Source organism: Pleurodeles waltl, chromosome 3_2 (assembly GCF_031143425.1).
Source record: "Pleurodeles waltl isolate 20211129_DDA chromosome 3_2, aPleWal1.hap1.20221129, whole genome shotgun sequence".
Classification (NCBI taxonomy): Eukaryota; Metazoa; Chordata; class Amphibia; order Caudata; family Salamandridae; genus Pleurodeles; species Pleurodeles waltl.
Window position 1 is genome coordinate 115,935,046 of NC_090441.1, and position 72,089 is coordinate 116,007,134.

The following is a 72,089-nucleotide window of genomic DNA, read 5'->3' on the forward strand; positions in this document are numbered from 1 at the left end:
CACCCACACCACCCCATGGCACCCCAAAGGCACCCACGCTTTTCGGACCAAGAACTCCGGGTCATGGTGGAGGAAATCCTAAGAGTGGAACCCCAGCTCTTCGGCTCGCAGGTGCAGCACACCAGTATAGCCAGGAAGGCGGAGCTATGGCAGCGGATCGTGGACAGGGTCAACGCGGTGGGACAGGATCCCAGGAATAGGGAGGACATCCGCAAAAGATGGAACGACCTACGGGGGAAGGTCCGATCGATGGTCTCCAGGCACAACATCGCGGTCCAGAAGACTGGCGGCGGACCCCCACCCACCCCTCCCGAATTTACATCGTGGGAGCAAGAGGTCTTGACCATCCTGCATCCTCAGGGCCTCGCAGGAGTAGCCGGAGGAATGGACTCTGGTAAGTCCCATCTCAACTACTATATCCCCCCCACCCCACCAGCATGCCAACCCACACCCCCACCCTCACCCCCAACCCCCCAGCACACATCCTCCCTGACAATGTCTCACCAGCACAACCCACCCATCCCAACACCAACTCCTGCATGCCAACACAAACCATGGGCACCCATCACCTAAGCATGACCACTGCACTAACCCCTCCCCCCCACTAAATACCCTCACAACAACTCCCTCCAGGGAATGCCTGCACTGGGGGACAAGGGCACCCACAACACGCATGCTATTGCACACACAGAAACAATAACCAAACTCTCTTACCCCATGCAGGACCCGAACGACAACACACCAGCCAGGAGGGTCCAGAAGTGTCCATCCCACCACCGGAACAGGCCCACACTGAGGATAGCAGCTCTGTCGACAGTGAACCTGATGACCAGCCCGGACCATCGGGGACCTCTGGGCAGTCGGTTCCCCTCACCCAGACACAGGCCACACCAGACCCGACCCCCTCTGCCGACATCAGCACAGCTCCCACCCAGCGGGCCCATGCCTCTGTCTCTAGGACAGCTCAATCAGCGGTGTGTCCGCCACTACAGGGCACCCAGGCTAACCCAACACCCCAACAACAACAGGGACCTGGGGGCAGTGGGAGCGGGCACACCGGCCAGGGGACAGAGGCCGGGGGAAACCGGGCAGCTCGGAGGGCTGCTGTGCGACAGGGGGGGGAGGAGAGGCCCAGGGAACCCACTCTCCAAGAGGCCCTCACCACCATCATGGGGGCATACCACCACTCCCAAGAAACGATGGCGACGGTACTGGCCAGGTTCACTGAGATCCAGGCACAGCAGGAAGAACGCTACATGGGGTTCAGGGAGGAGCTGAGAATCATCGGGACCGCAATGGGGACCATCGTCCTGGCCCTCCACAGGATAGAGGACGCGTTGCGGGACCATGGTGCACCACACAGGGCCCCTGTCACTAGCCCGGACCAGGAACAGCCTACCACCTCCGCCGGCGCTAGTGGACAGGAGGTCCCAACACCTCGACAGCCCCCCAGAACCCCACCTCCTGCTGAAGAACAACCACCCCGTAAGAGGAGCCTGAGACCAAAGAAAAAGACAGAGTAGGATGTCAAGACCCCCGCCAGCAGGACATACCCCCTGAACTCTTCCCACTGTCCCACATTGCCACCCTGTCCAACCATGAACTGCCTATGCACCATCCTTCCACAGGCAAAAGAACAATGCACCTGTGAGACTGAGAACTGGACTCTGCCATGGATATTCCTCCACCCCCACCCATCACCCTTAGAATCACATGTACCGATATCTTGCACTGTAAATAAATCACATTTTGCACACAAATCTGTTTTGAGTCATGCTGTATTATTAACAAATGTATTACATATTACTGTTCAAATTCTGTTCTGTCAATTAGTCATGACAACATACCAATGTCAATACGCTGTATTTCATGGGCGAACCAAGCAGAAGTCAGGTACTGAGTCAGACAGCACTGAGAAGGGAAGGGAAAGGCAAAAATTAATGAAAAACATCTGTGGGGAACTACAGAAAGTACAGATGCAGGAGGCTAGAAGCAATTGGGAAATGGCGTGGGTGATTCTTACCTGGGTGTTACTGGAAATACTGTTGTATCACTCTGTCCCTATTGTCTGTGTCGTCCTCAGAGTCTTCCTCCTCTTCACTCTCCACAGGCTCCACGGCTTCTACAACACCACCATCTGGACCATCCTCCTGCAGGAAAGGCACCTGGCGTCGCAAAGCCAGGTTGTGAAGCATACAGCACGCCACGATGATATGGCACACCTTCTTTGGTGAGTACATTAGGGATCCACCAGTCATATGCAGGCACTTAAACCTGGCCTTCAGGAGGCCAGAGGTTCGCTCAATCACCCTCCTAGTACGCCCATGGGCCTCATTGTAGCGTTCCTCTGCCCTTGTCCGGGGATTCCTTACTGGGGTCAGTAGCCACGGCAGGTTGGGGTAACCAGAGTCACCTATTAGCCACACACGTTGTCTCTGTAGCTGCTCCATCACATAGGGGATGCTGCTATTTCGCATCACATACGCGTCATGCACTGACCCTGGGAACTTGGCATTTACATGGGAGATGTACTGGTCAGCCAAACAGACCACCTGCACATTCATCGAATGATAATTTTTTCTGTTTCGGTACACCTGCTCATCGTCTTTTGGGGGTACCAAAGCCACATGGGTCCCATCAATGGCACCAATGATGTTGGGGATATGTCCAAGGGCATAGAAATCACCCTTCACTGTAGGCAAGTCACCCTCCTCTGGGAAAATGATGTAGCTCCGCATGAGTTTCATCAGGGCAGACAACACTCTGCTCAAAATCTTAGAAAACATAGGCTGAGACATTCCAGATGACATGGCCACTGTGGTCTGGAATGACCCACTGGCCAAAAAATGGAGCACTGACAAAACCTGCACCAGAGGGGGAATCCCTGTGGGTTGGCGGATGGGGGACATCAGGGCTGGCTCCAGCTGGGCACACAGTTCATGGATAGTGGCACGGTCAAGTCGGTATCGAAGTATTATATGGCGTTCTTCCATTGTCGACAGGTCCACCAGCGGTCGGTACACGCGAGGATTCCTCCTTCTCATCGCAAGTCCCAGCGGACGGTGCCTAGGAAGGACAACATGGAGCACAGAGTCAGCCAAACCACAGGTACGTACAGACAGCTTGCACAGTTAAAGAATGGCAATGGGTTGAAAGGCGTGGATGTGTGGCAATGCAAGGCCTAGGCCTGTGTGTCGCAGTCAAAATTAAGCCATGTGGGCCCTTGAAATGGCGGCTGCCTGACCTGTGAAGTGGGACAATGGGATGTGAGGTCAATGCGCTGGCGGGGCACACCGTGGCGGTAGGCGGTCGAAGACCGCGGCGCAAAGCCGCATTGGTTAACATTGAAGCCTATGGGTTTCAGGAGCCAATGACGAAGTGCGCCGGCGGTCGCGGTACGCACCGCCGCGGTACGCACCGCCGCGGACGTGACCGCCATTTTCTATCTGCTTAATCACTCGAGACCTGATCATCCACAGGAGAGGACCTATACTGCAAGTGCTGCTGTGACCTCGGTCTGGAAGATACAATGGCTGCTGCGACTGGGGAAAGGGCCCCTGCCTTCACGTCTGAAGAATTGGACAAGCTCGTGGATGGGGTCCTCCCCCAGTATGCGCTACTCTACGGTCCTCCAGACCAACAAGTGAGTACACCGGGTGAACATGGAATGGGCTATGCCTGTGTGGATTGGGGTGGATGTAAGTTGGTGGGGTGGGGGGCGAATGAGGAGTGCAACGCACGACACATGAGAGCATGTGCCATATGGCAAAGTGGGGGAGGAGGGCCAATTACATCCAACATGCAGGCCATTGATGATTTCCTCCTTTCCACCCTGTACATGTCTAATAGGTCAGCGCCCATCAGAAGATCGAGATTTGGCGTGCCATCGCCAAGGAAGTCCGGACCTTGGGGGTCCACAACAGACGGGGCACCCACTGCCGCAAGAGGTGGGAGGACATCCGCCGCGGAACAAGGAAGACCGCAGAAACACTGCTGGGGATGGCCTCCCAACCTAGGAGGGGTGCCAGTCACACCATGACCCCCCTGATGTCCTGGATCCTGGCGGAGGCCTACCCTGAATTGGATGGGCGCTTGAAGACATCACAGCAGACACAAGGGGGTGAGTATCAGCACATTCTCCTATCTTTCTGCGCAGTGGAGGCGTCTGGGTGGGGGAGGAGGGCTGTGGGTGACATTAGGCCAGGGCGCTTTCTGTAGTGTAGTCCTCTCCCTTAGGCATGGCCCTGTGCCCCCGGCCCCCACCTCGGTAGGGTGACAAGTACAGCCATTGAAGGTCCAGCATCTCCCATGTGCGCGTTTGACGTCTCTTGGCCTGTTGTCTTAGTCAGTAGTACTGAGTAGTGTACTCCGAATGCGCGGCTTAGTGCATTAGGCACCTGTGTCTGTCCTCTCCGCCAACGGTGTTGACATTGCATGCACTCAACCTGGTCTTCTTTTTTCTCCCCCCACCCTTTCTCTCCATCTTCTTGTGCATGGGTGCATTAGCATCATCAGGCGGAGGAGATTTGGCATCGGAGCACGAGGGAGCTGCAGGACACAAGGCCCCGGTGGGCCCAGGAACAGACACCGAGGGCACCAGTGATCCGGAGGGCGAGGGGAGCACCACGACGGGGACCGCTGGTGAGAGCAGCGAAAGCGACACGTCCTCGGATGGGAGCTCCCTAGCGGTGGCGGCAACATCCGTGCCCCCCGCCTCTACAGGTACAGCCGCCACCCAGCGCACCAGCCCCGCCCTCCCAGCAGCCCCTCAGTCTTCGCTCCGTGCAGGTTCGCCCAGGAAGGCGCGCGTCTCCTTCGCCCCAGGCACCTCAGCCCCTGCCCCTGTTGCCCCTGCTGCCCTCAGTGCGGAGCTCATTGACCTGGTAAGGACGCTCATTGTTGGGCAGACGACCCTTTTGAATGCCATCCAGGTTGTGCAAAGGGAGGTGCAACAGAGCAATGCGTACCTGGAGGGCATTCATTCGGGTCAGGCTGCCCATCAACGAGCGTTCACTGCTCTGGCCTCAGCACTGATGGCAGCCATTGTCCCTGTTTCCAGCCTCCCTCTTCTTACTGCCTCCAGCCTGTCTCTGTCTCCTGTTCCTCAGCCTATCCCATCCACACCATCAGACCAGCCTGCACACACCTCAACACCCAAGAGCAGCTCATCCAAACACAAGCACCACAGATCCCGCAAACACTCACCCGAGCAACACCCAGATGCAGACATGCCAACAGCCACTGCCACCCCTGTGTCCCCCTCCTCCTCGTCTCCCTCCTCCCTCCCTGTGACGTCTCCACTCACACCTGCATGCACCCCAACATCAGCCAGTGCTTCCATCACCACCTCACCCTCCAGTACAGTCCACACTCGTGCATTCACCACCCCCACTGCCATGTACACATCCCCTGTGTCCTCTCCCACTGTGTCTGTCACCCCCTCTTCCAAGACACACAAACGCAGGCAGCCACCCACCCAACAGCCATCCACCTCACGACAGCCTACAGCACCAGCACCTTCACCCAATGACAGCACACCTGACTCTCCTACAACCACCTCCTCTACCTCCACTTCCATCTCCACTTCTCCTACCCTTTACCTTGGCCCTAAAAAACTTTTCCTGGCTAACCTTAACCTCTTTCCCCCCGATGACCTCCCCCATCCATCTTCAAAGAGTCCCAAGAGCACCGCAGCCACCACCAGCCCAGCTTCGGGTGTCACTGTTGTGCCTGGGTTCTGGAGCCCACCCTTTGCCAGCAGTGACACATCCATCAGCAGCAAGGACACGTCCAGCCCCCCCCCCGGCAAGAGGACCCGCCAAACCAAGGACCGCCGTGCGAGGACCGACAGGGCTGCCCCCAAGGAGCAATGTGCGGCCACTTCACCACCCACACCATCTAGGGGAGGCAAGGGCCCGAGAGCCCCATCAAAGGAGCGGAAGGGCAGCAGGAGCGCGGAGAAGGTGGACCCCACATGCCACATCCCAGCTGGGAAGGAGGACACCAAGGAGGCCAGGACTCCGTCCCCGAAGGGTCCAGAAAAGTCACGGTACGAGGGCGACTGAACAGGGAGTCCAGGCCAGGTCTGGCTCCCTTGACCTGCTGGATGAGCACCGCTGAACAGGGCCCGCGGTGCAGAAGAGCACCGCTGAACAGGGCCCCGCCGTGGAGATAGGCACCGCTGAACAGGGCCCCGCCGTGGAGATAGGCACCGCTGAACAGGGCCCGCGGTGCAGAAGAGCACCGCTGAACAGGGCCCCGCCGTGGAGATAGGCACCGCTGAACAGGGCCTGCGGTGCAGAAGAGCACCGCTGAACAGGGCCCGCGGTGCAGAAGAGCACCGCTGAACAGGGCCCCGCCGTGGAGATAGGCACCGCTGAACAGGGCCCCGCCGTGGAGATAGGCACCGCTGAACAGGGCCCGCGGTGCAGAAGAGCACCGCTGAACAGGGCCCCGCCGTGGAGATAGGCACCGCTGAACAGGGCCCGCGGTGCAGAAGAGCACCGCTGAACAGGGCCCGCCGTCTCAAGCACCGCTGAACAGGGCACCGCCGTCTCAAGCACCGCTGAACAGGGCACCGCCGTCTCAAGCACCGCTCCGCTGGGCCCTTCTTCTCAAGCACCGCTCCGCTGGGCCCTTCTTCTCAAGCACCGCTCCGCTGGGCCCCGCCGTCTCAAGCACCGCTCCGCTGGGCCCCGCCGTCTCAAGCACCGCTCCGCTGGGCCCTTCTTCTCAAGCACCGCTCCGCTGGGCCCCGCCGTCTCAAGCACCGCTCCGCTGGGCCCTTCTTCTCAAGCACCGCTCCGCTGGGCCCTTCTTCTCAAGCACCGCTCCGCTGGGCCCCGCCGTCTCAAGCACCGCTCCGCTGGGCCCCGCCGTCTCAAGCACCGCTCCGCTGGGCCCTTCTTCTCAAGCACCGCTCCGCTGGGCCCCGCCGTCTCAAGCACCGCTCCGCTGGGCCCTTCTTCTCAAGCACCGCTCCGCTGGGCCCCGCCGTCTCAAGCACCGCTCCGCTGGGCCCTTCTTCTCAAGCACCGCTCCGCTGGGCCCTTCTTCTCAAGCACCGCTCCGCTGGGCCCCGCCGTCTCAAGCACCGCTCCGCTGGGCCCTTCTTCTCAAGCACCGCTCCGCTGGGCCCCGCCGTCTCAAGCACCGCTCCGCTGGGCCCTTCTTCTCAAGCACCGCTCCGCTGGGCCCTTCTTCTCAAGCACCGCTCCGCTGGGCCCTTCTTCTCAAGCACCGCTCCGCTGGGCCCCGCCGTCTCAAGCACCGCTCCGCTGGGCCCTTCTTCTCAAGCACCGCTCCGCTGGGCCCTTCTTCTCAAGCACCGCTCCACTGGGCCCCGCCGTCTCAAGCACCGCTCCGCTGGGCCCTTCTTCTCAAGCACCGCTCCGCTGGGCCCTTCTTCTCAAGCACCGCTCCGCTGGGCCCGCCGTCTCAAGCACCGCTGAACAGGGCCCCGCCGTCTCAAGCACCGCTGAACAGGGCACCGCGGTCTCAAGCACCGTTTATGGTTCACTGTGCCCACCATGCCTCCTCCTTGACCAGTGGAGACTGTTATCCATTTGAGAGACTGTGGCTTTGCACTCCCCAGGATGGTCCAGTGGGCAATCCACCCACTGCAGAGACTTGAGAGACTGTGGCTTTGCACTCCCCAGGATGGTCCAGTGGGCAATCCACCCACTGCAGAGACTTGAGAGACTGTGGCTTTGCACTCCCCAGGATGGTCCAGTGGGCAATCCACCCACTGCAGAGACTTGAGAGACTGTGGCTTTGCACTCCCCAGGATGGTCCAGTGGGCAGCCCACCCACTGCAGAGACTTGAGAGACTGTGGCTTTGCACTCCCCAGGATGGTCCAGTGGGCAGCCCACCCACTGTAGAGACATTGAGAGACTGTGGCTTTGCACTCCCAAGGATGGTCCAGTGGGCATGGTGGCTCCTTGTGGATCTGGTGTCGTGGACTCATGTGGCTGTGGTGCCCCCCCCTTCCCTTCCCCCTGAGGTGCCTGTAGTTTTTACATCTGATGCCCCTGCAGTGTTCTCTCCAAAGGACTCAGGTCTCCTGTGTGGGCTTTGCCCTTGTTTCTCAAGACTTTGGCCCACGGACATGCTGAATTTGTCGGATGTGCAGGACTTGTTACTTCAGTTATACACTGATGTGTATGTCATTAGTTTTGTTGTGGATATCTTTCATGGTTGTACGCTAATTTTCAGGAGCTTTTTGGTACATAAATATTTATTCCAAATTTGATTATGTCCTAGCATTTTTCAGGGGTGTTTGGGTGGTGTCACTGTGACTTGGTGCTCTGCATTGGTGAGTACATAGTTGGGGGGGGTCGCATATGTGTGTGCCCGTAACCTTTCGTCCTCCCCCTCCCGTGTGTCGTAGGTGCAGTACTCACCGTTGTCGTCTGCGCCGGACTTCGTACTCGTGGTAGATGAGAAGGTAGACGAGAGCAGGTAGGATGTTTAATTCGGGTTCCATGCTGTCCTCCTTCCTCGTGGAGTGCGTAGTGGTGAGCGTTTTCCCGTTCGTAGTCTGTTTCCGCCGTGTTTTTATCGGCGGTGCTCCCGCCCCGGAAAAGGTGGCGGATTGGTGAGTTGGAATAGTGTGGGCGGTACATTGTCTTCCGCCTGCCTGTTGGCGGTGACCGCCGCGCTGTTTGTTTGTACCGCCGTGGCGGTCGGAGTGTTAAGGTGGCTATCTGTGTTGGCGGTTCCCGCCAGGCTCAGAATCCCATTTTTTTTACCGCCAGCCTGTTGGCGGGTTGGCCGCCGCTTTAACACCGACCGCCAGGGTTAGAATCACCCCCAAAGTCTTGTGACTTAACATGAGCATTGCATTTCACCACGGCAATTTCAAGAGGTAACTGAATCGCATGCAACAAGTCCTTAATCTTTTCATCATTTTTCACTGGTGAACCTTAAGAGGTCATAAAACCCCTCTGTGACCACAATTGGCCAAAATCATGCACAATTCCGAACCCGTATCTACTGTCAGTATAGATAGTGACTTTCAGGTTTTCAGCTGTGTGGCATGCCTTAGTAAGGGCAATTAATTCAGCCACTTGTGCAGAGTACACTCTTTCGAGCCAGGAGGCTTCTAGAATACCGGTGATTGTACACACGGCATATCCAGCTCTCAGTACTCCTAATGAGTCTCTCAAGCATGAACCATCAACAAACATGATGTAGTCATTTTCTTCTAATTGGGTATCTTGATGTCAGGTCTTGGTTTGGTGCATAGTTCTGTTACCTCAAGACAATCATGTTCTACTTCCTCAGCATTATTAATCTCAGCATTTTCAATAGGAATTAAAGTTGCCGGGTTCAATACAGTACGTCTCTTGAGGGACACATTTGGCGACCCCAGTATGATTGCCTCATATTTGGTTAACCTAGCATTTGTCATGTGCTACGTCTTGGTTCGGGTTAACTGCACGCAAACAACCCGGGAAGGCTGCTGCGACTGGGTCCAAAGTAGCTGAAAAATATGCTACTGGGCGGTTTGCACCTCCATGGACCTGTGTTAAAACAGACAAAGAACAAGCATCACGTTCATGGCAAAACAGTAGAAAAGGCTTCGTGTAGTCAGGCATACCTAAAGCTGCTGCCCTGCACATACATTTTCTCAATTCCATGAATTCCTCCATCTCTTTCTCGGACATGATTATGGTACCCGGGTCATCCTGGACCTCTTTAGCTGTCAGTTTCACTAATGGTTTAGAGATAATCGAGAAGCTGGGAATCCGCTGACGACAGTAGCCCACCATTCCCAAAAACATTCTGACATCTCTCTTGGTTGTTGGGGGATTCATCTGCAGTATGGCTGTCACCCTTTCTTTTGATATTCTCCTGGAGCCCTTTTCAATCAAGTGACCTAAGTACTTCACCTCTTTCTGACAGTATTGCAGCTCCTTTGGGGACACTTTATGTCCATTCTTTCCCAAATGGTTCAGTAAGGCAATTGTGTCATACCTGATGTCGTCTTTTGTTCTGGAAGCAATTAACAAATCATCAATGTATTGTACCAGAGTTTAACTGAAAGGCAGTTCTAATGACTCCAAATCCTTCTTCAGTATCTGATTGAAGATGGAAGGTAACTCAGAAAACCCTTGAGGAAGTCTGCACCAGCTGTACACCTTATCTAGGAATTTGAAACTGAAAAGAAATTGGCTGTCCTCATGAAGAGGCACCGAAAAGAATGCTTGAGACTGGTCCACAACTGTGAACCACTCTGCATCACACGGAACCTGAAACATAATCACTGCTGGATTTGGCAATATGGGGCAGCATTTTACCACAATCTCATTTATTTTCCTCAAATCTTGCACAATTCGACCCTTCCCACAAGGCTTTTTCAGACCCATTATTGGTGAATTACACGGGCTGCTCAATACCTCTTTTAGAACCCCTTGCTTCACAAAGTCTGCAATTATCTGCGATACCTGAATGAGGACATGGTACTGCGGTACCTGGGGAAACACTGCATTCGACTTAACCTGTACTTTGACCGGTTCTACTCCTTTTATCAGTCCCACTTCTTTTCCTGTCAGGTCCCACACTTCCTCTGTCACTGTTCCCTGCAACTCAGGTGGCAAGTCAGTAACTGTAAGCATTGGAAATAGGGTTATCAAAGGGTATTCTTTATTTGCAGTCTCTGTTTCTAACTCTAGAAACTAGCCATCGTCCCCTTCATAATCACTGTTTGTCTGCACTTCAATCCCTTCATTGGAACAGGTAACCGAACACCTCATTTTGCACAATAGGTCTCTTCCCAGTAGGGAATCACAGACTACAAATTTATGTAATCCCTGAAAGTTGCCAATCTCAACTTGGACCGGGTCTGTTATCGGATTTGTCAGGAACTGATTTGCTACTCCAACCACCCTTATGGTACATCCTGAAAGTGGCAATTTCGGAACCTCTGCACTTCTGACTGTAGAGCGTGTAGCTCCCGTGTCAACCAGTAATGAAACCTTGTGACCCATCACCTTTCCCTCTACATAGGGTCCCCTCTGGTCTACTTCTAGGGACGCTGCAAGCCTGCACTCCGCACTGTCTGAGCAATCATCCGACCATTCATCGTTTATTCCATCCTCACCACGCAATGGGAACTGTTGTACTGTGTTATTTTGACTCATCGTTTGGCCTGTGACCTGTTGAGGAAGCATCACCTGTTGCTGTCCCATTAGAGCCAATGGCATTTGCATTTGCTGTTTAGGTACCATGGGAACCTGCTGTTGTACTTGCTGCATTTGTGCTGGTTGAACACGCGGCATTTGCATTTGCTGCACGGGCTGTAATCCCTGCATATGGACCATGTTATTCTGGAAGTTTTGATTTTGGCCCCTCATCTTTGGACCCCTCACATTTTGAATTGCAGTATTCAGGTCTGGACCACGGTTCACAAAACCTCGACCTCGGCCTCTCGGTTGTGCCTGAAACATGCCATTCCCTTGCGGTTGCTGCTGTACCATCTGCTGAATTCCATTTCCCTGCATCCCTGCCTGCACTGCCTTAATCTGCATCACCATCACTTTCTCCTTCAACTTTCTCTGCTTCAACTCAATCTCGTCACTGCAGTTTTTCACATACTGCAACACCTTATCAATCGGCTTTGCTTGCCAACAGATCAAATGATTCTTAATCATCTGAATAATCTCTGGTCTCAGCCCTTCAACAAACCTGAACACAAGATGATTCATGTCTTTCGGCTCTATGGTCTCAGTGCCACTGTAGTGTTTGAACACTTTCAACAATCTCTCATAGTAAGCATGAATGGACTCTTTGGCCTCCTGTGAGGTTCGATCGATTTTCTGCCAATCAGTCACTTTCGGCGACACTTTCTGCTTCAAAAACTCAATTACTTTATGATAGTAATTCATCACCTCCTCAGATGGTGCTTCAGTCACCTTATCCCTTGCCGGTTCCTGTGTTGGCCAATCCACACCTCTCTTGCACTCAAGCCATAAGTCAGGTGGAACGATAATCTCAAACAAGGTATTCAAGTGATCCCAGAGACATTTCGCAAGTTTCACAAACCTATCCGTCTGTTGATACCACTCTATCGGCTTCTCCCTCAACCTGGGATAGTCATTTGTAAAGGACAAAATATCACCCCTAGACCACGGTACATGGACTAGCACCCCTCCGGCTGTCTCTCTCATTGGTAACATTTTTATTGTCCCTGAGTCCGTTGCAGCTTTAGCCTGCTTTGATTCCGGACTATCACCCTTTTCTTTATCTCTTTTCTTTGTCCATCTGCCTTCCCATTTCTCTAAGGCTCCCCAAATTCGCGCACTTTGCAGTATTTCTTTAAGGTGCGCTTTCATTCCGGTAGACCTCATGTGATCAAAATCTTTAGAATCGAAGTCTAATCTGTAGCTTCTTTTCAAATGTTTAGTATTCTCAATGTCTATGTCGTATTTGTCTGCCAGGTTTGCCAACCTCTGATGCACCTTGCCCACTTCTTTAGTGATTTTGGGACACAAATACTTCAATTCTGTTTCTGTGTATGACTCTAATCTGTTCACCCACATGGTTCCTTCCACTAGTTCGGCAGCTTCCACTCCCAGTCTTACAAAGTTTAAGTATTCCTCCTTCTCTGACCTCGCTGCGGTCGCTGCAGTAGTTTGTGAAGCATTGATCTTTTCTAGCCACTCATTTAACTGTTGAGCGGAAAAGCCTTGCAACGAAATGTTTCCTGACTGTATCAATGGTGCCTGTGTCGTATTTGTACTCAGTGTCTGCGGGACTAGCACACTTAACCCTGCTTGCCTCATTGTCTCTAAAGAAGCCCCAATCGGACTGAGGTCTAACAAAGACCTGAGTCCTTCTGCTGCTTGTTCTCTTGGTGTCATTAGTTGGGGAGTTCCTGTGAACCCTCCTCTTATTGCCTCTTGGGTCATCACTCCTGATCACACACGCCAGGCTTATCCTGCGCTTACAGCGGTACTGGTGGACCAACAGTAATTGGTAACGATATGGCAGCTGGTGCCTGACCAGGTCCCAAACCCCGTGGAGCATTAACTCCCAAAGCTTGACTCATCGTGGGTGCTGCAGGTAATGACTGCGGTCTTGCCACTGGATTGTAATTTGGAATCAGCTGTTGCTGCGGCTGGGGCAGCAATTGCAGAGTTTGCTCAGTCTGCACTAGCTTTGATCTTGTGTATATCGGATCAGGCGGCACAATCAGACTCGTATTTGTCTCTAGTACTGGGACGTCTGGATAGAACCTCTGTATCGGCAGAGGTTGCAAATGTATCTGCATGTCTGGTGCACTGGGTACACTGACACCATTTTGTATCAAAACTGTATCACTTGCCTGCACTGTATTTGTAATTCCCTTACTCTGTGCCGGATCCTCAGGACCCGCACAGGTGCTCGGGGCAGTGTCACTTAAAGCATATGGTGGCGGGCGATCATGTAAAAACTGATTAAGAAACTCCTCATCGTCAGAATCATTCTCATCTACCCAAGATCTCTGAGTCTCCTTTGGCTTGCTAGAGCCCTTGTCTGTCTTACAGGTGGCTTTCTTTCCCTGTGTCTCATCTTCCTGGGTTATAGCCGGAAACAATTTAAGTCCGTCAACTATTCCCCTTCTCCACATTCTGCTCTCATTATCCCATCTAGCCTCAGCTAAAGTCTTCTCTGCCCTTTTCATTCTCCTTTCAAGTCTTTGCTGTCTTTGTCCCAAAAGGCGGCTTTTGTACACTTAACATCCACCTCAAGTTTTCTAAGATTCTTGTATTGAACGTTCCATGCTCTGGAAACGCTAAACATCCCTCTTTGTCTGTTAATTTGCGCCAACTGCTTCATCCAAAGACATGGCCCTCAGGTGGTGTAGGCTCCCCTTCACTCGCCCTAATATATACGTCTCCCTTCAAAGCACTCTTTAGCGCCTTGAAAAACTTCATTTTTGCATCTTTTATTTTGCTTTAGAATCTAATCAGGAAGTGACTTTAATTCCCAGAACACTCTTCACCCACGTTTCTCAACCTATTGCCTCTCACGGACGGCTGCCAATCCGTGCGCGACCCCTCTTAGCAACTGACCTATCCCAGCGTGGCAACACTGACGTCACACTCACACACACTGCGGCTGACAAAGTCTTGCGGCTTGTTCTCCTCACACAAAACTAATGCAATGTATTGCGAGCACCTTTAACAAAAAAAAAAACAAATTTGCCGGTTTACTACAAGAAGGGTAACACAATCGCTTCAGAACTTTACAGAGATTTCACTTGAAGCCTCGGCTGCTACTCTCTCCTTCTCAGCTCCCGCACTCGCAAGCAGAATTCGACCCGCAAATCCTACTTGTCAATGGTTTGTTCTAGTGCACTTTAGAACTTGCCAAATCTCCATCGAAGGTTTCACTCACACACTTTGACTCAAACTCGACTTGTCAACCACACCCGATTGACCTATTAAACTGCACAAATTACAACATAAACCCAAGTGTCTCCTACACTTGTCAATATACTCCGGACTCTCAGACCACGACGGGTCCATACATCACCAAGAACAACCACGTGGATAATTTTGAGCACAAAGCGCCACACTCATGAAGTTTTCCGACTTCCCTACTCTCATACTGCGGAGTACGCCCACTCCTACTAAAATAACATTACCTGGCCTAAACACACAAACTTCACAAAACACCTGCAATATGCATAAGCTGAGCAAGCGCAAGTTCTACACCACACATACTAAAACGCCTAGAACATGCCCAACTCACTTAGGCAGGCTCCGAGATTCCGGGAAAGTCATGGGGAATTTAGAAACACATCATACCTCCAATTTTCATTATTTAAAAAAAAACAAGTCTAAACAATAGTCCTCCGTCCTAGGGCCCCAAAGAGCCAAACCGTCACTCTGCTACCAGAACTGTTAACGCGCCCCTTTATGACCAATTTATTCACTTTGGGACTCGTTTTAGGCCAATGAATCTTTTGACCCTGATTGAAGACACCTTAGGACTAGATAGCTAATCAACATGTCAATCAATACATCAATAATGTCATCAATATTTATTGCAACAATGCATTTCACCTTAGTTATTGACATTTAACAACACTCAGAAACCACCATGACCTTTCAGTCATGAATAACCACACCAGTTTAGTATGAATTTTATGATATTTATTCCCTATTGATTACAATTCTACTAGTAAGTTTATTAATGTCAAAACCAAGAAGCACATTAGCATAGTCACGATATGGTAACTCTGGTAAGATTTCATCAAAGCAAGAATCACGAATATTGAAATATAGCAAGACGTGAACATAAGTTATCTTTAGCAGAGTATTATTGGTGCATTATTCAACAAAGCATAGATTCAGTCATTTGTCTATTTGTGTCAGTTTTAGTGAACACCTGTCCTAACCTCAAATTAGCTTTGGCATGTTGGACTTCATGCAAAAACAATTTAGTAACACCAATTTGGAAAACATCTAGCTATGGTCTCTGTCAAAAGATAGCAGTTGGTACCTAGAAAGGAAAAGCAAACAGACAATCACAATTTCATTGTCATATAGTTACCCTCCGTCTTTTGGGTCAGCACTCAGGTTCTGTCTTCGTCCTCAGGACATCAGTTGGTTCGCCATCTGTCAGGAACTCAGCTCAGGCAGAAAGGGCAAAGGGGTACTTGCCTCAAATGGAGGTAAAGTATAAACGGGCAATCTAAGGACAAGAATGGTTTCAAGAACCAATCTAGTAAGTCACCAAACAGAGTGAAAAAGCTTCTGGATCATATAAATAGCATTTCCCTAACCAATCTAAGTAACTCCCCGTGTCATAGGTTTTTATCCCTTTTTCGTTGTACATTCCCCTAAACTTTGGTTGGACAAGGGGTTGCACCCCACTTTCTCCCTCCAATTAACTTCAAATTAGCTCATCGAATTTGTCACCCCATAACAGTTCTCACGTATTTTATTGGTCCTTATGATTGACGTCTTTAGAGGTAGAATGTCCGGTATGATTTCATCCTCTTGTGATTCTTTGCGCATCTTCGGTCAGTGGCTCCATTGTCTGTACCGGTTCAGGAGACCTTGTACCTAACATTAATCTACACTGTTGCATTCAGCTAAAATGTTTCTACAAGCAAGATGAATTTCATGAGAACGGATCTACTACAGTTACATTCAGCTTCTAGTTTGGAGAAAAACAAGAGTTCATGCCCTTCAGCAAGACAGCACACTGAATGTTAGAAAAACACATTTAATATGAGAGTTAGGCAGCTAGGCCTCTACTCATGCTAACTAAGGCCTAATGATTTATTAGCAAAACTTTAGCAACATAACCATTAATAATTAGTGTAAAAGCATCTTTTAATGTAATAATTCATCAACATTAGTCATTTTCATTAGTCCCCGTAGATATTGGTGGCCACTCCCCGTGGGTACATTTCAAGCATTTTAGCTAAACATATTAATACAGTTTCTATGCAGCATTATTGTGCATTAGTTCATAAACATTTCATGTTAATATTGATTATATAAGCTACGCTCTCTCAGTTACTTCTGGAAACTTTTTCTCTATTGGCTAGGGAGGGTTAGGGAAAGGGCAGGCATCATCCTCACCCACAGGCTAGTGTCAGGCATAAATGTGGCACCCCTGGGCACCCTCTCCAGAACTCTGTGTGACAAGTGGAAGACAGCAGAAGGACTGCCCCTACTGTTGAGACCTTTGAGGAAACTTCAAAGGCTGCACCTGCTCGCCCTTGATCCCAGAAAAAAACCTGGGCTCCAACTGTCAGTTGTACTCGTATTAGGAGACAGAGGCACAAAAGCTGCAAGAAACCCACTTTTCTGCAAGAGCTCAACTGACCAGCTGAAATGCACCTCCCCAGACCATGGTGGTGGCTTCTGTTGGAGTGAGTCCTAACCCTCAGAGTGCTGTTCCTGAGGTCCTAGAACCAGTGCTGGTGTCAGAGTGTATTCCTCCTGCCGAACCCGAAAACTTGGGACTTATAAACTTTCTCCTAACTTTACGGCTGGAGAACCATTGAGGGACTGGGACCAATCTGTCAACAAATCTGCAGAGGTTGCATCACTGAACAGATCCTGCTTTGTTCTTTTCTACAGAAGCTTTCAGCAGGACCAATGCTGACTAATATCTGACCATTCTCATCTATAACCTGCAGTTATGACCTGCTGAGGAAATTCAATTTCTAGAAAATAATCTAAGTCCAGAGGTAGAAAGCTTCACTAGGCCCAATGTCGTGCAGCATCTGATTGACGTTGACAACTTCCTGGGTGCAAACTCTGAACCTATTACGCTCTGAGATTTTCCCACCTTCGTCGATGGCTTCACTAAGACCTCATACTTCATCAACCCATTGTTGACAAGCCCGCCTTTGAATCCAGCCGGGACCTTTGCCCCGCTGAATATTATTGTTTCTCTGAGTCTTTTTTTAAGTACAATGGCAACTTTCTGACTGGGATAAATCCGACCCAAATATCTGACATGTGCTCCATCGCAACCGGCCTTATACCTTACCCTTGTCCCTGTCCAACATGATCAGTTGACCACAGTTGGCACTTTTTGCTACTATTCATATTTCAGACGTTGACAAGTTCCTGGGTGCAAACTCTGTACTTTTTTCCACTCTGAGATTTTCCCACCTTCGTCAGTGGCTTGACTAAGACCGCATCCTTCACTAACCCATTGTTGACAAGCCCGCCTTTGGATCCAACCTGGACCCTTGTCCCGCTGAAGATTATCACTTCTCTGAGTTTTTTTAAAGTATGATGGTAACTTTCTGACTGGGATAAATCCAACACAAATATCTGACTTGTGCTCCATCACAATCTGCCTTATACCTTACCCTTGCCCCTGTTCAACATGATCAGTTGACCGCAGTTGGCACTTTTTGCTACTATTTTTATTTCAGACTTTAGAAATTCATATCTCCAGTTTCACTTATTGGGTTTTTGTTGTTTTTATATGATTTGTTCTTTAAAATATTCTCTATGTTTACTATTTGGAGTGGGATTTTTATGTTGTTGTTTTTGAATTTTTAACTGTTTGGGTATTTCTAACTGCTTTACACATTCATTTTCTTAAGTTAAGCCTAAATCTTTACCGGGCATAACACGAATAGTGGCTTTATTGTTTGTGGTGGACTGCATTGCACATCAACTAATAATCCACTTTCTCAAATGTGTGGCAGCAGTGAGATCCAGAACTTGTGTTTAGCAATACAACTCAGGTATAAAGTTGGAAATTAAAAATCCCTGAATTGAACTAAAAGAACATTTAAAAAAAAAAAAAAATTAAACTGGCCTCAGGTGTTTCATTGGGTCATTTCTGATTTTTCCAAATTATTTTTATTCCAATTCGTGCAACTTTTACAAGTGTAAGAGAACATGGGGTTGATCTGGCTGTCCTGACAATTCTGACAATGGTGGAGATACAGGCCCTTTGCAGAGAAAGGAAATTCAAGTTGGGTCAGAATGCCAGGAAGGCAGATTATGAAAGGGCTGTCAAGGCCAGTGAAGAATCCCTCCATGCACAGATCCCCTCTGAAGATGCAGCCCCAGATGATAAAGAGGGGGGGGGGACCACCTATTCCAAAAAGGATTATCTTTTGTACGATCCAGGGTTGGGAGTGAAGCAGGCTCTGCTAGCATAAGCACTTCTGAAATGGCCATCCTCCATTTGGAGCTCAGTGAGAAGAATTCAGCAAGGGAGCTGGAGGCTGTTGTATCTCATATTACATACTTCCGGTGGTGAGGGGTTGCTTAGTAACTTGGCACTTCCACTTTGGAATCTGGATGGATCAAGGATTCTAGGTGGTGGACAGCAGCTGAGCGTCCCTGCCTGACTAGGGGTCATTGCTTCATGCATCTTGAATAAAGATTACTTTCAACATAGGATGCAACATAGGATGCAGTGCCCTCAGTCCCAAAAGTGACAATGAGGATGGGATCCAGTAAATGAACATTGAGCAAGAACATATACCGCAACTTGGCCATTAGATTCAGCAGCATCGTGATTGGAGAGTTTAGAAACTGTTTGTGACAGCGGAGAGCAACCTCTTTTACCTATGGACACATCGACCCCCAGTCAACTGCAAAGTTTGGACCACGACTGGAAAGGAAGTTCTTAATTGGGTTAATCAAACAAGGAGCCTGGAAAACTGAGAGTCAAATTGAGGTGAGAAATCATTATTTAGGAGGTGAGAATTTACTAGTCACTTATTTTGCAAAAGATATTCAGGAGAATTTGCTATTATTTCAGTACGAGTGGAACTCTGGCATTTAGGGGCTATTTTGAGTTAAGTGAACTTTAACTGCTAGCGCTCCCCCCATGGGCCCCCCACCCACACACCCCCGGTCGTGGATGGAAGGGGAATCCCTTTCCCTCCCCCCCGGACCCCCCAACCCCGTGACGTCAGCACGCATCGCGCACTGACAATCACAGAGGCCTCCTCCATTGCGCTGGAAGCTCAGCTTCCAGCGCGATCGGAAGAAAAATGCAAAGCATTTCTCTTCCGATCACGTGGAGGAGGCCGGAGAGGCTTCAAAGGGAAGGAAATGAATTTCCTTCCCTTTGAAGTCTCTCTGAGCGTTTCAAAAGCCGGATTGTAAAGCAATTCGTCTTTTGAAACGCCCACTAGACACCAGGGATTTATTTTCTATTTTTATTTTATGTGGAAATTGGCATTAGGGAGTGATTCCTTGGGCAAGGGTAGCTCCTGGGGGGTATTTTTTTTAAGGCCTTTTCTGCCTCTAGGCACCAGGGATCTTTTTTCTTTTTTTTTTTTTTAGAGGTGGGGAGCGACCCCTTATGCAAGGGTCGCTCCCCTAGGGGGCAAATTATATTTAGGCCATTTCTGCCCCCCTTGGGGCAGATTGGCCTATTTTTATGAGGCCAATCTGCCCCCAAGGGGGATAGAAACCACTAGACACCAGGGAGCTTTTTTTCTCTTCGTGAATTTGACGCAAGGGGAGCGACCCCTTAGGCAAGGGTCGTTCCCCTGGGGGGCAAATTTATTTTAGGCCATTTCAGCCCCCCTGGGGGGCAGATCAGCCTATTTTAATTAGGCCGATCTGCCCCCAAGGGGGGCAGAAACCACTAGGCGCCGGGGATTTTTGTTGTTGTTGTTGTTTTAGGGATGGTGAGCGACCCCTTAGGCAAGGGTTGCTCCCCTGGAGGGGCAAAATGTATTTAGGCCTTTTTTGCCGCCTTTGGGGGCAGATCGGCCGTTTTTAGGTCATCTGCCCCCAAAGGGGGCAGAAACCACGAGGCACCGGGGATTTTTTTTTTTGCACCAATGTCACGCAAGGGGAGCGACCCCGTAGGCAATGGTCGCTTCACTTTGGGAGGGGCAAATTTATTTTAGGCCATTTCTGCCCCCCTGTTTTTTTAGCCAAATATAGTTTGAGGTTTGCAAAGGATTCTGGGTAACAGAACCTGGTCAGAGCCCCACAAGTCACCCCATCTTGGATTCCCCTAGGTCTCTAGTTTTCAAAAATGCACAGGTTTGGTAGGTGTCTCTAGGTGCCGGCTGAGCTAGAGGCCAAAATCTACAGGTAGGCACTTTGCAAACAACACCTCTGTTTTCTGTCAAAAAATGGGATGTGTCCACGTTGTGTTTTGGGGCATTTCCTGTCGCGGGCGCTAGGCCTACCCACACAAGTGAGGTATAATTTTTATCGGGAGACGTGGGGGAACATAGAATAGCAAAACAAGTGTTATTGCCCCTTGTCTTTCTCTACATTTTTTCCTTCCAAATATAAGAGAGTGTGTAAAAAAAACGTCTATTTGAGAAATGCCCTGCAGTTCACATGCTAGTATGGGCACCCCAGAATTCAGAGATGTGCAAATAACGACTGCTCCTCAACACCTTATCTTGTGCCCATTTTGGAAATACACAGGTTTTCTTGATAGCTATTATTCACTCTTTATATTTCAGCAATTGCTGTATACCCGGTATAGAATGAAAACCCACTGCAGGGTGCAGCTCATTTATTGGCTTTGGGTACCTAGGGTTCTTGATGAACCTACAAGCCCTATATATCCCCGCAACCAGAAGAGTCCAGCAGACGTAACGGTATATTGCTTTAAAATATCTGACATTGCAGGAAAAAGTTACAGAGTAAAACGTAGAGAAAAATTGTAGTTTTTTTCACCTCAATTTAAAAAAAAAAATTTCAGTTGTTATTTTCTGTAGGAAACCCTTGTAGGAGCTACACAAATTACCCCTTGCTGAATTCAGAATGTTGTCTACTTTTCAGAAATGTTTAGGTTTCTGGGATCCAGCATTCGTTTCATGCCCATTTCCATTTTCCATAGAAATGATGGATTACATTTCTAAATGGCTTGAGGTAGCATTTATGAGTGAGGTGAAGGCTAAAAACTTGTTAGCCTTTTGTGAGAATATTTTTCACATAGAAGGATGTGTGGCAGAAATAATAAGAGACGATGGTCCCCAATATGTGTTGGAAGAATTTGGTGAATTTTTGAAGAAAATGGGAAATAAAACACTGCAGGACTCCAGTATATCATCCAGAGGGAAATGGCATGATTGAGTGTTTCAACCATGTATTTGAGGAAAATGTACAATTGGCTATGTCAAGAAACTTGTGTTGGAAAAGTAAAGTCAAGGATATGTTATTGAACTATAGAACCCCCCACCCCCAATTTGGTAATAGGTGAAACACCATTTAGTTTGATGAAAGGTAGAGTACCATGTACTGTGGTTGTGCATGTGTGGATGGCAAGGTAAGGTTGATATAAGATTGACTATAAGAAATTGAGAAAGAAAGTTGAGAGATATTAAACTTTGTATGGAAAACAAAAAAAATGACAAAATCAAGAATTATGAGATCGGTATGTTGGTGAGAGTGTATTCAGGTAATATATTGAGAAAGGGATGTTCCAAGTTTTCTGAACCAAAAAAGGTGGTGGAAGTGAAAGGGAACACATTGAAACTACTGGATGGCAAATGGTATCATGTGAAGAGAGTAACTGTGTGCAATGGAGCAGAACAGCAACAGTGGCTGAAGACAGGAAATAGAAATAAAACAAATAACAAGGAAGGTATCTATGGTATGAGGGAACCAAGTATAGGGTGACAAAGAAACCTTAAAGACTGGGAGATTATGAATGCAATTGATTTCTGTGGACCTACGTGGTACTGTTTGATAGAAATATAACATACAAATATACATAATTAGGTGGAATATTTTTTAGTATTATATGTGAAGGGAAGGGTTTATTTTCATGTCTAAGATGTATTCTTGGATGTTTATATTTAGTGAATTTTAATAAGGAAAGGGGATCTGTTGTATCTCATATTACCTACGTCTGGTGGTGAGGGGATACTTAGTAACTGAGAATTTCCACATTGGAATCTGGATGGATCTAGGATTCTAGGTGGTGGAGAGTTGCTGAGCATCTCTGCCTGACTAGGGGTCATTGCTGCATGTATCTTGAATAAAGATTACATTCAACATATGATACAGTGTCCTCAGAGAAGAAACTTGCACTGAAGGAACAAAACCGGCTTTGGAAGAGAGCAAGGCCATCATCTTAGGCCTCTTGAGGTCCAGAGAAAATGGTAGCTGCAATGGTGAAGTGTCTATAGGGAGGCCACCCCCCACCGCTTGCCCAAGGAGATTGTGCCTAGATTTGTGGTGGGGGACGGCATTGTAGAAACAGAACTGAGGATACGGAGGATGGGTCATCAGCAATGGGAAATCATTGCTGTATGAGTTATTATCAACCCTGGCAAGAGGTACACTGCTGACTCTAGAAGAGGGTATAAGTGACTCCTACACTCACATGAAGGATGCCCTTGTGAAGAAGCTTGGTCTCACATCTGAAGAGTACTAGAAAAGGTTCTGGGACACACACAAAAACAAACAGCAATCCTGGGTTGACTTTGATGATATCTCTATAAAGGTGTTAGCGAGCTGGGTACAAACCAATAGAGTCACTACTTATGATGGCCTATATAATCTGATGAACAACAAACACTTCTTGATTAACTGTCATTCAGATTACACCAGCATCTAGTGGATTCCAAGTTGTCTGACCCTGGCAGCTTTGAAAGACAGCCAGGTGAGTAGCTTAGACAGTGATATTCAGGGAATGTGAAATGTGTAATTCCCCAACTAAAAAAGCAGTGGACCACAGGGTGAATGGGTGAGATGTCCAAGATTTGAGATGAACTATTCGAATACGGGGTAGAGTCAGTACTGATTTGCATTAGGATAGCCTCTGAGGCTGATTTAAAGTTTGGGGGCAGCTACTCCATTGCAATGTTCTGATTTTGAGGCGGGCAGACCACAGGTTTTACACAGACAAGGTAAAATTGACTCCATTGTGTAAAACGTCCTCCAATAGCCCAGTTGATAGGCGCTGTCAGAGGTAAGCCATTTGACCATCTATCCTAGTTAGAGAGGATGGTCAGTTAGCTTTTTTTCTCCTCTCCAACACCTCCAGGTGTACCCTAGTGGTGTCGGGTAGTAAAAAAAGATACATTACTCCCCACACCATGTAGAAAAACTCCCATGGTGTGGGGGTCAATTTTTTTTTTTTTGTTATTGAAAAATAAAAACTTTAGAAACGTTTGAAGGAGCCTTCTATCAAACAATTCCTACATTGACAGGAGCTGCCATGACAGCAGTTCCTGCCAATGTATTGAGATGTTTGTAGGGCTGGCAGGCATCTCTAAGTCTGGCGAGTGGAGTAAAGGCAAGGTGGTGGATGCAAAGTCCTCCCTTACCCTGTGTGTCTTTACTCTATCTGCCAAACCCTAAATCAGGCCCTCTGTCTAGAGTGGCATAGTAGGCAAAAAACAATGGTTTGGAATGCCATCCCAAGGGACTGGCATTAGTTAGACTATTTGCAATCATTTGCCTAATCACCTTTTAGTTGTTTGAATTCTAAAAGTATGCAGGGAAACCTGGGAAGGGCACAGCTTTGCATGTCCACTAGGTCCAATGTTTCTGAATTCCAAAATGCAGTAAATTTGCATCCATTTAAGGAACACTTCTATGGGAGCAGATTTGCTACTTTGTTTGTTAAACCTGGTCCAAAAAACAAGTTAAAACCTCTTAGTGACATGAGGATGATCAGAGAAACCAACACAATCATAGCACACCAGACCCACCTACCAGACTAAGAATACATATATTTGAGGTTGTCGCACACCAAACACCCCCCTCTAAATCTATGCCCCTTAAGGCATCTGAAGTGTGGGTGCACACTAGTGTGTCTAAAAAAAGCTTCATGAGGGTCATCCCAAGAACGGGAGTTCAGTCTCCTTCCGGGGAAAGTAACAAGCAACAAGAATAAAAAGATGGAGTTCCCACCCGGCCCCTAAATGTCCACTCAAGAGGGGGAGCCTGTTGTCCTTTTTAAACTCAAGTGGAGAGGGTGCAATGGTAAGAAACCCTTTGAGCTCTTGAGGGCTGAGGTGTGTTTGGACTGTCACGAGCCAAGACATGAAAAAGGAGACTCAGGGGGTCATTATGGCTGGCGGTACATACCTCCACTCAGACTGCCATGGCGGTGTCAGCCGCTGGGCCGGAGATGTCAATCTCTAGCCGGGCGGCCAGCATAGTACTGCCGGCGGCATTTTGAGTCTGCCTACCACCATGGTTTTCATGGCGTTAGCAACGCCACGAAAAACATGGCGGTAGGCCCCACCGGTGACAGGGAATTCCTTCCCTGTCACCAGTAGGCAGCTCCCCCACTCCCCTCCACACCCACCTGACACCCCCACCACCCCTCCATCCAAACTCTCCCCCTTCCAATCCTTTCCCCCCCTTTCCGATCCTCTCACTCCCCCCTTCTGATCTCCTCACCCCCCATACACGCACACACCCGCAGACACGCACCACACATACACCCACTCACTCACTCTGGCATACACGCTTTCATACATGCATACATCCAGTCATGCACGCACACACATTCACACTGACATGCATACACACATGCAAACAATACTACACACACAGACGCATTCATGCACACACATTCATGCACACAACCAGACACACACACAACACCCCCCACTCCCCTCCCCTGTCGGAAGCCCAACTTACCTTCTTCCAGGTGGTCTTCTGGCAGGGAAGGGTCGCTGCTACAGTCAGCAGCACCCGCCAGCAGAACACCGCCAGGCCGTATCACAGGTCATGATACGGCTGGTGGCTTTCAAATGGCGTGACGGTGCTGGTGGTAGCAGCAGCAGCTTACCACCATCTGCCAGTATGATCACTACCGGATTTCCACCTTTCTTGAGGCGGAAGTCCAGCAGTGATCATAGTATGGCAGATGGATGGTAGCCACAGTGATGGTATTTTGGCGGCTGTCACCGCGAGGGTAGGAGGTTTTTACTGCCAATGACATAATGAGGGCCTCAGTCTGTTCCAAGAAGCCCCTTCCCCCAACAGGTGGACAGTCCCATGGGATTGCAAGTGTGGGAACTGGGGTGGACATTTGCTGTGGGGAACCAGGGAATGAACTGACACCACCTTGCCTCTGTGGGTAGGGTGAATGTTGAAGCCCTGGCTGCCTGACCACCCACTATGTTGAATTACAGGCAATGGCCAATCATCAACTGTACCAAGGTTGAGGCTCTGAGGGATACAGGAACCAGCATGACCACAGTTGTGGACCAGCTAGTTTTCTCAGAGCAGATTATCCCAGATGTTCTAGGGTAGACAACGTTGACAATGTGATAACATTTCAGCCCATAGTAATGGTTACCTTTCAGTGGGGATGGGTTACTGGCCTGAAGAATCACTGCCATGCCAGTGGAGTATCTGTTTGGAAACAACCTTAAAACCTTTGCTTGGGCTCAAATGGAAAGGAGACTTGAAGTGTTGGGTCTGCCTGAGTGGGTATCTATGTGTCCACAAAGGCCCAGACAGCCCATCAGGGAAGTCAAAGGAGAATGGAGTCTAGAAAAATGGCCCATGTTCCCACAACCAAGAGGAAGGACAAAAGGCATGGTAAACCCACCTTAAAACTTCCCACAGCCCAGAAAAATCCTGATCCAGAGGAGAAGAATGTGGAGCCTAATGGGGAAGAAGGGCCTACCCTGAGAGACCGGCTAGACGTGAGTTGCATGAGGAAGGAGGACCCTACAGACAGGGTCTGAGTAATTCTTCAAAAAGAGTCCCAGCTACTAAAGGCCTTGAGTACCAGGCTGAAGTCTATGAGCAGGGAGAAACCACTGGAAACTACAGGATCTACTGGGAATAGGGTGTCTTGTAGAGCAAGGCTAGGGACCCAAAATTTGGACCAACCTAGAGATTAGTGTTCTCTAGTAGCACACGGTATCCCTCTTGAGCTCAGCCCATTATATTCCCTTGGGTGGCCTTTAGTAGAAGGCCGGAACCTTGGACAGGTTGGTCAACCCCTTTTTTACTTGCCCCAGATGTTTTAGAAGATGACCGAGTTCTGTCGCTCCTGCACCAGCTGACTGGGGGGATTTGTGAGAGATGTTTCTGATTAATAAATACTGTCTGCTCAGTGTCATAAATGCATCAAAAACAGTTTCACTGGACTAAATTTGGTCAAACTAGGCCCAAGCAACAAATGACTTCATCTTGAATCACATTTTGAGTTTCAATGTGGCTGTGTGATTTCATTTCTTGTCTCTCAGCACACAGCAAAATGTGCACTAATGAAATGCTTTGTGAAGACATGCTGTTACTGGTTTTGCAGGAAACATTTCTTCCAAATGTAAAGGTTCAAGGTTCTTTCTGTCCCTGACTCTGCAGACCTATTAATTTCATAGGTCTTCCATTGTTTTGTGTGTAACTAGATTTATACAGTCAAATCCGATTATATTAGTATACTACTATTTATTCATTTAGGGGATCGTGTTTGGGATTGTTTCATGCATTGTGATTGGCTGAGCCCATGTAACATTTGAGCATTTCTTGTCGACTGTGTGATCTATATAATGTATTTTCATATAAACAAAGGCCCATTTTGAAAGTGAGCTATAAGAGTTTGCCCCAATTCTTAGAGAGCGGACCCTTGCTTGTCTGTCTCTTGCTTAGGGCTTAGAAATATTTTTTCTGAGGCTTGAATGTATGTATTTTACTGAGCCTTATGCTAATTCTGGTTTGCATTTTGACAGATTTTAAGACTAACCATATTTTGACTTCTGCAACGGACTCCAATTAATTAGTAAACATTCATGGCTCGTAACTTGTACTTTGTCTCAAGCAGGATTATTTAATTTTTAATTGATTAGGCCTTTTGGCTTGCTGACAATTTGTTCTATTTAGGGTATATGTCCTCATATGTTTTTGAGGGCAACACCACTCCCGATACTGGGTAAGCTCATTGGGTCTCATTACGAGGCTGGTGGTCTTAAGACCGCTAGCCTTGCGATGGCAGTCAGACCGCCGCAGACAGGGCGGTCCAACCGTCCCACTATGACCGTGGCAGAGCCGCCACTGTCCAACCGCCAACACCACCAGGCTGCAGCCAGCACCGCCATGGAAAGGCTGGCGGAATGGAGGCCTCGGGGGACCCTGGGGGCCTCTACACCTGCGAGTCCCCATCTGCCAGCCATTCCATGGTGGTAAAATAGGGGCATCGGGAGGCACCTAGCATGGGTAGTGCAGGGTCCCCATGCACAGCCCCCATCGCGCATTTCACTGCCCGAATTACAGGCAGTGAAATGCGCGACTGGTGCTGTTGCACCCGGCGCACCACAACATTGCCGCTGGCTCAATTACAAGCCGGCGTCAATGTTGTGGTGAGTGTTCCGCTGGGCCAGTGGGCGAAAACGCTGGCCCAGCAGAACACTCCTAATATGGCGGGCAAAAGACCTCCAGTACTAGAGGTCTTTTGCCTGCAGCAGCTTCGGTGGTCCTGTGAAAGGACCGACAAAGTCGTAATGAGGCCCTTCATTTTAGATTATCTCCCCCGCAAGCAATTTAAAGAATGAGACTCTCTTCTGCAGTTATTTGCCACCATACAATATATGATTGATACAAACACCTGTTGCAAAATCATTGCACATGCTGTTGATGTGCTGAGCCATGCTATGGGAGTTACTACATCATGGCCATTGGATCACACTCTTTTTAAAGTATTCAATTTAATCTTTGAGTCTATATTGGGTGGAAGGATAACTCCTAACCCTCCTTTTTTTAAATATATTTTTCTTTGAGGAGGGAGTAGACCCTCCAAATTCCACCTTTTTTACCTTTTCACACACTGATGATTTCGTGCAGATCATTCAAGAGGGGGCCACCAAAAGATGGAGGATCCCAAAAGTGACATTTTACATTTAACTCCAATAGGATTCTTTGCTCCTCCATAGAGACGAAATGGTTAAGTGGAATTACAGCACATTTGGATGAAAGTAGAAATGAGTTCAGAAAGTGCCTTGGCTTGGATTGATGTAACCCACTTCAATAATAATTGAAGCTCTGTTCAAAACGTGTTCCTGGCTGGGCACGAGGAGGTTTAATTTTAGAGATATCTAGGACATTAATCCAAGGATCATCCATAAATTTGCGAACATTTGGAGGATTTACAATCAAATAAAAAAAAAAAACACATCATTGCACTAGCTTTTCCTCCATTCATCTATTACCAACACCTGTGGCCAACACCCCAATAGCGATGCATGGGCTGACCACTCATGGCTGGTTGGGCACAGGGCCTGGCCTTCAGCAAAGATCCACTGCACAAGGCCAAAAACTGTGCACTACAGGGGTTGGCAGTAACTAAGTTAGGCACAAAGATGTAGTATATGATCAAAAAACCTAAGTTACATGAAAATCATAGGTTATTGTGACATTCTGGTTAGCCTGGGTTATAAGGCCTTATTAAATTGAAAATTTACTGAAGAACCACACAGTTAAAGTGTAGTTATGCATACAAAACGCAACCTAAAAATGACCCAAATCCTCCAGTTATGGTTAGATAAACTCGTAATAAATTGCACCCCGCTGTTCACTGCTTCCGGCCATACATATGACATCACTCGTGACATGTTAAAATACATAATTGATGACAAATGATATTACTAATCACATCACTGATGATAACATCCAGAGGAACCAATACTCTTCATTTGACCATGCACAGCAGGGGTTAGTCACAGGACCAGAACGTGTGCCCAGGCTTCTGTGAGAGACCAATCCAAACTGTGTATGACTTTTGACTGTGCACAGAGGGAATTGGCCCCTGTGTCCAACCACCGCTCTGTATGGCTTTCAGATGTGCACAAAAGGGCCTGACTACAGGGCAGGACCTACATCCATCCCTGAAAATAACCCTTCAAGAATAGCCAATCTTTATTTCACATGGTCTTTAGCCAAGTATCAAGAGCTGGCCAAAGGTATGGCCTATGGCAAGTCACTGCATCAAACCCTTTGTGGGCAGCCAAACCCCACTGATGGTCAACCTTTGCTGCATATGGCCTTAGGCCCCTTTCTTCAGTTCACAGTCTAATAACATCTGCTTCACCAAAGATGACAACATGTAATGAGTGATGTCATAGGTATGGTCATAAGCTGTGCACGATTAGAAGCCAAAATACCGTTCAATATTTACCATGATACAGTGATTACAATGAAAGTGAGCAAATGTAGCAACTAGACAAACCTAAAACTAGAAGGCTATGGTGGAGAAAAACAAATGGCATTTTACAGTTCAGCTAAATAGATTTTCCACTCCACACATTATGATGTACTCAGTAGCGGCTCACGGGCCGCAGAAGGGGCTGGGCAGGGCAGGGCAGGAAGGCATGGGAGGGAGGAAATAAACTTTAATTTAATTTTTTTTAAATCACTTACCTCCTCCGCCGCTCCTCTGTCCCACGACACTCCGCGCTGCAGACACAGGCTCCCAGCCTGCCCTGCGCCAATCCTGACGCTGTTCAGAGCAGCATTAGGATTGGCTGGGAGCGCCCAGCTAGGGTGCTCCCAGGCAGACGGGGAGCCTTTGCAGCCTCTCTCCAGTCCAGTAACTGTGTTGCTGGGCTGGAGAGAGCCTATAGCGCCATGTGTGTTTGCGGCCTGAGACTGCCGGCCAAACACACACGCTCTGAAGGGGGAGTGCTGAGCACTCCCCCTCAGTGCATGTCACCGCCGTGGCCCCACCCCTTTCAAAGAAAACAATAATAAACACAGTTTATTATCCTTTTCTTTAAAAGGTTTTGCAGCTGCCGCTGCTGGTGAGGGGGGGGGGCAACACTCCTCCGCCCAAACGGAGGAGCCGCCGTTTGTTGAACTATTTGAATCTTTATCTGTGTATAAGCCTAGACCAGCGCACATCCCTGGCAAGTTCTCATATTTTAAATTACTTTGACAACCCAGGATCAGGCGCAATATTGCAACTGCAGTCGTAAATCATCACTTTTTAATTTAACACGATTAACTAGATTTTCAGGCTCACACAGGGGCCTGCAGGTTGGTGGAAGTGTAATAATATTATATCCATTGGTTGTGGATATGGAAATTCCTTAGAGATTTAATAGTCACATTTCATTCGCTGAAGCAGTGCAAGTTAAGCTTTCAGCCTTATCGATTTAAGGGCTACATACCCTCCTTCTATCAACTTCTTTATTTTATATACTTTAAGAGATAGAACAAGACACATACGCATGTTCTGGACCTTAAAAATATAATGAAGGGAATGCATGGATGCAATATAATATTTCCAAAGCTTGGTTAGCAGCCCACTCTATTTTAAGTATTTTAAACAAAAATATTGTATTTTAACCAGTTGCCAAAATGAGTAATTCTAATATTTAAGAAGGAATATACAGGACACTATTTCTATTATTCATATTAGAAAGCTGATAAGTGAAGAAAATTGATCAGCAAAGGGGTGAAAGTATTGTACCTTAACATCAAATTAAGTTTAGCAACATGCATGGTACAACTGATTATAATGGAAATTAGAGAAGTTGGGTTGCTAGTTTACTGGGGTGTGAACCCTGGTCAAGCAGCAACCACAATCCCTGTCAGACTAAGGCACAAGCAAACTCCAAATTAACTTGTGCTCATCCCCCTCGTAGCTTGGCACAGAGCAGTCAGTCTTAATTTAGAGGCAATGTGTAAAGTATTTGTACCACTCTTCAAACCGTAAAACTACACAAGAAGAACCCACATCAGATTAGAAACATAGAGCTTCATTTAATAAAACAAGACCAAAATGACAGAACTCCAATCAGTAGAACTGTAATTATGAATTTCAAAAGAATAAAGTGTAAAATAGCACCTAAAAGATAAGTGTCAATCATGGTTATCAGGTCAAGCTAGACCCGGTCAAAGTCAAAAGTTCAAGCCAACCAGGATGGAACACGAGTCGGATAAAGTCCCAGATTAGACCTTCAGAAGTTTTCCCTTCTCAAATTTTGTTCCCAGAGTCCCATCTGCATTGGAGAGGAAGGTCACGAGGAGCAAGGGAAGCGTCCTGGAAGGGCATGCTGGAGCTTCGTGTTGGTGATCCTCTGCAGGCAGTTGATGCTGCTGTGTGAAGAGGTGGGTTGACAGTGGCTCATGCTGGATATCAGTGCAAGCGGTCTGGTCTTGTGGCAAACAAATGAAATCATATGGACTATCAAGACAGGATAACTGGCTGTCAGATGTAACACTGAAAAATCAGTACCTGAGGATTTAGAGGTATAACTGCAGCTGAGGTTTGATCAAGATAATATATATGTAGTAAAACTAAAACCCTAGTGGTGTAGATTTCCCCACTGGAAAAGGATGAATAGACTTCTGTAAGAAAATGGCACTTTTTGTGTGGTCTTCCCAACCTTATTTTCTGGATTTTCAGGTGTCTGGACTCTGAACACTGAGGTGCTGCATTCCAGCGCCCAGTCTGTGTTCTGAACCTTAGAACCGTGTAGAATTGACTAATCCCTGACTGACATATTTAATTTACCAGTAAATTCCTAGTATATGGTACTCTGTGGAACTAGGGAGTTAAATGTCACTAGTGGACTGCAGCATCTATTGTGTCACAACTAAAGTGACAAGGCAAAGCATGTCTTCATGCCTACCCCTACAGCCTGAAGGTGCAGTTTTAAAACTAAAACAATTTCATGGCAATGTAAACCTTTTTGCCAGGCCTAAACCTTCTTTTTTAATACTGATAGGTCACCCCTAAGGTAGGCCTTAAATGGAAGTGGGGCAAGATGCATGGTATTTAAAAAGTAGGGCACTTTCTTCCAAAGTTGTTTTTTACAATGACAATGCTGGCTCTCTTACAGAAAAAGTACTGGGTTGCATTATAACATCTTATAATGCATAAGGTCAACTTGGGAAAAGCTAGAACAGTGGTTCAAGGACTCCAATGAATAGGAATTTTAAATTAAAACTCTGATGATCAAGTTGATATTTGAAATAGCTATTTTTAAAATGCCACTTTTAGAAGGTTGGCATTTAATTTTCCTGCCTAAAGCCTCTAGTAGCCTTTTCAAACTAAGGGCCTGATTACAATCTCTGAGTATGGGATACTCCGTCACAAACATGACGGATATCTCGTCCACCATATTACAAATTCCATTACATCCTATGGAACTTGTAATACAGCAGACGGGATATCTGTCAAATTTGTGATGGAGTATCTCATTTGCCAAAATCGTAATCAGACCCTTAGGCCCTCATTACAACCCTGGCGGTAGGTGATAAAGTGACGGTAACACCGCAACAGGCCGGCGGTAAAAACAATCGGCATCATGACCACAGCGGAAATCGGCAACACAAACAGCCACTTTAACACACCGACCGCCACGCCAGTAGCAACAAACACCACGGCGGTTACCGCCAACAGCCAGGCGGAAGACAATGTACTGCCCTCTGCATCCCAACACCCCTATCCACCACCTTTTCTGGGGCGGTATTAACGCCATCAAAAGCACGGCGGAAACAGTACTCTGAAGGGAAACAACTCACCTCTTGACACTCAAGGAAGAACCACGACGCCATGGAGCCCGAGCTGCACTTCTTCCCAATGCTGGTGTACCTTCTCATATACCAGGAACACGAACGCCGGTGAAGATGACCACGGTGAGTGTTGCACCTAGCACACAAGGGAGGGGCGGAGGAAAAAGAGAGTGACACACCCATGCAACATGCTACACCCCTACCTTCACCCTCACCCCCAACACCATACACAGAAACAGACGCAACAATATTACATATACACCCCGTGACCCTCATGAATAACGCAAGGACAAAAGGAATGGAGTAAAATTAGTGTAATATTATACATTTTGAAAAATATGTTCTTAAAGCAAGAAACAGAATGTACAATATATTCAATATATACAAAAGGAGGGACAATGCCCACTCCAAAATGTACGTGGCCCACTGGGCCAAAACACATAGGCCAAGGCCACACTTGACTCCTGCCTCAATACGGAGAGAACACTGTAGGGGCATCAGGTCGAAAACACATAGACACCTCAGGAGGACGGGGAATGGGGTGACACCTCAGCCAGAAGATGGTACAACGCCACTGGCCTGGAGGGGGCTCCATGCCCTCTGCTTGGTCCTGGGGAGTGCAAGGCCACAGTCTCTCAAGTGGGTGGGTTGCCCACTGCTTGGTCCTGGGGAGTGCAAGGCCACAGTCTGTCAAGTGGGTTGTTTGCCCACTGCTTGGTCCTGGGGAGTGCAAGGCCACAGTCTCTCAAGTGGGTAGTTTGCCCACTGCTTGGTCCTGGAGAGTGCAAAGCCACAGTCACTCTAGTGGATAGCTTCTTCCACTGGTTCTGGAGGGGGCCTTGTGCCCAGTGTGCTTCATCCCGGAAAGGATGGGTTGAGTGGATGGCTTCTTCCACTGATTCTGGAGGGGGCCTTGTGCCCAGTGTGCTTCATCCTGGCAAGGATGGGGTGAATGGATGCCTTCTTCCACTGGTTCTGGAGGGGGCCTTGTCCCCAGTGTGCTTCATCCTAGCTGGTGCAAGGTCACAGTCTCTCACCTGTGTGTCACACCAACAGGTATTGCAGGGGCCAGAATGAACTGCAGCACATGTAGTCACCACTACCACTACACACTGCTTGCCGGCGGTGACGGCTGCTCAGTGGATGCCAGTTGCGCTGCAGGTTGCGGTGCTGTCAGTGGTGGTGGTAGCCTCCAGGCCTTCACCTGCAGCCTTGGACGGCTGCCCACTGGGGCTGTTGCTGCTGGCAGTGGTGCTGCTGGCGGCGGTGCATGTGGCGGTGCTGGCCGCGGTGCAGGTGGCGGTGCTGGCCGCGGTGCAGGTGGCGGTGCTGGCAGTGGTGGTGGTAGCCTCCAGGCCTTCACCTGCAGCCTCGGATGGCTGCCCACTGGGACTGCTGCTGCTGGCAGTGGTGCTACTGGCGGTGGTGCATGTGGCAGTTCTGGACACGGTGCAGGTGGCGGTACTGCCCGCGGTGCAGGTGGCAGTGCTGGCAGTGGTGGTGGTAGCCTCCACGCCTTTACATGCAGCCTCGGACGGCTGCCCACTGGGGCTGCTGCTGCTGGAAATGGTGCTGCTAAGGGCTGTGCATGTGGCAGTGCTGGACGCGGTGCAGGTGACAGTGCTGGCTACGGTGCAGGTGGCGGTGCTGGCAGTGGTGGTAGTAGCCTCCAGGCCTTCACCTGCAGCCTCGGACGGCTGCCCACTGGGGCTGCTGCTGCTGGCAGTGGTGCTGTTGGCGGCGGTGCATGTGGCGGTGCTGGACGCGGTACAGGTGGCGGTGCTGGCCTCGGTGCAGGTGGCGGTGCTGGCCTCGGTGCAGGTGGCGGTGCTGGCAGTGGTGGTGGTGGTAGCCTCCAGGCCTTCACCTGCAGCCACGGATGGCTGAAGTGCCATGGCTGTTGTTGTGTGCTCCTTCCTGCCCCTGGCAGATCATGGTGCCTCCTTGCCTCTGCCAGCTGGTGTCTTTTTCTTGCTGGCTGGTGGTGCCTCCTTCCCCTTGCTGGCTGGTGTCCCCTTCTTGCCCTTGCTAGGTTGTGGCCCCTTCTCCCCTTCTTGCCCTTGGCAGCCACTGGCTGTGCTGACGTGTGCCTCCTTGGAGCCTCTCACACCTGAAGTAGCCGTGGACTGGGTGGCTGAGGTGCTAGGCTGGGTTCTGGCCACCCTGGCCTTAGGTGAAGGACGGGGGGGAAGGGGTAGGGAATAGGTCAATGGTGGTGAGGAAAAGCATCTTATGGACACTGGGGCAAGAAGAGGGTGAAGGTTTGGGAGTGGAGGAAGAGGGAGTGGTTGTAGGAGGTGTCTGTCGGCTGTGTTTGGGTGCAGGTGCATGGGCTGGATGCTGTTGGGAGGTGGATGGCTGTTGGGTGTCTGAGTGCCTGCATTTGTGTACTTTGGGAGGAGGGGTCACAGACACAGTGGGAGAGGACATAGGGGACGTGTGCATGGATGTAGGGGTGGTGACTGCCAGTGAGGGGCGTGTTGTGATAGGTGTGCTGGTGATGGAGGTAGTGGATGAGGATGTAGTGCATGCAGGTGTGAGTGGAGACGCTACTGGGAGGGAGGTGGACGAAGAGGAGGAGGGGGACACAGTGGAGGCAGTGGATGTTGGTGTGTCTGCATGTGGATGGTGCTTGTGTGAATGCTTGTGAGATGAAGTGTGGTGCTTGTGTTTGACTGAGCCACTTCTGTGTGTTGATTTGGGTGATTGTTGGTCTGAAGGTGTGCTTGGGATAGGCTAGGGTTGAGGGGATTGGGACTGGGTAGAGGAAGTGGGAGGGGGAGGCTAGAGACAGGGACAATGGCTGCCATCAGTGGGTTGGCCAGAGCCTGGAATGCTCTCTGTTGGGCTGCCACGCCAGAGTGTATGCCCTCCAGGTATGCATTTGTTTGTTGCAAATGCCCTGCTACACCCTGGATGGCATTCAGTATGGTTGACTGCCCAACAGAGAGGGATCTCAGGAGATCAATAGCCTCCTCACTGAGGGCAGCAGGGCTGAATGGGGCAGGGCCTGAGTTACCTGGGGTGAAGGAGATGCCCACCTTCCTGGTACAATCCGTTCTTGTGATAAAAATGCAATGAAGTAACAAAAGTAATAAAAACATTATTGATGTAACATAAAGTGTATATCTTAATTGCTGAGTCAATTGTTTACAGAGGGAGTCCTAGGAGTACTTCCCCCTTGCTCTGACCATAGATTTACTGCCTGCACCTTCCTGGGTGAGCGGGCACGGGAAACTCACTGAGGGGCTGCTGGGAGGGCGGTGCTGGTATGGGGGTGGAGGCTGTACCTGTAGTTGGGGTGGCCACAGAGGTGTCCACAACCGCCTGGGAGCTGCCATCGGAGGAGGTGTCGCTGTCTGTAGTTTCCCCTTCTGTCTACGTCGTGGTGCTCCCCCTCCGTCCCACTGGTGCCCTCTCCGTCGGTGGATTCGGCCTCCAGGCCCATGTGGGATGCAGCTCCCTCCGTCGCCGGTGCCTCTGGTCCTTCCCCAGATGATGCTAATGCACACAAGAACAGGATGACAAACCAAAAAGGGTGGGGGACAGAGGATACACTTGGTCAATGCCAGCAACAACACTACAGTTGGCGTCCACAACTCTCACAGCTGTATGCACTACCAGTTACAATGCTAGTCACCAGCCCATGGGGTACAATGCCTAACACCATTAGCTGCACACCTGAAACCCACAGGACCCTGCCCAGTAGTAGATGCCCACTAATATTATTCGGGTTGGAGTGCATCTGAGCTTGCACATCATTGAACATACCCTGCCATGTTCGCCCTGGCCTAGGGGCACCCACAGCCCACATCCCCCTCCCAGATAATACCTTAACGCGCGCAAAGTCATGATTCTGAATCTGTACTCACCCCCTTGTGGCTGCTGTGATGCCTTCAAGCACCAATCCAACTCGGGATAGGCCACCACCAGGATGCGGAACATCAGGGGGGTCAGGGTACAACAGGCACCCCTACCACGTTGGGAGGCCAGCACCAGCTGGGCCTCCGCCATCTTCCTTGCCCAGCGGCGCAGGTCCTCCCACCGTTTGTGGCAGTGGGTGCTCCGCCTGTCAAAGACCCCCAGGGTCCACACCTCCTTGGCAAATAACGTTTTTCTGATGGGCGCTGACCTGCAGAAAAAATACAGCAGAAAAGGTATTAGTCATACTGTCAGGACTGTTATATTGATGGCCCACCATATCCCCCCACCCCCTTACACACATACGTTGACCACCATACACGCAGCACTCTGCCCAGGACCCTTCAGACCCTACCCACACGAGGCTTACACACACAGCAATCCATACATTCATGGCCCACGCATCCCACTCACAGGGTACTCACCTGTTTGTCTGGAGGACCATAGAGTAAAGTGTACTGGGGTAGGACCCCATTCACCAGTCTCTACAACTCCTCCGAAGTGAAAGCAGGGGCCCTTTCCCCAGACACTTGACCCATTGTCGCTTCCATACACAGGTCACAGCAGCACTTGCAGTGTAGGTCCTCTCCTGTTGAAGGTCAGGTAGCAAGTGAGTGTACAGATAGAAAATGGCAGTCACGTCTGCGGCGGTGCGTACCGTCACTGCCGGCATACATCGCCATTGGCTCCTGGAACCCATAGGGCCTAACAATAACCAATGCGGTATTGCGCAGTGGCCATCGACCGCCTACCGCAACGACACACAACGCCAGCGGAATTACCTCATTTCCACTTGTCCCTCCTCACAGGTCAGGCGGCCGCCATTTCAGGGGGGGCACAGGCCATGGCACCTAACTGCGTCCCAGCAGACATTGGCACATCAACTGACTTTTGAGTTCACATACTGTTTCTGTGAAGGAAAACATGTATAATACTGTTGAAATATGTGTGAATTTGACCTTCTGCTCACTGTTTTTCACCCTAGAGTTCAACCACTGAGGATGCATAGGAGATGGAGACATCTCCCCGTGTACAGACCCCTGGTGGACCTTGCGACAATGGAGGACATGCACATTATCCTGACCTACAGACTTGATAGGGCCACAATCCAAGAACTGTGTGCCCCACCACCCCACAGGTATCCCCCCTTTAGTGCAGGTCCTGTCAGTGCTCCATTTCATGGCAAGTTGTTTCTTCCAAGCGACAGTGGATATGGCATCAGGGATGTCACAGCCTATGTTCTCAAACGTGCTGACCCGAGTGTTGTCTGCCCTGCTGAAACACATGCGCAGCTACATCGTATTCCCACAGGTGGAGGATTTGGCCACAGTGAAGGCTGACTTCTATGCACTAGGACATATCCCCAGCATCATTGGTGCCATTGATGGTACACATATTGCATTTGTCCCCCCCCAACCGGAAAAATGAACAAGTGTTCAGAAATAGAAAACGTTTTCTCTCTCTGAATGTGCAGATGGTGTGTTTGGCGGACCAGTACATCTCCCATGTCAATGCCAAGTATCCTGGCTCTGTGCATGATGCCTTTATCTTGAGGAATAGCAGCATCCCATTTGTGATGTCTCAACTCCAGAGGCACCGGGTGTGGCTAATAGGCGAGCCCATGGTCCCCACCACGTTGATGTAGGTATATGGGTGTGGGCTTGGCCCTAAGTGTGAGTGTGTGGCTAACAGGTATCCCTTGATATTTGCAGGTGACTCTGGTTACCCCAACCTCTCATGGCTACTGACCCCAGTGAGGAATGACAGGACAAGGGCAGAGGAACGTTACAATGAGGCACATGGGCGAACAAGGAGGATCATTGAGCACACCTTTGGCCTTCTGAAGGCCAGGTTCCAGTGCCTCTATCTGACTGGTGGATCCCTGTACTACTCACCCAAGGAGGTGTGCCAGATCATCGTTGCATTTGGCATGTTGCACAACCTGGCCTTGAGACGCCAGGTGCCTTTTCTGCAGGAGGATGAGCCTGGGGATGGTCGTGTGGCAGCGGTGGAGCCTGTGGACAGTGACAAAGAGGAGGCAGAGGAAGAAGATGTGGACAACAGAACCACACTAATTCAACAGTACTTCCAGTGACACTCAGGTAAGACACTGTAGCTTCACCTTCCATTGCAGTTTTGTGTTGGACATTGAACATGTCAGCCTGAATTCCCTATTTCTATGGCCACTTACTGTACCCCTTGGCATCTCTATTTTCAGATCTCTGTGCCCCATTCTGGCTCCTGGTGTGTTTACTGCTGCCCACTACAGGTCATACCTATGTAAATATTGCAGTATATTTGAATTGCAATGTTTACAGTTTGTGTAACTAAAACATTTGTGAAACAATTGACAGACTCCATATTTGATTTTGTTCCAACAGTGTTTATTTAGGTGCTAACAAGGGGAGGGGGCATTGCAATGGGCTGGGTTGATGATGGAGGAAAGTCCAGGGTAGAGTCTAGTCTATTTTTGTCACAGGTGCATTGTCCAAGGGGGCTTAGGATGGGGAGCAATGGCAGTTGAAGGTGGACAGGGTGACAGAGTGGGACACAAGGTTGACAATCAGGAGAGTCTTATTTCCTGGCGGGGTCTTGGCAATGTTCTCTGGCTTTTGCCTGGATCGCAGGGACCGTTTGCGTGGTGGTTCTCCTTCTGCAGGGGGTGGGGTGCTGGCGGCCTGTTGTACCTGTGGCGGGGCCTGCTGTCCACTAGCGTCGGCAGAGGTGGAGGGCTGTTCTTCGGTTTGGCTAGTGTCAGGGGCCCGTTGGTGTGCCACTGCCTCCCTTATGGTGTTGGCCATGTCTGCCAGCACCCCTGTGATGGTGACCAGGGTGGTGTGGATGTCCCTCAGGTCCTCCCTGATCCCCAGGTACTGTCCCTCTTGCAACTTGGCCAGTATTTGGCCCATGGTCTCCTGGGAATGCTGGTATGCTCCCAGGATGTTGGTGAGTGCCTCGTGGAGAGTCGGTTCCCTGGGCCTGTCCTCCTCCTGTCACACAGCAGTCCTCCCAGCTTCCCTGTTGTCCTGTGCCTCTGTCCCTAGAACCGTGTGCCCACTGCCACTGACCACAGGTCCCTGATCGTCCTTTGTTTGTGGGGTTGTCTGGGGTCCCTGTGGTGGTGGACACACTGCTGATTGACGTGTCCTGGGGACAGAGGGATGAGCCCTCTGGGCGGGTGCTGTGCTGGTATTTCCTGAGGGGGGGAGGCTCTGTGGTGGTTTGGGACTGTGGCTGGGTCACCGACTGTCCAGAGGTCCCTGATTGGCCAGGTTGGTCATCCTGATCCAGGCATGCAGAGCTGTCGTCATCACTGTGGGCCTCTTTTGGGGGGCGCTGGATGTGGCTAGTACCTCCTCTCCGTTGACTGTGAGTGGGGGTCCTGTGGGGATGTAAATGCAGTGTTATTGTTTCTGCGTGTGCCATCTTGTGCATGGATATGTTTCCCTCTATGGTTGTTATAAGCAAGGTACCTCTGGGTTGTGTGAGTTGTGATTGCTTTGGTCACTAGTGTGGATGCATTGGTGATGGGTGGGCATGCAGGTCTGTGATGGAGGTCCATGCATTGGTGTTGCATGTAGGGCTTGGTATTGGGATGAGTGAGATGTGATGGTGGGGTATATGTGAAGTGGTGGAGTAATGGGGGTGAGGGTAGAGGTAGGAGCTTGTGATGGCATGCAGGTGGGGGGGTGATAGTGATAGAGATTTGACTACCAGAGTCCTGTCCTCCTGCTACTCCTGCCAGGCCCTCAGGATGCATGATCGCCAAGACTGTTGTTAGTTTTGGGGGAGGAGGTGAGGGTCCACCGCCAGTCCTCTGTACAGCTATCTGGTGTCTTGCAACCACGGAACACACCTTCCCCCGTAGGTCGTTGCACCTCTTCCTAATGTCATCTCTTGTTCTGGGGTGCTGTCCCACGGCATTGACCCTGTCCACGACTCTCTGCTATAGCTCCATCTTCCTAACAATGGACGTCTGCTGCACCTGTGATCCGAATAGCTGTGTCTCTACCTGGATGATTTCCTCCACCATGACCCTTAGCTCCTCCTCTTAGAACCTTGGGTGGCTTTGTGGTGCCATGGGTGTAGTGTGAGTGGTATGTGTGAGGGTGTGTGGGGTGATGTGTTGGGGTGTGTGCTGTAAGGTGTGTGGATGGTCTGTGGGTGATGGTGTTTTGTGGCTCAGATTCAGTGGGTGCTCCTGGCTTGTCTCTCTCTCACTTGCCAAAATCTTTGGGTCGTAAAGGGTTGTGGGTAGTGTGGCTGCGTGTTTTATATTGGTGTGGGTGTGGTGTGTGTATGAGTGTCAGGTGTGTGTATTTTGTATTGTCCAATGTGGTGTAGTTTTGTTAGTGTGTGTGTATTTTGAGCGTGGCGGTGTGTACCGCCTATGGTTTACCAAGGTTGAATGGCCACCGCGGTGATTCGTGGGTCATGATGCTGTGGGCGTATTTCTGTTGGCATAACGGTGTGGGTTTTGGTACTGCCAGTTTATCACTGACCTTTGGTCTGGCGGACTTGTGTGTGTGTCTGTATAGTGGCGGATTTCTATGTGTCATAATACGGGTAGCAGTATACCGCAGTTGTCGCGGTATGTTGGCGGCAGTCAGCATGGCGGTAAGCAGCACTTAACGCCAATGTTGTAATGAGGGCCTTAATCCCCAACTGTCACCTGGCAGCCTGCTAGGAGGTGTGAATGGTTCCCAAGGAAAGCAACAAAGGGGCCGGGTCTGGGAGGAAGTGTGACATCCTCCTGACAGAATGGCCTGGGGAATATGCCCACCAATTGCACAGGCTTGAAAGGGGCAACACCTATCACAGGCTGTAGCAACTCACACCTAGGCCTGCTCTTGCCATTGTCCAAGTTGCCAGAGTGGCACCAATTCCAGTAGGAAGAAACATGTTCTTGAACAGGTTTGCAGGGAAAATGTATCATTTCCCCTAGAAACACTTCAGCGGTGTTTCCAGAACTCTGACCAGGAGAACAAAGATTCTGCCATCTTAAATGTTGACAGAGGAGGGCACTGTGTGATTATGTAGGGCTGAACCCTCATGAAAATATGTCAAAGTGGGTAGGGTTGACCCTGGGAAAATGTTCCCTATTGAACAGGGAGTTCCTCCCATCCACAGGCTAGTGCTAGGCAAAAGAGCTTCACCCCTAGATACCTTTTTCAGAACACTGAACCTAGGAAGACAGACGAAGGAGTGAACCTGCTGAACTTCAGATAGAGGACTGCACCTACTGTAAACTCTAGAGAGAAACCCCAAGGGCTGGACCTGCTTCCACTTGAACCCACGACAGAATAATGGGCTCCAAGGGCTAGTTGAGTAGCCTCCTGTAAAGCTACAGGACACAAAAGCTGCAAGAAGCCCACCTTCCTGAAGATTCCAGCTCCCCAGTTTTAACTGGACGTGCCATGCACCTTGCTGGTGGTTTCCAATGGAGTGAGACCTAAGCCCCGAGTGATGAACATAAGGTCATGGGGCCCTTGTATAAATGTCAGAGTATGCTCCTCCTGCCTAGCCCTAAAAGTTGTGACTTAGCAACATTTTGCAAAGATTTTTGCCAAAGAACCAGGGGCTACCATTGGTTTGCCACCGAGCCTCGGCCTCCAATGCCTCACTGCTGGTCAGACACAACCTCCTGGTATGCCCCGCTGAAAGGCTCCGGACTTCCAAAAACATTTGTAAGTTTAAAGACAGAAATCTTCACCATGTGTAGCTGCCAAAATTAATCGCCCGGTAAGGGACCTGCCGTGGGCTCAAATTTCAAATTTCTCCTGCTCAAATATTTCTTGCCAAAAGTCAATAGGTTTATCAGGACTTCGTTCGACAGTTATCTGGCCTCATGGAACCCATCTCTTCCACAACCTGCTGCCTTGCCTTGCTGAGGATTTTTGACTTCCATTCTAGTGAGAAGGTAAAACTCCCTACCAGACCGAATCTGGGGCCGTATTTATACTCCGTTTGCGCCGAATTTGCGTCGTTTTTTTCGACGCAAATTCGACGCTAAACTAACGCAAACTAACGCCATATTTATACTATGGCGTTAGAGGCGAATAGCGCCAAAGTTCCCGGAATGTGCGTCATTTTTTAGCGTGAACCCCTTCCTTGCGTTAATGATATGCAAGGGAGGCGTTCCCGTCTAAAAAATGACTCCCAGGCCTTTACGTGGTATTTATACTCCCGGGCAAAAGAGACGCCCGGGAGTGGGCGTGGCTAAAAACGGCGCATTTGCGCCGCTTTTTAACGCCTGGGTCAGGCATGGCGTTAAGGGACAAGTGGGCTCAAAATGAGCCCACAGTGCCCTCCCCTGCCCCCAGGGACCCCCCCTGCCACCCTTGCCCACCCCAGGAGGACACCCAAGGCTGGAGGGACCCACCCCAGGGACATTCAGGTAAGTTCAGGTAAGTATTTTTTTAATTTTTTTTAATAATTTTTTTTGGCATAGGGGGGCCTGATTTGTGCCCCCCTACATGCCACTATGCCCAATGACCATGCCCAGGGGACAGAAGTCCCCTGGGCATGGCCATTGGGCAAGGGGGCATGACTCCTATCTTTACAATGATAGGAGTCATGTTGATGGGGGATGGGCGTCGAAAATAAATGGCACAAGTCGGGTTAAGACGATTTTTTCGACGTAACCTGACTTGCCCCATTTTAAGACGCCCATACGCCATTTTCCCCCTACGCCGGCGCTGTCTGGTCTACGTGGTTTTTTCCCACGCAAACCAGGCAGCGCCGGTCTGATTGCGCCGTCTAACGCCATTCCATAAATACGGCGCCCGCATGGCGCTTCAGAATGGCGTTAGACGGCGCAAAACTTTTTGACGCTAAACTGCGTTAGCGCAGTTTAGCGTCAAAAAGTATAAATATGGGCCCTGGTCTTTGTATCCGACCAGTGCTCCATTGTGATCAGTCACAACTTTTAACTTTGACCCAATGTAGCGCTAAAAGATGCCTGAGGATTTCACTATGGTTTTTTTCCACTAGAAATATGTGACACATTGAAAAATCCTATCTCCAGTTCTCTAAATCCATTTTTCCTAATTTTGGTTTCCATTTTCTCATTAAAATGTTCTCTATTGTTATAAATTGAAGTGGAATGTGTATGTTGTTGTGTTTTCTACTTATTAACTATTTTGGTACTGATAATTGCTTTAGACATTTCTCCTAAATAAAGCCTGTCTGATCTGTGCTAAAGCCACCAAGGGTTGGGTTTAGGATTAAATTATTGAGACCAAGCTGGACCTAGTAAGGAATAGTGCCATTATTAGTTGAAGAGGACTAACATCCACTTCAACTCATAATCCACCTTCCTACAACTTCTATTCTCTCGACAACTTAAAACATTCTTCATTGATTCTAGTAGAGGTAGAGTCAACCAAAGGAAATTTCGGTCCTAAACACCTGACTGAGAAATGTATCCTCATAGGGCAAGATAACAACAGCTTGGAAGCATAAGGTTTACTAGTGGTTCAGTTCATCAGTGGCCAGGTGTGTACTGAAGCCTACATAGGCTTATAATAGAAGGAACTTGGGACAGTCTGGTATATTAAATTCTTATAAGATTTCATTTTTGCGCCAAAGTAACTCCTTTTTTATTAGATTTATTAGATTAATTTTATCTATTTTATTGGGAGAAATCAAATATTTTTATAAAAACTAGTAATTGAACACCTGTCTCCTTAATCAGTGCATAGAATAAACAATTGCTAAAAACGGGGGCAGACAGCATATCATTCAGATGTGAAAAAAAAACTTCAACAAGGTTGCCTGGTAATATAGTTGAAGATTAGGTAAGGCTAAACCGCCATGCTCTTTATTTAATTGTAGATCAAAAAAAGACTCAACAGAGGCTGAGGATTGTAAATAAAACTGAGGGAACACGCTGAGAGACCCTGCTGAGGCCCTGACCTGGACCTGGGGTGGGACTATGTCCCCCAGGCACCCCGCGAACTGTCAGCGCTCATAAGCCCCATCTGATTCCCACAGCGTGGGACACGTTGAGAGACCCTGCTGAGTCCCTGACCCAGACCTGGGGTGGGACTACGCCCCCAGGTACCCCTGCGAACTGTCAGCGCTCATAAGCGCCATCTGATTCCCGCAGCGTGGGATGTGCCTGGGCGTGCGCCCGGGTGAAGACCGGGCCAAGACGGGCCCGTCTTCACCCGTCATCGCCCGATCGAGGCCGGGCTTGGCGTCATTAACATCCAAGGAAGTAAGTGAAATCCCTTAAGGCTCAATCCATTTATTTATATACTCTGCTACTTCTCTTGTTAGTTATTACCCTGCTATTTAGACATGGGGAAATGGAAGGCTGTGGATAGTCTTTCTCAGTCCAGTGGTACAAAGAAATGTAGGAAGCGACCCAGAGGCAAAATGACTCTCATTCCAAAACAAGGAAGTAATTCCTTGGAAGATATAGATATGTTAATAGAAGAAGTGGAGGCCATCCTAAGAGACAACTCAAACTCACTGTCCTCGCAACAGGATCCTCCTGCTGTAAAAATACCAGACATATTCAAAAAGAAAAAACAATGGCTGCCAAATCTATTAGAGGAGACAGAACTAAAATTAATATTGAAATGCCAGTATTGGTATTAGCATGAGTGATTGACAGTGGGATGGAGACAGTATTGAGAACCACAGATGACCCTCCTGCTGAGGATGAGGTTTTCCGCCCCCCTTTGAGCCCTGAGGTTCTGGTATTGCCTATGATTCCATGCTCAAATCGGTATGGGCCACTGGAGAACGTAGAAGGATCTTGCAGTACCACTACACACAAACGCTCTGGGACATGGACGTCTGTTGGAGGTGATAATAATCCACCTCAAGATTTGGATAAACCATTGAGGCTGCATGACAGCCCTGATTTGGCTTCTGTTCATAGTAAGCTATATGAAGTTAAGAATCTGGTGCTGTTATTGATGAACCAACTGATGAGGGATCCTGGGTTGTCATGTGGCTGTATTTGTTCTCGACTAAACCTTGAAGTGCCCTGTTCTGTTATGAGGGATACACCCATCACTCTGGTTGCATCTGAGTCTAGGTCTCAAGGAGATAATCAATATATACAACCTGGTCCCAGTCCCCACACTGAAGGTTTACAGGTCCCTTCTGAGGCCACCAAGCACGAGTGTGTGATTGACGCTGAAGATCAGGCTTGTCTTAGGCCCAATAGATCTGGTGAAATTAAAACTGCTGATCGCAGTGGGATGATTGTTTCCAGGTGCCGAGTGGAGTAACTTCACGACTAAATTGTCATACTGAGCCACCTGCCGTTGTCCCACTTCAGGTTGAAAAGAGATGGTCTGCACCTAAGAAGCAGACTCAGGTCCTTGGGAATAAAGGAGATAAATTGTTTATGGTTGAAGTTGTTAAATTGCCCCCAGGGGTTGTGGAAACCCGGGACTCCTTGCTAAATACTGTTATGTACTGGCTGAGAGTTCAGCGAAAATGTCTTTCTGTTATTCGCGCAGATATTGTGGAGGTGGATCGACATTCCCTGCCTGGATCTAAATTTGATTTTATTTCTATTTGTTTTGCAGATAGACTGTTGATGAATAATCGCATTGACTTTGAACTGTGCACTTGTTATCTTCGAAAGTCCAATGGGAGTGGTATTAGACTCAAATCCTCTCCACCTCCCACTAATTGTTTCAGTGAGATGGTTGATATTACCCATAAGCGTGCTACGACCTTGACAGGAGATGACTGGCATTCATTACCAGGTGTTGATTGACGATCTAATGATCTCAACCTAATAACTCCTAATTGGAGTGGCAGGTTGGGGATGTTTAACAAGCCTGTTGGTTGTGGGGAAGCCCTGTGCCCTGACTCCAATTTATCAATCTTTACTCGGGATCCGGCGGGTGGGCTAGGGGGGTCCATGGAGTCTACTGATAGTGGGGAAGCCCAATTAATTGGGCTTATCAATTCAGAAATTAGAGCTGAACTTCTTATTATGTCCTGGAACTTGGCTGGGCTGGGTAGGAAATTGTTAGATCCTGAATGGGTCAACTATATTAATAAGCAGGACATATGCCTATTCCAGGAGACTTGTGCCGTGGACCCAGTCTCTCTGGATGGGTTTCTCACATATTAGGTGATGGAATTACCTGCGGAAGGGAATATTGGGCACGCTAAGGGAGGTCTAGTGATATTGCTCAACAAGAGATTGCAGTGTAACCACTTGTTCATAAATATTGATTTCCCGGATTAACAAGGTGTGCAGGTTGCATTTGATAGAGGCCCCAAGATTATTATAATCAATATTTAGGCAAGATCGGTGTCGTGAGGGCAGGAGTCCAAGACTCTGATCCAGCTATCGGAATATTTAGACACTCTGTCCCCCGACACCAGCATAGTAGTTGCAGGGGATATGAACTGCACCTTTGAACCTTCTTACTTAAGTAATGACTTAGTAGCTGAAGAAAATGAGCAATGGGGTATTCCTTGTTTGGCTACTGAGCAATCATGTTGCCGCTCCCGTGTTGCACTACAGCTGACATCCTTATGCCTTAAGTATGGTTTTAGGGCCTGTAACGGCCGAACGTCTTCTGATTCAAACATTGCGCCCACCTTTAAACGAGGTAAATCATCCAGTGTTATCAACTATTTTTTATTGGATGTCAGGCTATGGCCGATGTTGGAGGACATGAAGGTGGAATTTCGTCATGATAGCGATCACAACCCCCTGCTTTTAACATTACGCAGCACTGAATTTAGGAGGTCCTTGCACACTTATTATACTGCTGTTCGCTAGCCAAGAGTACTGTCTAATCCACATACGATTAGGGAGATTTTTAATCTGTTTATTGGTGTTATGGTGGATTATGAGGGATATGAGGTTGTTAATATTACAATTCTTACCATTCACGAGATAATGTTATGCAAGTTGCGGAATGTTTGTTATAAGAAAAGTTCCATCAAAAAATCTGATCATGCACCCAAAAATAGAGAGTGGCTTAATAAGGCCTGCTTGAGGGCCAAACAACTGTTAAAATTAGCCATTGTGTCCCACTCCCAGGGGGCGATTAGAACAGCCAGACTAACCTACTGCAAAGTTATAGCAAAGGCGAAGAAAAATCGGGATGATCTAGTTTGGCAGAATCAGTTAGATGCTGCCAAACTTAACAATAATAGGTCTTTTTGGGAAGTATTGTCTGGTAGACATAGAGAGGGCAAGAATATGATACCTACCCATATCCAGCCTGAGAGTTGGGTTGACCATTTCTCTAGTCTTTATGCTGTGCCCTGTAATTCCTCCCTTTGCAATGATGACTTTCAACAACCAGCTGCAGTAAGTTCACCATCTGGTGATCCAGGTATGGATGAGTTTAAACACGATGATTATATTGTTTTCACCTTGGAGGAAACTCTAGCTGCAATCAATTCTCTGAAACCCTCCAAAGCCCCAGTCCCAGACAAGATACCGGGGGACATATACAAGTCAGAACCAGTGATCTGGTCTAGCTACATAAATATGATGTGCAATGCTATAGCTGCGGGGGGTTCGATACCTAGCACCTGGAAAGGGGCTGAAATAGTACCTATCTATAAAAAGGGAGTGGTGAGCTCTCCTGGCAATTACAGACCTATTAGTTTAATTGATAATCTTCAAAAAATCTTCGCCACACAACTTTTGGGAAGGCTTTTAGACTGGGCTGACACTCATTTTGAGATGTCCCCACTTCAGGCAGGCTTTTGCCCCAAAACTAGTACTGTGGATCAGGTCTTTAGATTGGCACTTTTATATTGGAAATATGTAACTCTTGCAAAACAAAAAGTGTACATCGCCTTTGTGGATCTTCGATCTTCATTTGATATGGTCCCTAGAGGGAAATTATGGGATGTTCTACATAAAATAGGTACCCCTACGAACCTAATCCATCTTCTACAACAGTTACACGAGGGCACTTATGCCCAGGTGAGATGGGGGAATCAGGGTGAATTGACAGACCATATTCCTATCCAAAGGAGGGTCCACCAGGGGTGCATGCTGGCACCAACCTTATTTACTTTTTATATTAATGAGGTGATACAAGTGGTGTCTTCTTGTCAAAACGATGCACCTTCTCTAAATGAGCAAAAGATTCCCATATTGCTCTTTGCGGATGACTCTCTTCTTATCTCTAAGACCCGGATGGGTCTTCAGATTCTTATGGACAAGTTTATTACTTTCTGTGTTGACCATGGGTTGTAATTAAAAGCCAGTAAAACCAAATTGATGGTGTTTAGTCCACGACCAACTAGGAGATGTACTATCACATTAGCAGGGGCCCCTTTGGGGGAAGTAAGTTCAATAGACTATCTGGGTGTAAGGATCTCTAATAAACTGCTTTGGGAAAACAGATTAATAAGAGTATGTACCTTCTTCAACATACATCTGGGGCCATTTTGCAATTTTACAAGAGTATAACCTCGAAAGCAGTTTCTCCGGCCATGAAGATTTATTTAGCCAAAGCGCAAAATGATGCTACCTATGGTGCTGAGGTGTGGGGCACTTGTAAAACTTCAAAATTAGTGGTGGGGGAAAATAGTTTTGCTAGAGCGCTACTTGCGTGTGCAGGTAGCATCCCCTTGATTCCCATTTTTCTGGATCTTGGTTTTAACCCAATTCCTGATTTGATCGCCCTAAAACCGTTGCTTTTCTGGGTAAGAATTTGGACGACTCCCCAGCTTGCTGTTTATAGGGACTCCCTTTCTGACCTTTTAAAAAGATCTAATGTGACTTCTATTCCATGGTTCAGGCATGTTTCTAATTGGCTCTATACTTTAGGGCTTGGGAATTACTGGGAAAACCCACAGAGTTTAGAGAAGGTTCACATACTGTCCTTGAAAACAGCATATTAGTCCCATGTTAGGAATGACTATCTTTTTGGCTCATCTTATTGTCAATTGGCTAATGCTTTCCTTGATTTTAAATGGTACCCTGAGTTTGAGCCTTTTTTGAGATCTTATCCCTGATCCCCTGGCGAAGAGTTTGTATGCTCGTTTCCGTTATGGGTGTTTACCGCTATTGTCTTTTATTGGTAGTAGGAGGTCACCGTTGGTATCCAGCTTATGTCCATGTTGTAATACTGCCTTGGAATCAGTCGAACATTTTATGTTCTTCTGTACAGTGTATTCCCCCCCCCAACGTAAGTGGATATGCCCAGTTTGTCAGATGCTGGGCGTTAGGCAAATTCCTACTGCCCTTAGGATTTTAAAGAGTGATACTTCTGCCATTTTAATCCATGCAGTTAGCAAATTTCTAGTGGCCGCATGGCACATACAGAATCATTTTTTTAATTCACTGTAACCCGTAATTTTGTATGTCTGGGATAAATATTGAGAGATTTTATTGTTTTATTGTGAATATTGGATGTTTTTTCTTGATTGTTATTTATTATCTTTTTATAAATTTTAATGTACATGTATATATAAACAATGTTTTTTATTGCTTGATGGTTTTTTGACCGAATAAAGCTTGTGTACTTGAACTGAGTATCTGTGAATCAATCCCAGAAAATTAGTTTTTTGGGAGTGTGTTAGGAACAGTTTAAGAGAAACAATATAAATAGAGGCAGATTTGACATTTTGATCATGGCCACTTAGTCAACAATTGAAATATGTAGAGTTTTGCATGTAAGGAGGAGATTGTGCACTTTAACTAATGTGGCCTCACAATTAGATTTGAACAAGTCACCATAGTTTGCAGTAACATAAATTCCCAAATACCTAATAGGGAAAATAGCAATGTAAATGACCAAGACCCTGCAGAATATCAGCTATGGTAACATTAAATAAAAGAATCTCACATTTCCTTGGATTCTATCCCCCAATTGACATAAATTCCTGAATCTTACCTAATAACTTTGAGATGTGTGGTTTCTATGCTTTTAACCAAGTCATCCAGGTATAGCTTCAACATGGATAAACTGAGAGGAGGACAACTGTTATCATCTTCGTGGATGGCTATTTCAAGAGACTCGCCAAACAGAGCGAGGAAAATTGGAGACAGCGGAGACACGCTTGTCTAGTCCTGTGGGTAATCATGATTCACCCTGCCTCTGCAGAGTTTATTGTTATTGAAGCTTAGGTGTTTATGTTAAGTCTGCTAAGCATCAGCATCAACTGTGCTGGAAACAAAAAGCTTTAAAAATGTGACAAAGTGCCTCCCAATTCACCAAATCTAAAGCTTTTTTTCTCTCAAACATCAGTATTTCAGCATTCAATCTATTCTGAGAAAAATAGTCAATGGTCTGTATCAAATATGTTCACCAAAAGCCCATTCTGATCTGGGTGACTCAGAGTCAAGGCCACAGGCATGACCCTATCTGCTAAGATTTTCATTAGCAACATATAGTTTGAATTCAAGACACTACCTGAATGGTGTGAACCAGTGTATGCTGCTGACGTATCTTTTTTCACAATACTGATGACAAACGTCTGCAAATGAAGCCAGCGCTATCTCCTCCTGCAAAACTGATTTAAATAAGTGAACCAACGTGCCCTGCACTTCAAGAAAGAAAAACATATAGATCCCTATAGGCAGCCTATTGCTACCTGTAGATTCCCCATTCTTACAGCCATCTAGGCATAACATGATTTCTTTGGCCGAAACAGGTTAAAGGAGATCAGATTCTTGAGCTCTTAAAATCTGAGGAATTTTAATCTTTTGTAGGAATTCTCAAATCCGTCTGGGAACGCTGGCATTGTCCAATTGATAGACAGCTTTATAATGATCCAAACAGATACTCTGTATAAGGCCCTGCTCTGAAAAGGACCACTGGATCCTCAATAGATTTCACAATAGTTGCATTGGACTTCACTGCTCCTTTCGTGTAGGAAATCCTTTGTTCCTTTTGCTTGGGAGGAGATATCATTTTCTTGACTCATCAGAGGGAACAAAGCTCTTGAATTTTGAGGTGAGTTAGAGAAATATCATAAATCCTGATGTCCCATAAGATACTGATTTACTGTGTTGGAAACTGCAAAATCAAACCTGGTGTGCATGTTTTTCCTCAGTTTGGCACCTTGTTGGACTGTGTAACTGGAGCAAATCTACATGCTAGGGCAGGTTTTGCCTGTATGTGCAAAATAATGAAAGCACTACAGATTTTCCAATAATCTCTACTGACGTATCTATAAATGCCCACTAATAATGTAAGACCTACCCCAGGTCAGCATGTGTCCTTGCATAGTCCCTTCTGCACAAGGCTACCTGTGTGCAATTACTGAGGTGTGCACAATGGTAGTGTCACACGGGCAGTCCATACCTGTGTGAAAAACATGTGCGCACACATGTTCATGTGAAGCCAAGCATGTGCCCTTTACCCTAGCTGTGCCCCAGATCCCTTATCGTCAAAACAGGTAAACACTGTCATTCCAATAACCATTAATTTACAGTGACCGAGTCTGATAGTGAGACTCTTCCACAGTAATCGTCCAAAAACCAAGCAGTCATAAGTGAAAAATCTTGGTGGACTCAATCGGCAGAACCCAATTGCTACAACCTCTAAGAGTTTTTTTCCCAGTATAATATATTGCCTCATGCTAAATGAAATAAATGATGTATGGATCAGCTCTAGCTAGTTACATCTTGTTTCAATTAATAGCTGAAGAGCTCTTCAGAACCAATCAGATGCAACACTTGAAATATTTCACTAAGTGGTAAATGTTCAAATGGCTGTTTCACAGAAAAAATAAAAGGTATTTTAAAAAAAATCAAATACATTTTTTAACTCATTTCTTCTTGTGTCTTGTTGTAGCATCTTCGTATTTATACTATTGTGATTGATTGAGACAAAGAGAGAGACCGAAAGTTTGCATGTGTGCTGGCATGTGCGTGTGTGTGTGACACAATGAAACCAGGACAACCCTTGTGTGTTTGGCTGCTAAAGAGGCATCTGTGGTTCTCACCTACAAGCCCTTTGCTGGGGACACAGCATGGAAGGGAGGGAAAAGAGAAATCACCCCACCGACATAGCACAAAACATCATTTTACACTTCAAATGGGCTTAGTCATTTGTAAACTTACACCAGTAAGGGGGAGGAGCATCGCCCCACTGCTCTCTCAGCAGTGAAAACATGACAAATAAAAGGATAATAACATAAGATAATATCATTTTATTTTTCCTTGCTGAGTCAAGGGCAGGGCCGGGCCATCCTGATGACAGCAGCTGCAGCAGGAGGAGAAGTGGTGGGCACTGCTGCAAGTGCGCTTGTCGGTTTGGCTGTATCTCTTAGGACGGCCAACCCGACTTGCACACTTAGATCTCTCCACCCAAGCTGTGGTGCACAGTCGTGTGGAGATCAAGCACAGGCTCCCAGGGCCTGACTGAGCGTCAAACCAGACCACTCAGGCCAATCCCAGCATTGCTCTCATGCTGGTAAATAGTATTACCAGCATCAGAGCAGCAAGTGGAATTGTGTTGGAGGCCAGGAGCCTTGCTCTGGACTGCCGGGAGTCGAAGGAAGAGGTGCAGAAGAGCACTGAAGCGACGGCCACCAGGTAAGTGTTTTTTATTCATTTATTTCATTTTATTTTTCTCCTCTGTGCTGCCCCCCACCTCCTCCTGTGCGGCCCCACCACTTTTTTTTCACTGCAGCCGCCACTGATGTGCAGTAAAGATGTCTATCTTACCCAAGCTTTGAAGCTAGGTTCTGTTTTCTTACTTTGACACCAGTGTGGTTTTGTTTTATGTGTAAGTACATTTACCCACAGATGTGGATTGTGGGTGTTCCAGAACTGAAATGCCTGTCTAAACAGATGAACACCGCAAGCCCCTGAGTTTGTGGATATTCGCAAACTTTTGCCAACACATTTGCAACAACAGATAGCATTATGAATTCACTCTTGTTAAGGGTAGGAATAAGGAATTGACAAGCATCACCTCTTAAATTTGCCATGGTGTTGGGGGAGGCATTTCTCCACAGGTAAAAATATTTACCCCAAGTAGAGACAAACAAATCAAAGAGTTATCAAGTTCACTTATGCACGTTACATTTACTTACATGCAGATACTTATGCACGTGAGAACTCCTCGAGAAATACAACAGTTAGTGTCCCAGAAGTACTCCTGGAATTTTTTCAGAAATCCAGAAATGTACTCTAAACTTGGGTGTAATCCGAAAGCAAGAAATTTCAGAGATTTTTTTTAAAAAAATATCCCAATGTATTTAGCATTCAAAACTCAGCCTATAAGACATCACAGCACAAATTCATCAACAAATATTTTTGCAATGTAACATTCTCTACAACATAAGAAATAATAATATAGATCACGCATGAAACATATTTTGCAGAACTTTTTATGTAAATCATTGCTTAGGTGGATGTAAATATCTATCCACTATTTTTTTAAACGATATGACAGTTCCCCCTCCAGAAAGAACTTGATTTCATTTAATCATGCCTAAGTAACATCATGCAGATAGAGCAGCTGATATAAAGAAATGTTTTTATTACTTTAAATGCCTATTAACGGATTTGCTATAATATAGCAAGCCCAGTCTAGGTCTAACCCATTTAGGCCCATATTTATGCTATTTTTGCGCCACATTTGCATCATTTTTTTACGCAAAAGTGGCGCAAACTTACAAAATATAATTGTATTTTGTACGTTTATGCTGCTTTTGAATCAAAAAAGGAAGCAAATGCAGCACAAAAAAGAGTAACTATGGGCCTTAGTCCCGCTAGATTTGATGCATCAATTGAATTTTTCAAATAACTCTATTTTACATTAAGACAGATGTATTAGATATTTTTAAGACTGCTTAAGTTCATCTTATACTACCATACCAGGGTTCTATAACCAAGCTCCAGGAAAGCTCAGTTTTAAGGAGAACTCCACTATGTCATGGCTTCCACTTTCATTAATTTCTGCAAATATGTCTTCCATGGGATCCTGAGAATCTAGCATGGGTTCGGCCCACCTGGACTTTGTAGCATAACACTGTATTCACTGTGTTGTATTCTTTGGAAGTGGTAGAAGTTTGATCTTATTGCCAACAAGCAAAGAAATTATAGAGATTTCAACGGTGTCATCTATACAATGAATTACTTAGTTTTGCACCAACAGTAGTTCCAGTCAGATCTTCGTTCTTGATACTATTTCTCACAGTTTAGAACTGATGTTTTCAATGAACCTTTAATAAATCATTTTTGACTAACTACATCTCATGTTTAGGACTAGGAAACTAATTTGAGCTATGTTCTCCTGTATGCAATATAATTAATGTAGGAAAGGTCAAAGAGAAGAAAAAGAAAAATGGACTGTAAAAAAGAGAGAGAGAGACAAAAGTCAAAAGTTAGGATCCATTTTCTTATCAGCACTTTTGTAGCTTTGTTTCACATTGAAACTGAGATTGGCTCATTAATCCTTTTGCTGCTAGGCCTTTTCCCACCCCCTAGTGCTGAGCCCTTTTTGGCTATTTGGGGTAGTTCAACCTTAGGTTTCCATATTTTTTTGTTCACATAAGCTATCCACCCCAAATATGTGTTCTTTTTTCCTACATCCTGGGGATTCTAAAAGTGCCCACGGTTTATGGATCCCCCGGGGGACTGAGGTAATAAGCAAAATATAGTAAAATTCTGAGTTTTTGAGAAAAATGAAAAAGTGTCTGTTTTTTCCCCTAAAAAATGGCATCTACGAACTGTTTGCTGTACTAAAGTCACCATCTTCCCAGCTTTCAGGAACATGCACAGCTGAATCCAAAAAACACACATTTTGTACCACTGTTTTAGCAGTTTGTGGTGGAAACCAGTGTGTAGCCCCTGGGTGATCCAGAAAAGTTATAGATATCTAAAATATAGACTAAATGCAAGCAAGTGTCATATGTGTAGAACTGTCAAGGTTTTCTTAAGGAAAATAACTGTTGAAAAAGATAATTTTTGTAAATGAGTAGGAAAAAATGGGCATTTGTGACATTGTCATCTGTAACTTTTTGTCACAATGGTAGATTTATAAAAGAAATATGCCATTATGTCTGCTAGACCCTTCTAGTTAAGGGGATATAGTGGGTCTGTAGGTACTCCAAGAACCAAAGGTACCCAGAGCAAACAACTGAGCTGCACTGTACAATGGTTTTTCATTGAGTACCAAGTATAGACCAATTCTTACAGCGAAATGTGGAGAGTGCAAAATGGATATTAAGGAAACATATGAATTTCTGAAATGGGCACAAGATATAGATATTAGGAGCAGTGGCTATTTCTGCATCTCTGAACTTGAGTACCCATACTAGCATATGATTTGGAGGGTATTTCAAAATGTAATCTTTCCTATACACTGGCTTACATTTGAAAGGCACAAAAACAGTGAAAAATCAAATTGGTAATAAATAACAAATGTACTACTATTCTAACACTCCCGCCCCCTAGATCCAGTTAGGTCTCAAAAATGGTACTTCACTTGTGTGGCTAGACTTAGGGGGTTATTACAACTTTGGAGGAGGTGTTAATCCATCCCAAAAGTGACGGTAAAGTGAGGGATATACCACCAGCTGTATTACGAGTCCATTATATCCTATGGAACTCGTAATACGGCTGGTAGTATTTCCGTCACTTTTGGGACGGATTAACACCTCCTCCAAAGTTGTAATAACCCCCTTAGTGCCTGCAACAGGAAACAGCCCAAAAAGAAAAATGGACGCATTTCTCCAACAAAAACTAACTGTCTATTTGTCACTGTGGGTAGGTCTAGTTTTTGGACCCTAGCTCAGTTGGCACCTTGAGAAACCTAGCCAACCTGTATATTTTTGAAAACTAGACACCTAGGGGATTCTAGGGTGGGCTGACTGACTTGCATGTCTCTCATCACATTTTTTCACCCAGAATCCCTAGCAAACTTCAAACTTTGACTAAAAAACACATTATCCTCATATTTCCGTGATGAAAGTCACAAACTTACTTCCACCGGCATTTCCCCAAGTCTCTCAATAAAAATGGTACATCACCTGTTTAGGTAGACCTAGTGCCTGCGACAGGAAACAACCCAAAACGCAACATAGACGCAGTGCATTTTTCCAATGAAATCTGAACCTCTTTCTCCGGTGTGGGTAGTTCTAGATTTTGGAACCTAACTCAGCTGGCACCTTGGGAAGCCTAGCCAACCTGTACATTTTTAAAATTTAAACATTTAGGGAAATCTAAGCTGGGATGACTTGCATGGCTCTCACCACATTTCTGTACCTAGAATCCCTTGCAAACCTCAAACTTTGACTGAAAGAACACTGTTCCCCCCGACATTTCGGTAGAGGAAAGTTCTGGAATCTGTGTGGAGCCTCAAACTTCTTTCCACCCAGTATTTCCCCAAGTCTTTAATAGTGCCCGTGACAGGAAACGGTCTAAAACGCAACATGAGTGCATAAACATTTTTCACCAACCACTGACCCTCTTTTTCTGGTGTGAGTAGCTCTAGATTTTGGACCCTAACTCATCCGGCACCTAGGGAAACCAAGCCAACCTGTACATTTTTTTAAACTAGACACCTAGGTGAAATCGAGGATGGCATGACATGCATGGATCCCATTAGTTTTTTTTACCTACAATGCACTGCAACCCTCAAACTTTACCTGAAATCCCACATTTTCCTTCCATTTCTGTAATGGAGAACTCCAGAATCTGCAGAAATCCACAAAATTCCTACCACCCAGCATTGCCCCACCTGTGCCCATAAACCCGTTGCCCCACTTGTATGTCTAGACTTAGTGCCATAACAGGAATGGATCAAACCAAGAACAATGGTAGCCCTGATGTGGAGACTCCTATCAACCTCGGTTGGATCTGTTCCTGTCACTGGCGCTATGCCCAGCCACACAAGTGGGGCAGAGTTTTTATTGGCACAAGTTGGGCAAGGCTGGGTGGTAGGAATTTTGTGGATTGCTGCAGATTCCAAAGTTTCCATCACAGAAATGTAGGGAAAATGCATGACCTTGGGCAAAGTTGGAGGTTTGCAGGGAATTGTGGGTAAGAAAATGGTGTAGGGTGCATGTGAAGTAAATCACCTTGGAAACCCCAGATGTCTAGTTTTCAGAAGTGTCTGGGTCTGGTACATGTTTCCAGGTAGCAGCCTACACAAGCCTAACAACTGTAGCTGTTTTCATTGCAATGTGGACGATTTTGGGAGTTAACCAAGCTTTCCTTGTCCACATGTAAAATCAACACCCAAAAGGGTCAAATGCCCTCCTGCTTTCATTGGGATGAGATGCTTTAATCTGCAGGGGGAGCAGAAAGACTGTTATCCCCTTCAATTCATAATCATGCCCATTGTGGTGGACAGACCCTGTCGCTCTGTTTTTTTAAATTTCTGGGCGTTTAGTGGGTAGTCTGCCACCCCGGAGGAGGGAGCAGATCAGTAGTAATTATCCCCATCTGCCCCCTAGTCGGGGGGAAAAATACTTTTTCCCCATTTATTTGCGGTGGGGGCATGGCTATGCCCCACCCCACTTAAAAAAAAAAAATACTTCCCTGGTGTCTAGTGGGCTTTCTGCCCCCCCCCCCCATGCCCCCCAAAGGTGTCAGATCAGGAGTAATACCCACGCTCTTCCCCCTAGGGGGCTGAAAAACTGTTTACATTAGTGTTTGGGGGCAAGTGGGGGCATTGCCATGGCCATTTTGGACAGCCCCCGTCCCTGGGTATGAAAAATAATAATGCCTGGTGCCTAGTGGGCTTTCTGCTCCCCAAGAGGAGACGGGGGAGACTGCTGTTTGTGTTTGGTGTGGGGGGGCATTGGCATGCCCATTTCGGGCAGCCCCCATCCCTAGGTTTGAAAAAAACCAATCCCTGGTGTCTGGTGGGCTTTCTGCCCCCCAGGGAGCAGATCAGGGCCAATTTCCCTCATGTGTCCCTGGGGGGGCAGAAAGACTGTTTTTTGAGGTAATGCTCATTTTGGGCAGCCCCCATCCTTAGGTTTGAAGAAGAAAGAATCGTACCTGGTGCAGGGTGGGCAGAAACACTGTTTTTGTTTGGAGTGGGTGGGGACATTGGCATGCCCATTTGGAGCAGTCCCCACCCCTAGGTTTAAATATTAAAAATAATCCCTGGTGCCTAGAGGACGTTCTGCCCCCTCTAGGGGGGCTGGTCCGGGGCTATTGCCCCCATCTGCCCCCACAGGGAGCAGAAAGCCTGAACTGGCCAAAATAATATGGGGCGAGCAAATGTCCTTGCCCAAAGGGCCGCTCACCCCTCCCTTGTGCCTAGTGCAATGGATCCCTGCTTAGGGAAGAGTACCATTCTCCCATTTCCAATGTTACCTCTCCCGTCTGCCTAGGGGTTCGGGGGGTGAGATAGTCCTCTGAGCACCTAGGCAGTGAAAGTGAAAGTGAAATGAGCCGATCGGCATTGACAACCAAAAACAGCCTTGGGAGCTGTGGAAACTAACCCCACCTGCGAGGCTATTTTTTGGCAGAAGGAAATCTGTGTGCTGTGTGCATAGACAGCCTGGAGGCATCCGCTGCACACAAGCACTGCGGCGTGGGGAGGTTCCTAGCTGTTAGAAATGGGGTCTTTGGTTGACAGTTAGGTTACCCCCTGTTCAAGCAAGGACCCTCACTCTAGTCAGGGTAAAAGAGAATCACCCTCAGCTAACCCCTGCTTAACCCCTTGGTAGCTTGGCAGAGCAGTTGGCTTAACTTCAGAGTGCTGGATGTAAAGTATTTGTACCAACACACACAGTAACTTAATGAAACACTACAAAATGACACAACACCAGTTTAGGAAAATAGGAAATATGTATCTAAACACAACAAGACCAAAACGAAAAAAGTCCGACATACACAAGTCAAGTTATGAATTTTTAAAGATTAAACAAAAAAATAGCGCTTAGAAACACAAAATGCTTCGATGAGGTGTTAACACAGTGTTGTGACCGAGTCATTCCCAACAAGCCGACACCAGCGGCGCCGGACACGGAGTCGCGTAGACCCCCAAGTACAGTACCTTTGGTGAAGAGTGAAAACAAGTCGATGCGCGAAGTCGGGGATCGCAGCGTCTGTGCGAAACATTGAATCCGTGCACTTCGAGCGCCGTTGGTCACGACGTGGTGCAGTGACTTCCACGGAGTCGCGGACTGCAGCCGGGCTGCTGCGCCACCGGGCCTGCGAAGGTCGCCACGTTCCAGCGAAGATCACGGAGTCTGTTGCAGGCGGCGTCACCGGATTCAGTAGCGGTGTCGGTCCACAGTCGATTTCCTTGGATTTCCACCAGCTTTCCTTTCAAGGGCCCAGGGACTGGATAGGGCACCACTTGTCAGAGCGGGAGTCTCTCCAGAGAGTCCAGGTCCTGGCAGAGAGAAGTCTTTACTGTCCCTGAGACTTCAAACAACAGGAGGCAAGCTCTAAATCAAGCCCTTGGAGATTTCTTCACAAGATGGAAGGCACCCAAAGTGCAGTCTTTGCCCTCTTACTCTGGCAGAAGCAGCAACTGCAGGATAGCTCCACAAAGCACAGTCACAGGCAGGGCAGCACTTCTCCTCAGCTCTTCAGCTCTTCTCCAGGCAGAGGTTCCTCTTGATGTCCATAAGTGATCTAAAGTCTGTAGTTTTGGCTGCCCTTCTTATACCCAATTTCTCCTTTGAAGAAGGCCTACTTCAAAGTAAAGTCTCTTTTGAATGTGAAATCCTGCCCTTCCCAGGTCAGGCCCCAGACACTCACCAGGTGGCATTGTGTGAGGACAGGCACAGCCCTTTCAGGTGTAAGTGACCACTCCTCTCCTCCCTCCTAGCACAGATGGCTCATCAGGAAATGCAGACTACACCCCAGCTCCCTTTCTGTCACTGTCTAGTGCAGTGGTCTTCAAACTTTTTAATGCCGCGCCCCCCCAGTTGAAAAAAAAAAAGCATTGGGCCCCCTCAGAATTTTTCACAATTATTTTAGAAAGATGGCAATGTTTAAATAGGTCTGTACCTATTTAAACATTGCAGTTAAGTACTGTTACCTTTTAAAAACTGCAATAACATGCTTCTGCTTAAAACAAAGGCATGTTATCTGTTTAATATTTCTTTTGGCCAGAGTTTGGCGCCCCCCCTGGGATCACTTGAGGCCCCCCAAGGGGGGCCCGCCCCCCAGTTTGAAGGCCTCTGGTCTAGTGTGAGGTGCAACCAGCCCAACTGTCAAACTGACCCAGACATGGAATCCACAAACAGGCAGAGTCACAGAAATGGTTTAAGCAAGAAAATGCTCACTTTCTAAAAGTGGCATTTTCAAACACACAATCTTAAAATCAACTTTACTAAAAGATGTATTTTTAAATTGTGAGCTCAGAGACCCCAAACTCCACATGTCCATCCGCTCCCAAAGGGAATCTACACTTTAATCAGATTTAAAGGTAGCCCCCATGTTAACCTATGAGAGGGACAGGCCTTGCAACATTGAAAAACGAATTTAGCAATATTTCACTGTCAGGACATATAAAACACATTACTATATGTCCCACCTTAACCATACACTGCACCCTGCAATTGGGGCTACCTAGGGCCTACCTTAGGGGTGCCTTACATGTAAGAAAATGGAAGGTTTAGGCCTGGCAAGTGTGTACACTTGCCAAGTCGAACTTACAGTTAAAACTGCACACACAAACACTGCAGTGGCAGGTCTGAGACATGATTACAGAGCTACTTATGGGGGTGGCACAACCAGTGCTGCAGGCCCACTAGTAGCATTTGATGTACAGGCCCTGGCACCTCTAGTGCACTTTACTAGGGACTTACTAGTAAATCAAATATGCCAATCATGGATAAACCAATCAGATACAATTTACACAGAGAGCATATGCACTTTAGCACTGGTTAGCAGTGGTAAAGTGCTCAGAGTTCAAAAGCCAACAGCAACAGGTCAGAAAAAAAATGGGAGGCAGGAGGAAAAAAGATTGGGGATGACCCTGCATAAGCAAAAAAGTCCAACACCAGCCATCCAAGGCAAGCAAGTGGTTAAATACATTATGGTTCTTATTGTCATTCCTAAGTACACACGGCCAGTACAGTGAAACTGTGAATCCATTGTCTTACAAAGGGTCCTGTAGCTTTGATTCACATCTCCCTCCTGTCCGTGCAAAGGTACAACACATCTATCCCTTCTTTCTATCCGCAACAAAATGCAATACAGTGCAGTGGGCTCAGATAGCAGAACAACCACCATAGTCATCACTTGAGTGCCCAGGGTAAGAGGGCTGTCTTGAGGGTTGGTATACCCCTCCCCCTGCAAACTGGTTCTGCAGGCACCAGAAATTCTAAGAGGGTGGGGAATTACCAATGAGTCCAATATTTTGCACAACTTCCCATATGCTTTTCCCCTTTCTTATTTGCAGATTCACCCTTTCAATAGTAAAACCTGACAATAAGATGTTATCTGTCTTTCACATCACCTGGGAGGAATTATTGCCTAGCCTACCCTACATAACTGCACCAGCTCGGCAATGTATGCCAGCGTTGATTTACGCTCAGCTCACAATAAGGTTGAGGTTCGGCCTTTGACTTGGCTGATCCAACATCCAGATTCCTTTCCAGGGCTTGGGTGTTGGACGGGGCTCTTCTCTGGCACTTTTGCAGCATGTTCCTACTGATAAATCTATCTTATTTCTAAGCATTAATATAGTGGGGTTTTTGGCTGTCAGTGTATCATTACTCCATCCCCCCATGGACTTTGTTATGCGTCGGTGGTCTTCACTTCGACCATGGAATTTGCCGTCCACATGTTTACTTGAGTGATGTTATTTTCTAATGTGGCAAATATTTGTTGACGTTTGTATTTACGATTTTGGGGTAATCTAGAATACCGTTACCTGTCCTTATTCGACCAGACACCATTGTTTTGTAAGAGTTAAGAAAAAGGGCAAACGATTTCCCAGGTTCTCAAAAGCATTAGAAGCTTTTTCCAAAGATTATTACCTGCTGAGAAAGCTCAGTCACTTGTTAGGTCTGGATTTTGACAGTGCGGTTCAAACAGACCTTTTGCTAACAACATTCATAGAATGGGCTTTAGCGCACCCCTTTTAACCATTAGCTCTCTTTGACTCAGTGGCGTAACAAAACTTGTATGCAGACATTATGTGACATATTATGCTCTGGCCATCACAGGAAACATTCTGAGAGGTGAGCATGGGGGAATGAAAACCAGCAGCTTGACTCCAAAGTACTGTCCCAGAACTCTTGCACAAACTCTTTGTAATGCTTGTTGTATTTCTTAAAACGAAATGAAAAGCTAGTTTTAGAAAATGTGTTATTAAACATCTGAACATCGAAATGGAATCATGTCTATCAAAAAGTCATTTCCCGGATTTAATACAACGGATGAACTCAAGGCTCTGACAGCAAAGACAGAGAGTGTTTTATTGCACTCTTAAATATTAATTCTAGGCAAACACTTAGAATTTGGAAGCGGAACAGGAAGAACCGCAAAGTAAGGTAGAATGTCCTTTGAGGAAACAGCTTTGGTGCTGTGAAATATGAATTGAGAAATAGATCAGGAAGGCACAGGGGAAGAAAATCAATTGGTGAATGTGACCAGACTGTTAAATATTTCCGGCACGCACCCTTCATGCGAAGTGGCAAACTCCAAAACTAGACAAGACTGCAAAATATTCCCGCCCAAAAACCGGAGAGGGGTCGTCTGCTCCAGTCGACAGCTCCCAGGACCTCCGAGGTTTGGAACAGACCGCGCGCCCGAAAGCAACACTATCAGTGAGGAAACTCAATGTATGGATTCTCAGCCAGTGTCCGGAGTGCATTAAAAAAGTATGGGAACTGTGATGCTGCATGCAATGGGGCAGGATCAGTAAGCATGGGAGCGGGGTCAAAGGTGTGGTAAAAAAATATATATATATATATTCTGGAATTTCTTTTTGGCCTTTCACCAGCTACATATAAAATAACAAGCAGCTTAAATGAAAAACACATTTAAAAAAGTTGTTTCTCAGTAGGAAATGCACTGTAGTACATTATGAAACCTTTATGAGTTAATGCTCTACAGAGGTCTGTCTGTAACTGGAGGGTCACAAAATTAAATCTTGGTTGGTGAGGTGGAGAATAGTGACGTGTATTTTTTAGTGTTACGAGGTCCCAGCCTGTGTGAATATGTATGTATGTGTATAGATAGATAGATAGATTATTTTAAACTCGCACTACACGAAAGGGTTTAAGATAAAATGGTGCTTCCAAAATATAGATTTTAGTAATACCTAGACTGAACATAATGCATTACTGCCCCTTCAACACTTGTGGTAGTAAACTCTAAGTAAATACAATTACAATTAAAAGTATGCACTTCACACCTCAGTTGTTAATTCTTTGCCCTACCACTCAAAAATAAATCTTTGTAATCACAAAGCCTTGGGTGATTCGATCAATTAAAGCCAGTACTGGCCCCCAAGTGTCTTTTACATTTGCAGATTAACTTGTTACGCACATTTGCATTTCTTTTAACCAAGAAGGTACCCTTGGAAGGAAGGCTTTCTTAGCTGTCTGCCGGCTTCCGTTTCTCAAACCAGGAGACTCAGTGCACGACGCTTCACCTGAAGAATTTAAAATATAGGAATTAACCATACCGGGCAGTTGCCTTTTTTACACAAACTAAGGGAATGGTTTCTCATAAATCGGAAAGGTATGGGCACGTTATGCCCCTCCAATCTTGCCCTCTTCAACCACTGTTCTCAGCAAGGTTGTTTTAACGTATCTGTGCCAACATTTTGTAGGAGGAAAATAGGAGATTTAAATAAAAAATAAATTGGGGGAACTTCTACTGAAACAGAGGTAATTTCAGTGAGAGACAGCCAAAATAAAGCCTTGTTTGGGTCCAAAAATCGCGTGTCTCCCGTCTGAATCGGGTCTATTGCAGGGGCTGCTCCTCCATTAGGGCGGAGGAGTGTCAACCCCCCGTCAGCAGCAGAATCTGCAAAACCTTTAACAAACAAAATGATAATAAACGCAGTTTATTTTCATTTTGTTTGTTAGAGGGGTGCGGCCAGGGGGGCCACGAGTAGTGACGGGGAGTGCAGCACACTCCCCCTCAGAGCACATGTGTGTTTGGCTGGCCGTCTCAGGCTGGCCAAACACACATGCACAGTAGGCACGGTGTCACTGGGCTGGAAAGAGCCTGCACAGGCTCCCGGTCTGCTTGGGAGGGTCCTTCTGGGCGCTCCCAGACAATCCTAACGCTGCTTTGAGCAGCGTCAGGATTGGCCGCAGGGCAGGCTGGGAGCCTGTGCTTGCAGCCTGGAGCGACGAGGGAAGCAGGAGCGGCAGCAACAGAGGAGGTACGTTTTAATTTTTTAATTTTTTTTTTTTTAATTAAATGTTCCCCTCCCCCACAGGCCACACCCGTCCCGTCCCTTCAGAGGGCAGCGAGCCACAACTGGTCTATTGGCATGTATGGTAAACTTATTTTATGCTGCTTTTTGGGTTTATGGAATTCTGGAAATAGTGAATAGTGTTAAACATAGAGGGCCCCTGCTGTAAGATAATTGTCTTAAACCTATACACGCGCATTGAGTTACTTTTATGGCAAAGGCGAATAAGGTGGCTACATACACCACTTGTAAATGGGGTCTATACCATATATGCCAACAGACGGGAGACTCCCAATTTTTTAAGCCCAAAATGGCAATATTCTAGATGTCTTGTACCTAAAGTCTCCTGTAAGTGTAAATAAATAGGGAAAATCAATTTCCACTATTTTGTTCTCAAAATCTCCCTCTTTCCAGTTTCTAAATGTTGTCATGTATGGTACATCTACACTTAAGAGCTAGGGCTGGGCAATGGTTATACTTGGGCCTAGACTACACCTTTCTCAAAGGCAAGCAAAGATTCCCTCCTTCACCCAAAATGTAACTTACCTTGGCCTCCATAGCGATAACAGCATACTAGATGATTTTGCAGAGCTAGACATCCCTCCCAGGAAGTTCTGGACTTCAGGCTTCAGGAAGTTGTTTGGTACAACTGAAATATTGTGCCAATTATTTTCCCTCTGCATGTTAATCCAGCACACTAGAAAACAGTGACCGTTTAATTATAAAGGTACTCAAACTCTGCTCTAGTCCATAAGCCGGTTCAGTAAACAATTCAATGGATCCTCCAAGAGGCCTGCATAAGCCTCTATGCTGTTTACTTAAAAGCATACCTGATAAATGAACCAGCCCAGGGCATTCTGCATAGTGGTCCACTGCCCTTGTGTGGTGATGACTCAAGTTCACGCTTAGGCAGCCATCCTATCCCAACCGAAGGAAAGCTAGTGCTATTCAGCCCGACTAGAAGCAAATAAAGAGGATGTGGCCACCACCCTGCCTTGAACTCTATTCTGTATCACATTGTCACTCACCCATCATTAGTTTAATGTTAGTCCTTGCATAATAATGGAAATTTTAGGCATATTGTGGGCATCTTTGGCAAGATTGTGTCCGCTCTTGAAATAACACTGGTAGTGGAATATTCTGGGCACCTATGGCAGGATGAAACATACCAATGTGGTAATCCTTGTCATAATGTGTGTTTACTTGACATGAGAGTGTGGACGATGGGCATGATTGGGACTGTTAATGTGCGCACAGGGCCAGTTTTAGATCTGGTGTCTCCTGTTGCACCAATCTTTTTTTTGGCTCCTCCTTCCCCACCCATTACCTCCTTTTCCACAGATTCCCAAACTATTTCACTTATCAGTGCTCCTCATCCTTCCAGAGCCACTCTCTCACATGAATTCCATTTGTTTTATAGCCCTACCCATACCAGCCTAGGGTGTCAGAGCACTTTATATCGCACACACATTACGCAGACACAGTGAATCATATGTGCAAATCAGGCTGTATGAAAAATGTAGGAATCTCATGTCACCAATACTAGTAGTCAGTCTATTGTAGTGTTTTGTCTGGAGAAGCACAAACTCAGGATTTAAAAAAAACTCCAGTGTGTGGGGTTGACTTTACTGATAAGAATACATTTGTTTGCAAACAAACCCTTTTCAGCAACATTCGAAAAATGAAAGACTGGGGAAAAACGTTCTAACCTATACCATGCAGTCTGCATGCAGCTCTTCGGTGACAGTTCACAGATCACTGTCCTATATTAGGATTGCAATTTATGAGCTGCAATTAACAAAAGGATCTCTGTGACAAAAGCAGTAAACAACTGAGTTATCCATATAAAATACAGTTTTGTGATCTGCATGGTACACGTTCTTTGCGGCAGGCAGATTAACCCTCTGCTCTACTTTATGAGGAATCAGAACTCCCACTAGACAAAAACTGGATCTATCTCCAGCAGAAACATTAATCACCAGAGCTATTATGCTATTTTTATTGTTGTCTGAAAACTGCTGGACACATGGAACTTGGCAGCAGGTGCTTTTAAATCCATAGGTTATTTATTAGCGCAGCGCCGCCTGAGGTGAGCACCAGCCGCGGCTGCACCGGTCTCACCTTCTTAACCATGAGTTTTGCAGAACTGTGTGCACATCTTCATAAACTAACAAGCTAATATCTGGGGACATACGGAATGGATTTGCAAACATAGTTAAAAATGATATTTAAGTGAAAATCGTTACTGCTGTCAGAGAACTAGATCTTAAATACAGGTGTTACCTGCCCTTCTGTATAAACCTGTAAGTAATCCCTGGGCAATAGCACAGCTTTATGAGTCAGTAAAATCTGACTAGCTCTAATGTTTATGGCATAAGATTGCAAATTGTATGTATTCATATGATTGAGAATTTACTTGGAAAGATCAAAATGGAAAAATTAAAGGAACAACAATGTAAAATGGCCTTCTTCTAAACGGTGCACCGTTTTGCCATGTTTTCCTAAGCATTTTATGGGGTTCCTACACCTCAAACATTCCTAGGAGGACCACAATTGCTTGGCGTATCATGAAAATGGCAGAATATTTCAAATTCAGAATCAATGGCTTTTCAGAAAACGTATATGAATGTGGTGCAGCCCAATACACTATGTGGCCCCATATATATTTTCTACACATCTCAGGGTGAGAATCTCCAAACACTCCTGCAGGAAGTCAGTCTCCCTTGCTTGTTCATTTGCACCTTACAATTTGGGACAAGTGTTTACTCCCTACTAGTTTCAAAGCTCATCAGATGCCACCGCTAGATTTCGTCCCCGTATCTGAGTCATATAAAGTAACAAATATTAGTGGATCGGGCAGCCTGGCATGGTTGGGGAGCATCTGACAGCCGTGATAGCTGTTGTATGCCGCTCCTATAGCCCCCATGCACTGGCTTGATCCTTGGAACTACCTGGGTGGGGCTTCAGAGCATTCTGATATGTGTGAGTCAATAGAGAAGTAAATGTATAAATATATTTTTTGCATCAGTTGCTCAATGCAGAAGCATATTGTAACATATTATTGCCCAGAAAGGATCGGGCACTGGCAAACTCCTTCCAGGCACCCCTGATACTAGCAAGACTTTTCCCCCCAACAAGAGGACAAAATAAATTGTTTTGGCAAAACGGGTACTGGCCTCGGCTGAGAAAAATGACATACATCATACACCCCAGAAGAGTGTCCTTGAGACAGTTATATTTATTTATATATATATGTGTGTGTGTGTGTGTGTGTGTGTGTGTGTCATTAGGGGAGCAAAAAGGTTAAAATCTACAAACTAGGACATCTTTCCCAACCTTGACTGTTTCACATAAACTCTTATCAGAAGCCCCTGCTAAGCTACACTAATCAAGATCATCTCCATATATACTAATCACATAGCACATCTAAAATAAGTTGAATCAAGCAGATTTGAATTATTCTCTTGTTTCTGAAGCTCAGATCTCCATGACAGGTTTCTCAGCCTGATCTGAACATCTTTACAGTAACCAACCAAGCAAGGTACAATAGGCCCAACATTACTTGAGATTTACTTGTTAATGACATTTTCTCTTGATATTTAATTGCAGTTTAGGGAATAATTTAAGCTAGCAGAGGAGGAACCAAGATCTCCTGCAAACCCTCCAAGACTAAACATGCTGTGTTCAGAGTTTGGGATCTCTGAAATACATCAGCTAATATGCTACAACTATGTTAAACAAACCTTTGAAATTCTTAACGCAGATCTCTAGCTTATTATGTAGGTAGCAATATCATGCAAAATCACTTTCAGTAATCTTTCGACCCTTCTCCTCTCCAGTAGCATGATATGCTTTGTCTTGCAATCCTTGACCAAACTCCTTATTCCAAAAATTCCTGGAATTAGTTCCAAGCAAATTATATGAAGGGACGTCTATATTACTGATTATTTTTCCATATCCATGGGCCTTTTCCAAGCACCACAACAATATTACTCATGTATGTTTCTAAAAAGCTTAATTCCAAGCCTAATATGGAGATGTTACTCCCCTATCAAATTTTTCTCTAAGCATGATAGGTTCTCAGTTGTAAAGAGCTCTGCAATGTAGGAAGCCAAGATATATTACCTGAATAGAAGCTGGCAACATGTAAATTACTCCTGCTATTACTCATAAAGAAAACACTCTTTCCATAACATTTCCTTTATTCTGCGCCATCAGAAACCCCGGAAACTGTATTCTTGAGCTGGAATTTTTGTCAACATTGCATTGTTTATAACGAATTATGTAAAAATGCATCTCCTCCTTATAAGGACTGCATATTGTGGGATTTTTTGTAAAACATAGTGTCAAAAATGATTTCAAGTATCTCAAAACGGCGTAACGTGTATTCTAAAAAAAGATATAAAGAAAAAACTTTTCAAAACAGTAAAACTCACATCATTATGAGGTAACTAAGAAAAACACCTGTCAGCCCTCCCAGCAAGAAGCTCAAATGGAAGTTGTTTCTTAAAAAAAACTTGTGGTACATGCTCAAATTGTGCATCCCCCTTCGTAGGAAATAGGCCCTCATGTATCAAGCAATTTTACAGTCGGTAAGTCTCCGATTCGTAAAATCAGACCCTTTCCAATTGCAAAATGACATTTTTTATATTTACCACACCCAAATACCGATTTTGTAACATGTTACCAAAACAATAATTGGGTCTGGGAATAAATACAGATTTGATATTTGGAAGGGGTGTGTTAAGTGTGTCCCTTCCAGAATGATGCCCAAACATTAAGCTATGTCTTTATGTACAGCTGACCCAAGCAAGCCACTGATGACGCAGAAACAAAGGTTTTACATTTATTAGCGCATAAACGTAGTGCCGCAATAATCAAGTGTGACTTTAACCGAACTAATAAAGATTGTACGGGGACAAATGTGCCCTCAGAGTAGTTCGCCAACATTTATAAGCGTGCTTTATATAACGTGATGTATTAGAATTGTACTAATCTGACATAACCGTAAACGTGTGCCATGATTTGCTTGTTTGAAATGTTTTAACTTAGCATAACTTTAGTGGAGGCTTCGGCCTAGTTGCCTTGTCTCGCGGTTTAGATGCTCGTGTTTTTCTAATGTGCTAATAAAACGTGTATTCTTGCTTGAAGCTGTACTTTTCCAGTGAGATCGGTTCACATGCTTATCTTTAAGGTTTCGTGCCAGCCTGGCATCTTCTTCTTTGCTCCAAGGTCAATCTGCAGGTGCAGACAATGGAAGCTCTGAAAGTGAGTTAATTGGTAAAATATGTTGCAACTTACGTTCCCGACTCCAAGGATAATGTATGCCTAGGTAGAAGCTTGTGAATTGTTGTTTTTGATTGGACAATTTGAAGCCAACCTATGAACCCTCCAATGGAAGACCCTACTGGATTTGAACTGTTGTTTATTTAAACCTGGTGCACAAGAAGAAAGCAGCCATTAGCCATTAGCCATTAGCCAGCAGCCATTACCCGCCATTTGCAGGACATTGCAGCCATTATGGCCCATCTTGCCGACCTCGTCATTTTGCCATCTTCTACGATGCCAATTGATGTTCGACGCCCTTTTGAATGAGACTTTGATGCTTTCTCTAATCGAGAGAAAGAGACTTTAAGTAATTCTCGCCCTAGAAACTTTAACTTTGATTTGCCCCTTTGCATAAAGTAGTAGTTTTGTCCTTTTATCTTGCCGCTGTGAGGCAATTGCCCCGTCCACCCTGCCCCTTTGCCCCCTTCCCATGCTGATCGAAACCGGTACCTGTGAGACGAAGACTTCCTTGAATGCTGATTGAATTTGGTAAATATGAAAGGAAAATGTACAATTGCATTGTGTTTCTTTTTAGGTAACCAACTGCTGATTTTTGAGAAGAGCCCTAGTCAAGAGTTTTCCAAATCAATGTTACTAAATTGTTTTTTGCATGAAGTCCCACATGCAGATGCTAATTTGATGTTAGATGAGGATTCATTTGTTGCACGATGCAATTTGAGACCTTGTTATGTTGACTAATGTATGCAATTAGCCCATTACAGATTATAGTTTTAGTGGTTTGCGTTGCTATTATCGAATGCATTGTTATTCAAATGCTGCATAGATTGCATCTTTTTCGCCGTTATGGACAGCTATTAATGTTCATTTACATATATCATTTGGTGTTGAGACACATTTATATCGTGCTAGCTTTGTTAATATAGGGAAATAAATTCATTAACTTTGAATGAACTGGTGTGGTTATTCATGGCCGAAAGGTCATGGTTCGCCGAAATGTTTTCTGGATTAATTGTGAAGTGTTATGTTGATCAGGGCATTGCTTATGTTCGTTATTGATTATTGATTAGATTAAATTGACTAATCTCGGGTGAAGAGAGCCCCACTTGGTCAAAAGATTCATCGACCCAAGAGCGTCCAAATACAGGTAATTTATTAGTACGGAACGCTCTATCAGTAGATGGTAGCAGAGGACGGTTTCGCCCTTTGGGACCCCACTCGAGATGACGGTTTCGCCCTTTGGGACCCCACTCGAGAGGTAACGGTTACGCCCTTTGAGACCCCACTCGAGAAGTATATGGTGTTGAATTAGATTTTTCTTGGGTAAAACAGATTGAGAGAATGATGATGCCCTAAGTCCCCCGCAACTTTCCCGGGATCTCGGAGCTTGCGAATGGAGAGAATGGAGGTGTGAAATCGGCGTTGGCGGTACTAGTGACGGTATGAGTGAAGTCAGGATTTTGCGCTTGCACAGCTTATTGCCGCAGATTGTTTGAAAAGGTTGCGAGGATTTTAGAGAATAGCGGAAGTGCGACTCCGAGTGTGAGAGTAGGGAAGTCGTCGAACTTCATGTGCATGTGGCGCTTTGTGCAGAAAAAGGTCCACGTGGTTGTTGTTGTTGAGACGGGCCCTGCGAGGTCAAGAGACTCCGGAGTATGTTGAAAAGTGTATGAGACACTTGTTTTATGTTGTGGTCTGGTCGGTTTAATAGGT